Source organism: Cololabis saira, chromosome 1 (genome assembly GCF_033807715.1).
Source record: "Cololabis saira isolate AMF1-May2022 chromosome 1, fColSai1.1, whole genome shotgun sequence".
In the NCBI taxonomy this organism is placed as follows: Eukaryota; Metazoa; Chordata; class Actinopteri; order Beloniformes; family Belonidae; genus Cololabis; species Cololabis saira.
In genome coordinates, this window is record NC_084587.1 from 56668747 (window position 1) to 56740835 (window position 72089).

Sequence of the window (72089 nt, forward strand, 5' to 3'; positions counted from 1 at the left end):
GCGGGTCAGGGGGTCGGTCTGGGGGCTTGGCAGGCTGGTCAGGGGGTCGGTCTCGGGGCTTGGCAGGCTGGTCAGGGGGTCGGTCTCGGGGCTTGGCAGGCTGGTCAGGGGGTCGGTCTGGGGGCTTGGCAGGCTGGTCAGGGGGTCGGTCTGGGACTGCGGCAGGCTGGTCAGAGGGTCGGTCTGGGACTGCGGCAGGCTGGTCAGAGGGTCGGTCTGGGGGCTTGGCAGGCTGGTCATGGGGTCGGTCTGGGACTGCGGCAGGCTGGTCAGGGGGTCGGTCTGGGGGCTTGGCAGGCTGGTCAGGGGGTCGGTCTGGGACTGCGGCAGGCTGGTCAGAGGGTCGGTCTGGGACTGCGGCAGGCTGGTCAGAGGGTCGGTCTGGGGGCTTGGCAGGCTGGTCAGGGGGTCGGTCTGGGACTGCGGCAGGCTGGTCAGGGGGTCGGTCTGGGGGCTTGGCAGGCTGGTCAGGGGGTCGGTCTGGGACTGCGGCAGGCTGGTCAGAGGGTCGGTCTGGGACTGCGGCAGGCTGGTCAGAGGGTCGGTCTGGGGGCTTGGCAGGCTGGTCAGGGGGTCGGTCTGGGACTGCGGCAGGCTGGTCAGGGGGTCGGTCTGGGACTGCGGCAGGCTGGTCAGGGGGTCGGTCTGGGACTGCTGCAGGCTGGTCAGGGGGTCGGTTTGGGACTGCGGCAGACTGGTCAGGGGGTCGGTCTGGGACTGCGGCAGACTGGTCAGGGGGTCGGTCTGGGACTGCGGCAGATCCACCCAGGATCGCCTCAGGAAGGGGAACAGAGACCACCTCCAGAACAGAGACCGGCGGGGCCGCCTCAGGAACGGAGACTGGCTGCGGGACCGCCTCAGGAACCGAGGGCTGCGGGACCGCCTCAGGAACAAGAGTCGGGGCTGACAGGAGGCGGGGAGCCGGAGTCGGGGCTGACAGGAGGCGGGGAGCCGGAACCGGGGCTGACAGGATGCGGGGGGCCGGAACCGGGGCAGACAGGATGCGGGGGGCCGGAACCGGGGCAGACAGGATGCGGGGGGCCGGAACCGGGGCAGACAGGATGCGGGGGGCCGGAACCGGGGCAGACAGGATGCGGGGGGCCGGAACCGGGGCAGACAGGATGCGGGGGGCCGGAACCGGAGCAGACAGGATGCGGGGGGCCGGAACAGGAGCAGACAGGATGCGGGGGGCCGGAACAGGAGCAGACAGGATGCGGGGGGCCGGAACAGGAGCAGACAGGATGCGGGGGGCCGGAACAGGAGCAGACAGGATGCGGGGAGCCGGAACAGGAGCCGGAGCAGGAGCTGGAGCTGGAGCAGGAGCCGGAGCAGCAGCCGGAGCAGGAGCTGGGGCTGGAGCAAGCTGGGGCTGGGGCTGACGCCTTCGTCGTTGCCTCCCCTGAGCCTGCAGGCTCCTGGGCCCACCCAGAGCCAGGCGTGTTCCCCAGAAAGGGGGAAGGGACTGGGGTGGGTCTGGGACCACCTCGGGAACAGCAACAGGCCGGAACTGGGGACATGTCCCCGTCCCCTTCACCGTACGGTGGTAGAACGCCACTTGGTCCCCATAAAAAAAATCCCACAAATCCTCTTCCTTACGTGGTAGGTCCATGTTGGCTGGGTTCAGTCTTGGCCAGATTGTACTGTCACGGCTCAGACAGGACAGAGAACCCAAATGCACAACACCAGGCAGGATCAGAGTCCAAGAGGCTTTAATCTTTGTCAAAAGGCAGGCAGGGGTCAAACCGGGTAGTCAGGCAGATCAGGCAAACAAAACCAAAACGGGCAGGCAAAAATCCATAAAACCAAGAATCATGCAGGGTTACAGGCAGGCAGGCAGGAACAGGACAGAAATCAGGAAGGCTGGAAAGCGAGGCAAAAGCACACGACAATCTGGCAAACAAGAAGGTGGAAATGGGCCGGTATATGAGGGGAACTGCTGATGAGGGAAACCAGGTGTGGAGCTGGGTGGGGAAGCACAGGTGAAGGGAATGAGTGGATCTCTGGCTGATTAGGGTGGCAGGATCTGGAAAAACAGGGGGGTGAGTAAAACTAAAAAACTACACTGGGAAACCATGACATTCAAAGCCTGTTTAAAATAGGTATTAGATGCCATAATAGGTCCCCTTTAAATTGTACTATAAAAATAAACTTGCCTTGCCCGACTAAAACCACGAGACCAGAGTCCTCACTACAGGCAGTGGTTTAGTGTTAAACACCTCTATTAACAACAAATGTGCATGTTTTGTGCAGCTGCAGACTAAACTCCATCTCCCTGGGTTTGGGAACCTACAGATTAGATATCCCGTCACTATTATTAAACTATTCCCAAACAACAAGCTTTTTACAATATTATGCTGAGAGATCCTAATTCTGAACATTTCATTTGTTTCCCCGTTGGCTCCGGCAACCTCCTCGCTACGCAATAATGCTCATTTTATGTTGTGTGTGTGTGTGTGTGTGTGTGTGTGTGTGTGTGTGTGTGTGTGTGTGTGTGTGTGTGTGTGTGTGTGTGTGTGTGTGTGTGTGTGTGTGTGACTCACGGGTCTGGCAGGACTCAGGTCTGCTGACGCTGCAGTTCCTCCACCAGAGTCCAGATCTGCTGAATCATTCATGAGTGCTCCTGTGGGTGATGAAACTTTAAACACGTGTTTTCTCTCTGCTGCGTTGAAGAAAAGTCTGAGCTGCTGACATTTGAATCTGCATCCAGGGGGCAGGGGCTACTTCCGCTGCACATGTTCAGTTTGTGCACAAGAATATAGTTTAGAGAGCCGCAGATCATTTTTATTTCAGTCTCAGCCATTCTGGTCCACATTTACAGAACTATCCAGAAAACGTGCAGAGAGCGAGATGTTTTTGTAGGCCGGATTTGTTGATGAGAAAACGCCTTCTAAACTCTTTATTCTACACATAAATTACATCATATGGGGAAAACATGCCTACTCCACACAGAAAGGCCATTTTCTCAACCCCAGCCAGTGTGTGGGTGCTGAAGTCATGGGGGAAGTAAACACACATCCAATTTCCCCGGCCAGAATTGAACCTAGGACCTTCTAACTGTGAGACTGCTGCACTAGCGGCTGCGCCGCCGTGCCCCCATCCAGAAGACATCCTAACCAGATGTCCAAACTATCTCAGCTGTCTCCTGGATATGGAGGAATGAACTTCTTCTCCTATCACTGAAGGAGATTCCATCCTCCCTGCAGAGGAAACTCCTCTCAGCCTCTTATATCCTCCATCTGGTTCTTTCAGTCACTACCCACAGTTCCATGGGTAAAGGAGGAACCTAGATCCCCCAGTAAACAAACACAGCTCTCTTCACCACAACGACCAGTAGGTTTTCTAATTATCATTACTTTTTATACTGTTTTAACCCGAGTCTCTAGCCTTTTCTCTGTGGGTGGATACCCTGCGTTTAACATGCAGTATGTGTTTCAACTCTGATCTACGGGGCAGAAACATGGACTCAATACAGGCGGCATATCATGAACCTGGGGCCTCCATTCACAACTACGTACCTGTGTGAGTCAGGATTCTCCATCGTGGCCACAACTAAGACCAAAGCCCCAAACAGACTCAGAGCAACGCTGGAGGAAACAGACTCAGAGCTGGAGGAAACAGACTCAGAGCTGGAGGAAACAGACTCAGAGCAACGCTGGAGGAAACAGACTCAGAGCAACGCTGGAGGAAACAGACTCAGAGCAACGCTGGAGGAAACAGACTCAGAGCAACGCTGGAGGAAACAGACTCAGAGCTGGAGGAAACAGACTCAGATCAACGCTGGAGGAAACAGACTCAGAGCAACGCTGGAGGAAACAGACTCAGATCAACGCTGGAGGAAACAGACTCAGAGCTGGAGGAAACAGACTCAGAGCTGCAGGAAACAGACTCAGAGCAACGCTGGAGGAAACAGACTCAGATCAACGCTGGAGGAAACAGACTCAGAGCTGGAGGAAACAGACTCAGAGCAACGCTGGAGGAAACAGACTCAGAGCTGGAGGAAACAGACTCAGAGCTGGAGGAAACAGACTCAGAGGTGGAGGAAACAGACTCAGAGCTGGAGGAAACAGACTGAGAGCTGCAGGAAACAGACTCAGAGCTGCAGGAAACAGACTCAGATCTGCAGGAAACAGACTCAGAGCAACGCTGGAGGAAACAGACTCAGAGCTGGAGGAAACAGACTCAGAGCAACGCTGGAGGAAACAGACTCAGAGCTGCAGGAAACAGACTCAGAGCAACGCTGGAGGAAACAGACTCAGATCAACGCTGGAGGAAACAGACTCAGAGCTGGAGGAAACAGACTCAGAGCAACGCTGGAGGAAACAGACTCAGAGCTGGAGGAAACAGACTCAGAGGTGGAGGAAACAGACTCAGAGCTGGAGGAAACAGACTGAGAGCTGCAGGAAACAGACTCAGAGCTGCAGGAAACAGACTCAGATCTGCAGGAAACAGACTCAGAGCAACGCTGGAGGAAACAGACTCAGAGCTGCAGGAAACAGACTCAGAGCTGCAGGAAACAGACTCAGAGCTGCAGGAAACAGACTCAGAGCTGCAGGAAACAGACTCAGATCAACGCTGGAGGAAACAGACTCAGAGCTGGAGGAAACAGACTCAGAGCTGCAGGAAACAGACTCAGAGCTGCAGGAAACAGACTCAGATCAACGCTGGAGGAAACAGACTCAGAGCTGGAGGAAACAGACTCAGAGCTGCAGGAAACAGACTCAGAGCTGGAGGAAACAGACTCAGAGCTGCAGGAAACAGACTCAGAGCTGCAGGAAACAGACTCAGATCAACGCTGGAGGAAACAGACTCAGAGCTGGAGGAAACAGACTCAGAGCTGCAGGAAACAGACTCAGAGCTGCAGGAAACAGACTCAGAGCTGGAGGAAACAGACTCAGAGCTGGAGGAAACAGACTCAGAGCTGGAGGAAACAGACTCAGAGCTGCAGGAAACAGACTCAGAGCTGCAGGAAACAGACTCAGAGCTGCAGGAAACAGACTCAGATCTGCAGGAAACAGACTCAGAGCAACGCTGGAGGAAACAGACTCAGAGCTGCAGGAAACAGACTCAGAGCTGCAGGAAACAGACTCAGAGCTGCAGGAAACAGACTCAGAGCTGCAGGAAACAGACTCAGATCAACGCTGGAGGAAACAGACTCAGAGCTGGAGGAAACAGACTCAGAGCTGCAGGAAACAGACTCAGAGCTGCAGGAAACAGACTCAGATCAACGCTGGAGGAAACAGACTCAGAGCTGGAGGAAACAGACTCAGAGCTGCAGGAAACAGACTCAGAGCTGGAGGAAACAGACTCAGAGCTGCAGGAAACAGACTCAGAGCTGCAGGAAACAGACTCAGATCAACGCTGGAGGAAACAGACTCAGAGCTGGAGGAAACAGACTCAGAGCTGCAGGAAACAGACTCAGAGCTGCAGGAAACAGACTCAGAGCTGGAGGAAACAGACTCAGAGCTGGAGGAAACAGACTCAGAGCTGCAGGAAACAGACTCAGAGCTGCAGGAAACAGACTCAGAGCAACGCTGGAGGAAACAGACTCAGAGCAACGCTGGAGGAAACAGACTCAGAGCAACGCTGGAGGAAACAGACTCAGAGCTGCAGGAAACAGACTCAGAGCTGGAGGAAACAGACTCAGAGCAACGCTGGAGGAAACAGACTCAGAGCTGGAGGAAACAGACTCAGAGCTGGAGGAAACAGACTCAGAGCTGGAGGAAACAGACTCAGAGCTGGAGGAAACAGACTCAGAGCTGGAGGAAACAGACTCAGAGCAACGCTGGAGGCGACTCTGAGAGTGAGCCTTTCCCCCATTCCACCCAGACTGGACCTGATTGTGTCTCAGAGGTCCAAGTGTCTCATTAAGAGGTGAAGATAAAAAGGAAATTGTATAATTGTTCTTATTATTCATATGAAAGAAAATAAAGATTCTTCTGGTTCTGCCATGCACAAATATAGTTTCATTTGCACTTTTTTTCAATTTTATTTACAGTTTATTTATTTAATTTAAAAACATTATTTTGAATGTATTTATTTTACTTTTACTTTTTATTAATAATAATGGCTTGGTTTTATATAGCACCCTTCAAGGCACCCAGAGCTTTACAGAGACCATTATTCATTCATTGTAGCCACGGCTGCTACGTTTGTAGCCACGGCTGCTACGTTTGTAGCCACGGCTGCTACGTTTGTAGCCACGGCTGCTACGTTTGTAGCCACAGCTGCCCTGCAGACTGACAGAAGCGTCAGTCGGCCCCTCCGACCACTACCAGACATTCATACACATTCACACGGGGCAAGGTGGGTAAGGTGTCTTGCCCAAGGACACTACGACAGCAACTGGGACAGAGCGGCATTTGAACCGCCAACCTTCCGATCATTGGACCACCCGCTCTACTGCCGCCCATTGATTGATTTATATGTATATATATATTTTATTCTGAGTCCTTCCTTTTTTATTTAAGTAAAATCTAATTATTGATCTTTTTTTTATTAATAAGCCTGAACTGATTGATTTGTCCTATAAATCAAGCCTGATATGTGTGCATGTTAACATTGACATGTTTCATAAAAGTCTGTGATGATCATTTTATTTGACAAGGTTTTTGCTTGGGCCCTGGGCCACTCATGACTGAAAAAGATCGGGCCTCAAGGTCAGAAAGGTTAAGAACCCCTGCTTTAAGGGACAGGATGTATGAGCTGGGACGGGAATGGAGTTTAGTAGGGTTATTAGGGAGGAGTGAGGGGATGAGGGATTGTTATAAGGCAATCCTTGTCTTTCATAAAGATGCAGGGATAGATAATAGGATATACATGTGGTTATCCTATTTTATTTAGGTATTTCCTTTTTTCCCCCCCTTTAAGTTAAGATTGTAACCTGATGTACTAATTATCCTGATGTTACACTCCGGTACAGCAGGTGGCGGTATAACCTAGTAACGTTGGTTGTGATCCGCTAAACATGTCTCCTCCCCATGGATCTATAAGCTCCTCCCCCTCCCATGGAGCTGCTGCGATACGTCAACGACGCCGCCATATTGGATGTGGCAAGACTGCGCTGTAAACTAATTGGACTTATTTTCATAAAGCGTCTTTCTACAAAAAAAAATCCATGTTATATCAGCTATAGAGAACAAGGTTGTGCCGAAAAACAATATATATCCCCCCTCACAAAAATAAGAAAAATAGATAAACATATTTTCATCAACAGAGCATATTTTAAATAAACATATTTAAAAATGTTCAAGTAACAAAATAACATATTTGAACCATTTTTCAGATTTTTTCAGTTATTTTATTGTCTGAAAAATGGTTCAAATGTTATTTTATTGTCTGAAAAATGGTTCAAATATGTTATTTTGTTATTTGAAACTTTTTTAATTTGTTTTGTTGATGAGAAAATATGTTTCTCTATTTTTCTTATTTTTGTGAGGGGGATATTGTTTTTCGGCACTACCTTGTTCTCTATAGCTGATATAACATGAATTACTCCTATGTGGGATCAATAAAGTTCTTATTTTTGCCATCTGGGAAAATTAAATATATTATATTTGGTGCCTAACTGTTTCCCAAGTATATTAGTGCGCGTGTTAATGAATAAATGAGACGTAAAACGTACATTTCTTTGTGGAAAGGCGCTTTATCTTGCCACATCCAATATGGCGGCGACGTTGACGTATCACAGCCATAGACATATATAAAGGCTAGATGACTCACGGCGGAGTCTCCAGCGTCGTTCACCCGCGGCCATCTTGCCACAGGAGACTCTCTGATGCGCATGCGTGCGCTATAGTTGTTGCTGTTGGAGGGTGAGTGGTCTGTACAGACAAAAATACTCATAACTTGCTGAAATCTTGACGGATTTACAAACGGATTGGTTCATCATAAACGTCATTAACGTGGGTATGATTCGGGATGCTTGGACATGTTGAAATTGTATCTCTTCGTTGCGAAAAACGACCTAATCATGCAGCATATACAATAATATCAATATCAATATAATAGTATCACCACTAACTAAGGTTAACTGCCCAAGTTATCAAGGGTGACCACCAGTACTCAAGTTGTAAAAAAAAAAATAAAATCAGGGGGGATGGTGGATTTTATCATATGGGGACAGATAATTTGTGCTGATTACAAATAATATAATATATTACAAATAATAGCACTGACCAAAAACAGCTGCAGAAATACTGCAGGAATGACATAGCAGCAGTTAAATGCAGCCTTCTGTAAGCTTTAAATATCCACTGGGCTTACATCAAATACATCAAAACACAACAATAAAAAACAGTTTTCTGAACTTATCAATATGACTCTGTCCTTCACAGGATAAGTAACATGGATCACTGCAAAAACTCACAATCTTAACAAGAATATTTGTCTTATTTCTAGTTAAAATGTCTCATTTTAGTAAAAAAATCTCATTACACTTAAAACAAGACTCAGGACTGGAAAAAACAACAATTTTCACCTGTTTCAAGTAGATTTTCACTTGAAATAAGTAGAAAAATCTGCCAGTGGAACAAGATTTTCTTGCTTATAAGAAGTAATAAGAAGATAAATCTTGTCCCACTGGCAGATTTTCCTACTTATTTCAAGTGAAAATTTACTTGAAACAGGTGAAAATGGTCAAATAAGTTATTTTTCTGGTCTTATTTTTCTGGTAATGACTAAATGTTGAAATAGCAGTAAAACCACATTCATTGATGAAATGACATAAGGGATGGAAAGGGGGGATGGATAGAGGTGTATATATATATATATATATATATAGACACACATATGTAATGTCATGACGTAAATACATCATAATGTAATAATATATTAATTTATGTTATATGGTAATAATATGTATATATATATATATATATATATATATGTTATATGGTAATAATATATATATGTTATAATGTAACTATAAATATTACTAAGAATACTATAGAAATATTGATTAAATATGAAAACCATGTCATGGCTATCTGTTTCTGGTTATTTTCATATAAAAGTACGTTTTTCAATGTTTATAATTATTCACAAGTATGTAGTGTCATAACTACATCTCTGACGTTCATGACAAACCAAACTGTTTGAAAATCTGTTGAGAATTGAGCAAGTTAAGGCTGTTTAAGCAGTACATGCTCCATTGAACACAATGTTATTCTGAGCGAGTTCTCCTGTGGCAAGATGGCCGCCGTGTGACGACGTCGCTCTCCATTGGCAGCAGCGCGGACGAGTCATCTAGCCTTTATATATGTCTATGATCACAGCAGCTCCATGGAGGAGGAGACATGGATGTGCCGCCAATAAACCTGGAGAAGAAGAAGAAGAAGCTTGGAGGACCAGGGCAGTGGATTTAAGGACGCTTGGAACCAGAACCAGAACCAGGTCAGATTTCCCACCCGAACGTACTCACCGTTGTGACCCAGACTCGGTTCCGGACCGCGGACCCGCTCAGGTTGCGGTTCCGGACCGAACCACAGCTGACCTACTTTCTGTCCCGGAACCGCAGTACGAAAACATCCGGTCTGGGAGCAGAACCGGACCAGAACCAGAGCAGAACCAGAGCAGAACCAGAACCGAACAGAACCAGAACCAGCTCAGAATCCATTCCATTACATTAACTGAGTTCTGACCGGGGTTGTATTTCCAGACCCAGGTATAAACCCATAGATCCGTCTACGGAGTTTTGCTTCCAGTACTGGAGTTGTAAAAAAAAATCAGGGGGGATGGTGGATTTGATCATATGGGGACAGATAATTGTGCTGATTACAAATAATATAATATATTACAAATAATAGCAGTGACCAAAACACCTGCAGAAATACTGCAGGAATGACATAGCAGCAGTTAAATGCAGCCTTCTGTAAGCTTTAAATATCCACTGGGCTTACATCAAATACATCAAAACACAACAATAAAAAACACTTTTCTGAACTTATCAATATGACTCTGTCCTTCACAGGATAAGTAAAATGGATCACTGCAAAAACTCAAAATCTTAACAAGAATATTTGTCTTATTTCTAGTTAAAACGTCTCATTTTAGTAAAATAAATCTCATTACACTTAAAACAAGACTCATCACTGGAAAAAACAACATTTTTCACCTGTTTCAAGTAGATTTTCACTTGAAATAAGTAGAAAAATCTGTCAGTGGAACAAGATTTTTTTGCTTGTAATGAGAAGATAAATCTTGTCCCACTGGCAGATTTTCCTACTTATTTCAACTTAAATTTTACTTGAAATTTTAATGACCATTGCAGTCTCAAAATAAATAAATAACATTCCTCAAGCTCACCTGATGCAACCAGGCCTGCATGAGTGAAGCCTGCAGGAACCTGGACACCGTCCTGACCGCTGTGTGTCCACAGGTGTCCTCTAGGGGAGTCCTCTGATCATGGCTCTGATCTCTCTGGAGGACCTGGACGGCCTGGACGGCCTGGAAGACGAGCAGCTGGACGATGACATCACCGACGAGCCCGAGCCAATGACTGACGAGGAAAGAGACCGCCTGCTCACGCACTGGAGGGGCGTGGCCAGCACCCACCAGGTGTCTGTTCCTTCAGGTGAGGTGTCGTTAGCACCACCAGGTGTCTGTCCCTTCAGGTGAGGTGTCGTTAGCACCACCAGGTGTCTGTTCCTTCAGGTGAGGTGTCGTTAGCACCACCAGGTGTCTGTTCCTTCAGATGAGGTGTCGTTAGCACCACCAGGTGTCTGTCCCTTCAGATGAGGTGTCGTTAGCACCACCAGGTGTCTGTCCCTTCAGGTAAGGTGTTGTTAGCACCACCAGGTGTCTGTTCCTTCAGGTAAGGTGTTGTTAGCACCACCAGGTGTCTGTTCCTTCAGGTGAGGGGTCGTTAGCACCACCAGGTGTCTGTTCCTTCAGGTGAGGGGTCGTTAGCACCACCAGGTGTCTGTTCCTACAGGTGAGGGGTCGTTAGCACCACCAGGTGTCTGTTCCTTCAGGTGAGGTGTCGTTAGCACCACCAGGTGTCTGTTCCTACAGGTGAGGGGTCGTTAGCACCACCAGGTGTCTGTTCCTTCAGGTGAGGTGTCGTTAGCACCACCAGGTGTCTGTTCCTTCAGGTGAGGGGTCGTTAGCACCACCAGGTGTCTGTTCCTTCAGGTGAGGGGTCGTTAGCACCACCAGGTGTCTGTTCCTACAGGTGAGGGGTCGTTAGCGCCACCAGGTGTCTGTTCCTACAGGTGAGGGGTTGTTAGCACCACCAGGTGTCTGTTCCTACAGGTGAGGGGTCGTTAGCACCACCAGGTGTCTGTTCCTACAGGTGAGGGGTCGTTAACACCACCAGTTGTCTGTTCCTACAGGTGAGGGGTCGTTAGCACCACCAGGTGTCGTTATCACCTTCAGGTGAGTGGTCGTTAGCACCACCAGGTGTCTGTTCCTACAGGTGAGGGGTCGTTAGCACCACCAGGTGTCTGTTCCTACAGGTGAGGTGTCGTTAGCACCACCAGGTGTCTGTTCCTACAGGTGAGGGGTCGTTAGCACCACCAGGTGTCGTTAGCACCTTCAGGTGAGTGGTCGTTAGCACCACCAGGTGTCTGTTCCTACAGGTGAGGGGTCGTTAGCACCACCAGGTGTCGTTAGCACCTTCAGGTGAGGGGTCGTTAGCACCACCAGGTGTCTGTTCCTACAGGTGAGGGGTCGTTAGCACCACCAGGTGTCTGTTCCTACAGGTGAGGGGTCGTTAACACCACCAGTTGTCTGTCCCTTCAGGTGAGGTGTCGTTAGCACCTTCAGGTGAGGGGTCGTTAGCACCACCAGGTGTCTGTCCCTTCAGGTGAGGTGTTGTTAGCACCACCACACAGGTGAGGTGTTGTTGGCACCACCAGGGGCCTCATTTATAAAAGAGTGAGTAGGATTCATACTAAAAGTGCACGTGCACCCAAAAGCCGAAAATGGCGTGCGCAAAAAAAAATCCTGATTTACAAAAACGTGTGCACGCACACTTGCACGCAATGTTCTCTTTATAAATCACAGTCCAGCTGGAAGGTTGCACACGTGAATTCGCCTCATATCCCGCCCTCTACACGCCCACTTCATACCATAAATGGGTAATGCAAAGCACCATATAAATGAACCTGCCGATCAACGGTGTTTTACACTCAAAAATCATGGCAGGGAAGACCAGAAAGCTAAATTTCACGGAGACTGAGAATGAGATGTTGTGGATGAGGTGGAGGCAGGAAAACCACATTATTTGGTGGTCACAGTAATGGCATCACTAACAAAAATAAAGCGAGTGAGTTGCCTGCCAGAATCTGATTTGTGGCCGCGGGAGCGCGCACAGCAGCCCGTTGAGCGATAGCGCTGAAACGTCAGATTTTCAGATTTGAAGCTCAAGAATGAGATCAAATCATATTTAGGTAGAAACAACCTTTCATTAACTGTATTTGGCCTTCAATCAATTTTTGGCAGGTAAAAAGACCCATTTTCAGGGAGAAATCAGATTCTGGCAGGCAATCACTTTTTGACATCGGCACGGCTTGTCCACGCCGTGCCAGTAGGATGATTTGACAGATGAAAATACCCCGTCAGATCACGCTTCCACATAGACATCAACATTTATCTATGTGGAAGCGTTAGGGCTGAACGATTTTTGAAAATAATCTAATTGCGATTTTTTTCCTCAATATTGCGATTGCGATTTAATATGCGATTATTTTTTTCAAGGTCCTGTTCTCATGTATTTTTCAACTACACAAGCAATAAATCAGTCTGTTTTACAATAAACATTGCCAGATTTATTTAAAGCACAGATTACAATAATAAAGAAAACAAATCTGTGCCTTTACCTCTTTAACACGTCTACACATGGGTCGTTCTCTCTGAACCCAATCACACGACACCAAACCGGGTTAAATTTTAGGCAAAACGAGGCGTAGTTTGATAGAAAAACACAGAAAAACTCCCACAGGGAACAAAAAACCTTCCTCACAGGCAGTACTCGAGTTGTAAAAAAAAATATCAGGGGGGATGGTGGATTTTATCATATGGGGACAGATAATTTGTGCTGATTACAAATAATATAATATATAACAAATAATAGCACTGACCAAAACAGCTGCAGAAATACTGCAGGAATGACATAGCAGCAGTTAAATGCAGCCTTCTGTAAGCTTTAAATATCCACTGGGCTTACATCAAATACATCAAAACACAACAATAAAAAACACTTTTCTGAACTTATCAATATGACTCTGTCCTTCACAGGATAAGTAACATGGATCACTGCAAAAACTCAAAATATTAACAAGAATATTTGTCTTATTTCTAGTTAAAATGTCTCATTTTAGTAAAAAAAAAATCTCATTACACTTAAAGCCAGACTCATCACTGGAAAAAACAAAAAATGTCACCTGTTTCAAGTAGATTTTCACTTGAAATAAGTAGAAAAATCTGCCAGGGGAACAAGATTTTTTTGCTTGTAATAAGAAGATAAATCTTGTTCCACTGGCAGATTTTTCTACTTATTTCAAGTGAAAATTTACTTGAAACAGGTGAAAATTGTCAAATAAGTTATTTTTCTGGTGTTATTTTTCTGGTGATGACTCTAAATGTTGAAATAGCAGTAAAACCACATTCATTGATGAAATGACATAAGGGATGGAAAGGGGGGATGACAGTTTTACAGGGGGGAGGATTTGGACTGTTTTTATTTCAGGAGGGGATGATTTTGACCGTTTTTTATTTCATCCCCCCTCACCTCGAGTAGGCTACTGCTCACAGGGAACTCAGAACGTCTTCATAAATAACTCAAAAATCACAGAGAGAAAAAAAACCACCAGCAAACTAACAAACAAACCAATAAAGCCCACAGAGTTAACAAAACGAACCAGCAACTCGCAGCCGCTCTGTAACTTCTCCGGAGAGCTGACGGGCTGCAGGTGGTTTAAGGCTGATTTATGGTTCAGCGTTACACCAACGCAGAACCTACGCCGTATGGTACGCGGTACGCACAACGTACGGTGCGCGTCGCCGCGTAACCTACGGCGTAAGCTCTGCGTCGATTTAACGCGGAACCATAAATCCGGCTTCACAGCGCGACTGCCCGGCCGGCTCGTGCTCGGCGCTGCGCACAGCGCCTCGCCACGCCGACTCCGCGCTCATATATTTAATACATTTATAAAGCCCATATATTTATAAAGCCCTGCCTGGCCGAGCCCTAACACTGAGGCCATGGTAGATACAGTAGGTTACAGGCGGACACACGGCACTGTTGACTTTTTTTCCCTGCCGGCAACGTGACCAGATCACGTGACTGGTCAAATCGCAGCCTTTGCGGTTAGAAAATCTCGTTTTATCACATCGCGATATTATCGCAAATGCAATTAATCGTTCAGCCCTAGGAAGCGTGATCTGATGGGTTTTTTTCTTCCGCCGAAGCGTCGTACACATAGACCTCCTGCTGTTAAATCGTCTATTTGCATGAAAAAGCCTTTGAAAAAAAAGAAACTGAGATAAAAGAAACGGGGATGGTACGGTAGTATTTTCTACCGAGGTAGGACACCTCAAACCTACAAGGGGCAGTGTAACGAGAAGCATGAAGTCATGCTAGCCAATCAGAATCCTGGAAAAAAACATCAACAAACGACACGTGGCCAAACAAATTGTAAACAGGTGTCACTCATGACGCTGGTGACGTTTCTGTCTCATAATGTGACGTTCTGAAGCCTAAATGTCCGTTTCCCTCTGTTTACAAGCAAACGTGAAGACGGAGGTTTTGCTAATCTCCACTTTGGCTGGAGTTTTCAGAAATTATGGTTTTTAGTGACTTTGAGCTTCGTTTTCGTGTAAACGAACGGCCAGAACGCATGAAAACACCAGTGTTTCTGCTCCGTGTAAACCGGGCCTGAGTCCTACCAGGAAGTGAAACCTGACACCAGGAAGTGAAACCTGACACCAGGAAGTGAAACCTGACACCAGGAAGTGAAACCTGACACCTTCCTTCTGTGTTCCAGAAATGACCGGGCCCATCCAGGAAATGACCCACCGCAGCCAGCAGAGGGAGCCGCTCCCCTTCACCCCCATCTCCTGCCACGAGAAGGTACTGACCCGGAGACCACAGTACTGAACAGGTTCTTGTACTGACCCGGAGACCACAGTACTGAACAGGTTCTTGTACTGACCCGGAGACCACAGTACTGAACAGGTTCTGGTACTGACCCGGAGACCACAGTACTGAACAGGTTCTTGTACTGACCCGGAGACCACAGTACTGAACAGGTTCTTGTACTGACCCGGAGACCACAGTACTGGACAGGTTCTGGTACTGACCCGGAGAGCACAGTACTGAACAGGTTCTGGTACTGACCCGGAGACCACAGTACTGGACAGGTTCTGGTACTGACCCGGAGAGCACAGTACTGAACAGGTTCTGGTACTGACCCGGAGACCACAGTACTGGACAGGTTCTGGTACTGACCCGGAGACCACAGTACTGGACAGGTTCTGGTACTGACCCGGAGACCACAGTACTGGACAGGTTCTGGTACTGACCCGGAGACCACAGTACTGGACAGGTTCTTGTACTGACCCGGAGACCACAGTACTGAACAGGTTCTGGTACTGACCCGGAGACCACAGTACTGGACAGGTTCTGGTACTGACCCGGAGACCACAGTACTGAACAGGTTCTGGTACTGACCCGGAGAGCACAGCGGTACTGAACAGGTTCTGGTACTGACCCGGAGACCACAGTACTGAACAGGTTCTGGTACTGACCCGGAGACCACAGTACTGAACAGGTTCTGGAGGACCGGGGGCATCATGATCAAAACCTGCCACGCACTAAAAACATGCGTACAACACTTTCTATGCTCACAGTCAGATGTTCAAAGAATGACTTGAACGTAGAAAGTTTTGGTCTTTCACTCACACACCAAGTCTGGCGTTCGCACTTTTCTGAGGTTTTGTCCATTGGCGACACTCACTGGTGATGCAGTGAAGTGCAGAATATGAGGAAATGTGACGTCAACAATTAGTTCACGACCACATGAAGGACACGACAGTCCCCACATCACCAGATAAGTTACACAAGAGTGGAACTGCAACAATCTCACAATCAACCACATGATCTGAACAAACAACTAAAGGAGCTCAACGATGGAACCAGCAAATCCTGATGGAGCTTTGGCTCCGTTAGAGGAACCTGCTGATGATCAGATCATACCGACCTGCTGGTCCAGGACTAAGACTGGACCATCAGCTGGTTTAGTCTGGATCTGCTGGTCCAGGACTAAGACTGGACCATCAGCTGGTTTAGTCTGGACCTGCTGGTCCAGGACTAAGACTGGACCATCAGCTGGTTTAGACTAAACCAGCTGATTGAGCTCCTTTAGTTGTTTGTTCAGATCATGTGGTTGATTGTGAGATTATTGCAGCTCCACTCTTGTGTAACTTATCTTTTTTTCAATTCAATTCAATTTTATTTATATAGCGTCTAATACAACAGAGTTGTCTCTAGACGCTTTCCAGAGACCCATACCCAGAACATGACCCCCGAGCAGTTATTACATAAACAATGGCAGGTAAAAACTCCCCTAGTGGGAGAAAAACCTTAAGCCAAACAGTGGCAAGGAAAAACTCCCCTTTAGGAGGGAAGAAACCTTGAGCAGGACCAGGCTCATAAGGGGGGACCCTCCTGCCGAGGGCCAGACTGGTGGATCAGGGACGGCAACAGCACAGCAGGCAGGTGGAAGCAGCAACGGGATGACCAGGGGTGGGGACCGCAGGCCAGCACGCAGCTCCCGAAGCTCCGGCCCAATCAGCAAGTCCCAGGTTGGGGTGCAGGGTCAGGGAAAGACTTGTGCTCCGTAATGCAAGCTACAAGCCACCCACGACCACCTGCAGAGAGAGAAAAGGGAGGAGAAGGGGGGCCAGCAACGGGATGACCAGGGGTGGGGACCGCAGGCCAGCACGCAGCTCCCGAAGCTCCGGCCCAATCAGCAAGTCCCAGGTTGGGGTGCAGGGTCAGGGAAAGACTTGTGCTCCGTAATGCAAGCTACAAGCCACCCACGACCACCTGCAGGTTCCGGTGTCCGGCAAAGGATGCTGCAACATGGACAAAAGAGAGAAAAGGGAGGAGAAGGGGGGGCCAGCACAAGAAACTACAGGAGCGACTCTGACACACTAAAGTTTACACTACCTAGAGATTTACCAACACCAGCTAGAGGTTTACTAAGCACTAACTATAGGCTTTACTAAACAGAAATGTTTTAAGTTTAGTTTTAAAGGTGGAGGTGGTGTCAGCCTCCTTAACCCAGATTGGAAGTTGGTTCCATAGTAGTGGTGCCTGATAGCAGAACGCCCGCCCTCCAAATCTACATTTAGATACTCTAGGAACTACGAGTAAACCTGCACTCTGAGAACGGAGAGCTCTGACAGGAACATAAGGCACTATCAGGTCTTGCAAATAATGCAGAGCTAAGCCGTTTTGGGCTTTATACGCAAGTAATAAAATTTTAAATTGGATTCTGAATTTTACGGGTAACCAATGGAGCGACGCTAACACTGGAGAGACGTGGTCTCTCCTGCTAATTCCTGTCAGTACTCGTGCTGCTGCATTTTGGATCAGCTGGAGCCTATTCAGCAAATTACTTGGACATCCTGCTAACAACACATTACAGTAATCCAGTCTAGAAGATACAAACGCATGAACTAGTTTTTCTGCATCACTCTGCGAGAAGATTTTCCTAATCTTTGCAATATTACGGAGATGGAAAAAGGCTATTTTACAAACCTGATTGACATATGGTTTAAACGACAAATCCTGATCGAAAATAACACCAAGGTTTCTCACAGTTGCACTGGAAGCCATCGCAACACCATCTAATCCCTTCCTAAGATGCTCTGGACCAAGAATGATAACCTCTGTTTTATCTGAATTTAGAAGCAGGAAATTTCTGGACATCCAGTCCTTGATGTCCCTAAGACATGCCTGAAGTTTAACTAACGGTTCTGTTTCATCCGGCTTCATAGACAAATAGAGCTGTGTATCATCAACATAACAATGAAAGTGTATGCCGTGATTCTGGATTATACTTCCCAACGGCTGCATGTATAAACTGAACAAGATTGGCCCTAGCACTGAACCCTGCGGAACACCATAACAGACCCTTGACTGTTCTGAAGAAACCTCATGTACATGAACAAACTGGAACCTGTCAGATAGGTATGATTTAAACCAACATAGAGCTGTCCCTTTAATCCCAACAACATGCTCTAACCTGTGCAGTAAAATGCCATGATCTATAGTGTCATAAGCAGCACTGAGGTCCAGTAGAACCAGTATGGACACTAATCCCTTATCTGAGGCCATAAGGAGGTCATTCGTGACTCGAACCAGTGCTGTCTCTGTGCTATGATGCATTCTGAACCCTGACTGAAAGACTTCAAACAGATCATTTCTATACAAATAGTCACATAACTAGCTTGAAACTGCCTTTTCCAGAATTTTAGACACAAATGGAAGGTTGGAAATTGGTCTATAATTAGCTAAGGTGTCTGGGTCAAGAGAAGGTTTTTTAAGTAAAGGTTTAATTACTGCGACTTTGAAAACCTGTGGTACATATCCTAAACTTAGGGATAGGTTAATTTGGTCCAGTATTGTCGTACCAATAAGAGAAAAAATATGTTTGAATAGTCGAGTCGGGATGGGGTCTAACATACATGTGGTTGACTTAGCTCTATTGACGAGTGAGGTCAGCTCAGGGAGGTCTATAGGATCAAAACAGTCTAGAGATAAGTCAGAGCGTAGGGAAGTCGCTAAAGCTGAAGAAACACCTACAACCGGCTGGTTGATTTCTTCTCTAATTCTCGCGATTTTACTGTTAAAGCTCATAAAGTCTTCACTACTGAGAGCTGCAGGAATGCACGGCTCAACAGAGTTGTGACTCTTTGTCAGCCTGGCTACAGTGCTGAACAGAAAACGTGGGTTACTTTTGTTATCCTCTATCAACGTTGAATAATAAGCTGTTCTGGCTTTGCGAATGGCTTTTTTATATACTATTAGAATATCTTTCCATTCACGATAAGAGTCTACAGACCTACAAGAGTACCACTTCCTTTCCATTTTACGCACGTTTTGTTTCAACATGCGGATATCTGAATTATACCAGGGAGTTAAGCTCCTGTGGCTAGAAACCCTCCTTTTCAAAGGAGCAACTTCATCTAAAGCTGAATGCAACAAATCAGCAGTGTTACTAGCAAGGAAATCAACATCTGCAGAGGTAGAACCCAGGTCACTGGCCTCGACTACATCACTATTTCGCACTGTCGTAAGATAAGCAATGGCCTCCCTAAATTTAACAATAACTTCATCAGACAAACATCTGCTAAAATAATACCTCCTATTTTGCACTTCAACATCAACAAAATTAAATTCAAACGTTATTAAGTAATGGTCGGATAAGTTTACAGGTGACACCAACAGACCATCAGTTTCAACACCGTAGGTGAGAACGAGATCGAGAGTATGATTAAAACAGTGCGTCGGTTTATCCACTTTTTGTGAGATACCCATTGATTCTAGAAGAGAATCGAAGGCTAATTTAAGATTATCGCTTTCAACATCCATATGAATGTTAAAATCACCCACTATGATGAATTTATCTCTGCTGATCAATAATCCAGAAAGGAAATCTGAAAATTCAGACAAAAACTCTAGATAAGCACCAGCAGGGGGCCGGTACACTACCACTAACACAACTGGCTTCTCTGATTTCCAGCTCGGAAATTTCAGACCAAGCATGAGGCTTTCAAATGTATTATAGTTGCACTTAGGTTAAATTTTTGTTTGGAGACCGGAGTTATAAATTGCTGCGACTCCTCCGCCTCGGCCCGTGCTTCTAGGAATGTGATGATTAAAGTAGCCGGGCGGAGTTGATTCATTCAAACTAACATACTCTTCCTCCTGTAACCATGTTTCTGTTAAGCAGAAAATATCACTCCTGCTCTCTGTAATTATATCATTTACTAACAGAGACTTAGAGTTTAATGATCGTATATTTAGTAGTCCGCATCTAATTTTTCGGTCTGTAATTGGTACCAAATGTACATTGGTTTTAATTTTTACAAGGTTATCTTGGTTAACGCCTCTATAACGCGGCACCTGGTGAACTTTTGGAGGGCGGGGAACTGCAACCACTTCTATTTTGTTAGGCACCTGGCCAGAGTCGCCAATATCATGTAATCCTACAGTTTTAGAGTCGCTAATTACATAATGCAATCCTACAGTTTTGTTGGCAGGCGTTGGTCCTCGAGAAGCAGCAGAGAAGTGTGTTAAACTACAGCTCTGCATCCTGGCCTGGACCCTGCATTGTCAGGGGGAGTGTCTAATAACATTGGCCAGATTTCTAGACATAAGAGCTGCACCATCCCGGGTGGGATGAATGCCGTCCCTTCCAATCAGACCGGGCTTTCCCCAGAATGTCTCCCATTTGTCAATAAAGTCCACGTCGTTTTCTGAACACCACTGAGACAACCAGCGGCGGAGCGAGAGCATGCGACTAAACATGTCATCGCTGGTCAGATTGGGGAGGGGACCAGAAAAACCTACGGAGTCCGACATGGTTTTGGCGTAGTTACACACCGAGACAATATTCATTTTAGTTACTTCCGACTGGCGAAGACGGGAGTCGTTAGCTCCGACATTGATGATAACTTTACCATATTTACGATTACCCTTTGCCAGTAGCTTCAAATTTGCTTCTATGTCGCCCGCTCTGGCCCCCGGGATGCACCTAACTAAGGTCTCTGGAGTCGGCCTCACATGTCTCACAATAGAGTCTCCAATCACCAAGGTCGGTTTCTCAACAGATGTGTCGCTGAGTGGGGAAAAACGGTTAGACACATGAAGCGGGTGGTGGTGTTCTGTGAGCCCTTTAAGACTACACTTCCTCCAAACCGTCACCCAGCGGTCCTGACTGGCCTGACTGGCCGGCTGCTCGGGAGCTGCAGGGGAGCGGCTACGCTCAGCTGCTACGGGCCGGTCCGCAGAGGATTCTATCGGACTATGGTCTAGTTGGCCGAACCGGACCTCTAACTGACTGAGCCTCGCCTCCAGCCCTGCAAATAAGCTACACGTTAAGCACTTACCGTCTTCACTAAAGGAGGCAGAGGAATAACTAAACATTTCACACACTGAGCAACGAAGAGGTGAAGCGGTGGGAGCCGGAGAGGCCATGCTAGGATGCTAACGGAGGCTAACGGACAGAAAATGTATCGGTGATTGGTGACAGTGAAAGTTACGGAAGAGAAAATGAGCGAGTGTTGAAATAAAGACAGAAATGTACCAGATATAGTGCTATTTTACCAGAAAACAGTCTAAGTTTTAGATAAAAGGTCGGGAGAGATCTGAGCCTGCACGCCGTGCAGCAGCAACAGACCGCAACACCAGGAAGTGACGCGATGCGTGACGCAGTACGTTACCCAATCAGCAAGCCTTCAGAGTTCCACACCAAACCTATCTGGTGATGTGGGGACTGTCGTGTCCTTCACGTGCTTGTGAACTTATTGTTGACGTCACGTTTCCTCATATTCTGCACTTCCCTGCATCACCAGTGAGAGTCGCCAACGGACAAAACCTCAGAAAAGTGCGAACGCCAGCCTTGGTGTGTGAGTGAAAGATCAAAACTTTCTACGTTCAAGTCATTCTTTGAATATCCGACCTGGGGGAGGTTCTGTTCTGTTCTAACGGTCTCTGCTCTAGTCCAGATGGGGGAGGTTCTGGTCCAGATGTTCTGTGTGTAATAGTTCTGCTCTAGTCCAGATGGGGGAGGTTCTGGTCCAGTTCTGTTCTAACGGTCTCTGTTCTAGTCCAGATGGGGGAGGTTCTGGTCCAGTTCTGTTCTAACGGTCTCTGTTCTAGTCCAGATGGGGGAGGTTCTGGTTCTGTCTGTAACAGTCTCTGTTCTAGTCCAGATGGGGGAGGTTCTGTTCTAACAGTTCTGTTCTAGTCCAGATGGGGGAGATTCTGTTCTAACAGTTCTGTTCTAGTCCAGATGGGGGAGGTTCTGTTCGAGGAGCGGCTCTACCCGGCCGGCCACTGGGCCTGCGTGACCCGGAGGGAGGATCTGTACGAGCAGAGCATCTCCATGAGCTTCATGAAGCTGATGAGGTTCATCTGCAAGGAGAACTCTGCTGGTGAGGAGACGCACCGTCGTTCTGTAGCACCATCAGCACCACCTTCCTGTAGCACCATCAGCAACAACAGCACCATCTCTCTGTAGCACCATCTCTCTGTAGCACCGTCTTCCTGTAGCACCATCAGCAACAACAGCACCATCTCTCTGTAGCACCGTCTTCCTGTAGCACCATCTCTCTGTAGCACCGTCTCTCTGTAGCACCGTCTTCCTGTAGCACCATCAGCAACAACAGCACCATCTCTCTGTAGCACCGTCTTCCTGTAGCACCATCTCTCTGTAGCACCATTTCTCTGTAGCACCATCTCTCTGTAGCACCGTCTTCCTGTAGCACCATCAGCAACAACAGCACCATCTCTCTGTAGCACCGTCTTCCTGTAGCACCATCTCTCTGTAGCACCGTCTCTCTGTAGCACCGTCTTCCTGTAGCACCATCAGCAACAACAGCACCATCTCTCTGTAGCACCGTCTTCCTGTAGCACCATCTCTCTGTAGCACCGTCTCTCTGTAGCACCGTCTTCCTGTAGCACCATCAGCAACAACAGCACCATCTCTCTGTAGCACCGTCTTCCTGTAGCACCATCTCTCTGTAGCACCATTTCTCTGTAGCACCATCTCTCTGTAGCACCGTCTTCCTGTAGCACCATCAGCAACAACAGCACCATCTCTCTGTAGCACCGTCTTCCTGTAGCACCATCTCTCTGTAGCACCGTCTCTCTGTAGCACCGTCTTCCTGTAGCACCATCAGCAACAACAGCACCATCTCTCTGTAGCACCGTCTTCCTGTAGCACCGTCTTTCTGTAGCACCGTCTTCCTGTAGCACCGTCTTCCTGTAGCACCGTCTTCCTGTAGCACCGTCTTCCTGTAGCACCACCTTCCTGTAGCACCATCAGCAACAACAGCACCATCTCTCTGTAGCACCGTCTTCCTGTAGCACCATCAGCAACAACAGCACCATCTCTCTGTAGCACCGTCTTCCTGTAGCACCGTCTTTCTGTAGCACCGTCTTCCTGTAGCACCGTCTTTCTGTAGCACCGTCTTCCTGTAGCACCGTCTTCCTGTAGCACCGTCTTCCTGTAGCACCACCTTCCTGTAGCACCATCAGCAACAACAGCACCATCTCTCTGTAGCACCATCTCTCTGTAGCACCGTCTTCCTGTAGCACCATCTCTCTGTAGCACCGTCTTCCTGTAGCACCATCAGCAACAACAGCACCATCTCTCTGTAGCACCGTCTTCCTGTAGCACCGTCTTCCTGTAGCACCGTCTTCCTGTAGGACCGTCTTCCTGGAGCTGATTTGTGGTTCCGCGTAACATCGACGCAGAGCCTACGGCGTAGGGTACGGCGTGCGTCGCCGCGTAACCTACGCCGTATGCTCTGCGTTGGTGTAACGCGGAACTATAAATCAGCCTTTATTCCCGGCGACGTTTGAAAAAGACTTCGACACAACGGGCAAGCGAGTGATTATGTACATTCACTGAGTGAAATGTAATCAAAACGCATTTTTATGCAGAAACTAACTCAAAATATTGATTTTATTCATAAAAAAATAAGAAATGTTCGACGAAAAGCACTCTGGGAATTTTTTCTGGTGTGATCAATGTTGATGTTTCCAGGTCGATACCTGGGCATGACGGTCCCGGTGATCAGCAGCATCCAGGTGATGGAGGACGGGAACAGGTTTGAGAAAGCCGTGGAGACGGCGTTCTTCCTCCCCAGCGAGTTCCAGAGCCGCCCCCCCCAGCCCTCGGATCCGGACGTCTCCGTCGTCCACCGGCAGCCCGTCAGGGTGGTGGCCAGGTGAGAGCAGGTCAGGGTAGTGTCCAGGTGAGACGCTGCTTGCTGAGTGTGGACTAGGGCTGAACCATTTTTCAAAATAATCTGATTGCGATTTTTTTCCTCAATATTGCGATTGCGATTTAATATGCGATTATTTTTTCAAGGTCCTGTTCTCATTTATTTTTCAACTACACAAGCAATAAATCAGTTTGTTTTATAATAAACAATGTCAGATTTATTTAAAGCACAGATTACAACAATATAGAAAACAAAACTGTCTTTACCTCTTTAACAGTCTACACACGTCTGTACAGGACTGTCTCAGAAAATTAGAATATTGTGATAAAGTTCTTTATTTTCTGTAATGCAATTAAAAAAACAAATGTCACACATTCTGGATTCATTACAAATCAACTGAAATATTGCAAGCCTTTTATTATTTTAATATTGCTAATCATGGTTTACAGTTTAACATTCCCAGAATATTCTAATTTTTTTAGATAGGATATTTGAATTTTCTTAAGCTGTAAGCCATGATCAGCAATATTAAAATAATAAAAGGCTTGCAATATTTCCGTTGATTTGTAATGAATCCAGAATGTATGACATTTTTGTTTTGCACACGTGTGTTATGGGTCGTTCTCTCTGAACCCAATCACACGACACCAAACCGGGTTAAACTTTAGCCAAAACGAGGCGTAGTTTAATAAAAAGAAAAACTCCCACAGGGAACAAAAAAACCTTCCTCACAGGGAACTCAGAACTTCTTCACAAATAACTCAAAAATCACAGGGAGAAAAAACCCACCTGCAAACTAACAAACCAACCAACAAAGCTCAGAGTTAACAAAACCAACCAGCAATGAACAACTGGCAGCCCCGCTCTTTAACTTCTCCTGATTAGCTGTCGGGCTGCAGGTGGTTTAAGGCTGATTTATGGTTCCGCGTTACACCAACGCAGAGCCTACGCCGTAGGGTACACAGCGATGCGCATGCTACGCTGTACCCTACGGCGTAAGCTCTGCGTCGATTTAACGCAGAACCATAATTCAGGCTTCACTGTCCGCCGGCACGTGCCCGGCTCGTGCTCATGGCCGCGCGCAGCTCCTCCCACGCCGACTCCGCGCTCATATATTTAATACATTTATAAATCCCAGCCTGGCTGAGCACCAACACTGAGGCCATGGTAGATTTAGGTTACGCGGCACCGCTCTGCTCACTCACACATCACGTGACCAGATCACGTGACTGGTCAAATCGCAGTCTTTGCGGTTAGAAAATCTCGTTTTATCACATTGCGATATTATCACAAATGCAATTAATGGTTCAGCTCTAGTGTGGAGGGAGTGACGCTGACCCGTCTCCTCTCTCTCCTCTACCAGGGGCTTCTCCGGGACGACCACGGAGGAGACGGTGGGCCGGCAGGTCCGCCTGCTGTGGGAGGTTCTGGGTCCCAGCGAGCAGCTGCACACGGACCGCTACATGGTGGCCGTGTACGACAACCCTGGAGCCCCGACCCGCCGCAACGAGATCTGGTTCCTCCGACGAGACCCGTAGGCCCTGCTGTCCGGACCAGAGCTGGGGCCGGGGACAGTTCTCCCGCTGCTCAGGAAGTCTCTTCTGATTGGAGGAGGGTGGAGGAGCTGGTGATGTCCCTTCCTGTACCATGTATTTGTCGTAGTACTATGCAGTCTGTGGTTTCCATGTGGGGGTGACAGGAGGCGGGGCCTCGTGATTGATGTCTCAGCAAAACCGCTTCAGCTTTCCACTTTGTTCTGCGTTCTTGTGTGAAAGTCCTGAAATAAAGATTTTACCTGGAAAAAACTAAAAGCCCTCCCTTTTTTTTTTTTTAACACAGCATTGCCATGGAAACGAGTCCAACAGCCAGTAATGTCAAACAACAGGACAAAGTTGAACCAAAACAGCTTTATTTACAAAAACACTTCTGACAGTCAAATTCACTTCAACGGCTTAAAAAAAAAATCTAAAGAATTAAAACTAACAGGAAGCAGGGGGGGCGGGGCTTCAGAGTGATGTCATCAGGTCAGATCAGGTCGGCCACTGGAGAGAGAGAGAGAAACATGTTCAAAGGTCAGACACAGATCAGCGTTTACTCTGATTACATCAGTTTCTGCTGATGGTCGAGGTCTGATCAGCCTCCACATCAACCCAGACCTGATCTGAACCGGCTCCGTCCAGCAGCTGGACGAGCTTGGATGGTTAATTAACAACCGTCTAATTCGGGCCCGGATGGGCCAGCAGTCGACGTCTGGAGACACCAGGTTCCCGTTTGGCAAAGCGCTATCATCGAACCCTGAAGGAGAACTAAGTTGAGACTAACTATCGGACAGCTGGGTCACTCTTACTGTAGTCTGTCACCATGGTAACGGACTGAAGTGAACCTGATCCCGGTTCAGTTTCAGACGCCGAGCTCTGCAGCAGAGCGGCCCGCAGAAAAGATTACAGTTTATTGTGCTTGATGAGCAGCCCTGTCAGTAGTGAGTAATGTGGGATTTCAACACTTAATTCAACACCCGGAGCCTCGCTAACGCTACGTTCTCACCACAGCTAGAGATGCACCGATCGATCGGCCCCTGATCGGGATCTGGCCGATAATGGCCCTATCGGTTTTGATCGGAAAATAATAGTTCAGAGCGGCCGATCTGATGACGTTTACAACAACAAACCCCCGCCCGCGCAGGCGTTCCCGCATCTCAGACCGAGCGGTCCTGAGGGAGCGTGACCGGCCTCGCCGGTGCGGGAGTTTTACAACGTCTGAAAAGGACAACAAATTTGCAGTTTGCAAAGTGTGTCCAAAGGAGATGCCATGAGGAGGAATGTTACAAAGAATTTCAACACAACGAAGCTGATAAGACATTTGAAAGTTCTTCACACGGAGTATATTGAGTTTTCAAAGTTGGCTGTAGCAGAAAAAAGGGAGAGAAAAAAAAGGAGCGCGCAATAACGGCACTAACTCAGCTGTAACACCTGTAACAGAAACTTATAAATGACAGGAAGAAAAATAAAGAACTACAGGTGCTGGTCAACGAATTAGAATAATCTGAAATAGTGCAATCATTAAATTCTTTGAATTCATTTTTTGGGCAGAAAGCAAATCAGGTGTTCATCGCACCTGTCCTACTCGTTAGAGTAATCACAGAACTCGTTACCTGTAAAAAAAATGTGCTCAGCTGAGCTTTCCAAAAGGCCCATTTAGGCCGTTTAACTGTGACACTGTTGTTTTATTGAATTAGAAAAATGGAGAAACCGTTTCATTGAATTAGAATAGTTTTTATTATAATTAGAATCATCACTTTCTCAGTATTTTGTGGCTGCCCCCTTGGCTTGTACGACTGCCTGAAGTCTCCGCGGCATCGATTTGACCAGCTTTTCGCAAGTTTCCGCACTCACAGCTTCCCAGGCAGTGGCGATGTTCTGCTTCAGTTGGTCCAGCGTAGTCGGCTTTCTGTCGCCAATTTTCCGCTTGACGATGGCCCAAAGGTTTTCAATGACATTGAGGTCAGGCGAGTTGGCCGGCCATGCCAAAACTTCAAGCTGTTTTTTAGTGAACCAATGCCGCATGAGCCGGTGCAAGATCCTGTTGAAATATGAAGTCTTCTTCGCCGAACTGTTCCTCAACAGTCGGAATCAGGAACGTTTCCAGAACATCTTGATATACGGCAGCATTGACAGTCTTCTTGAGGAAGCAGAGTTTCCCTACACCCCGAGCGGACATGCATCCCCAGACCATAACGCTCTGGGGAAACTTGACGGATCTTTTCACGCACTCGTGGTTGTAGGTTTCGCCACCACGACGCCAGACACGAGGACCTTGGTCACCAAAGGAGATGCAGTAGCGTGATTCGTCACTGAAGATCACTTTCTGCCAGTCTTCAGCAGTCCACTCGCCGTGTTTTGGCCCACTTCAGCCGTTTCTCCATTTGTTTCTTGTTCAGCATCGGTTTTACTGCTGGAACGTGAGATTTGAAGCCGAGTTCGTGCAGACGACGGTAAGTGGTTGATCTGGAGACGTCAGCGCCGGTCTGCTAGTTCCACAAGTCGGTGAGCTCGGAAGTGGACTTGAACCGGTTGTTGACTGCGATCTTTCTCAGCTGCTTGTTGTCGCGAGCAGAAGTTTTTCGGAGGCCGGAACAGTTGGTGCGCTTGCTGCAGTTTTTCTTGAGAGCTTTGCAGACGGAAGACTGGCTGATGCCGAGCTGCTCAGCAATTTTAGTTTGGGTCAAGCCTTGTTGGCGAAGGGCTTGAATTTGAGCCACTATTCCGGTGGAGAGGTCGCGCTGCTTACCCATGATTGATTTTACAACTTAGAAATTCTACTCAACCCTGACTTTATACTGCACAGTGAACACTCTTCACAGAAAACAAAAATTCGAGCATTTATTCTAATTCAATGAAACGGTTTCTCCATTATTCTTATTCAATAAAACAACAGTGTCACAGTTAAATGGCCTAAATGGACCTTTTGGAAAGCTCAGCTGAGCTTTGACAGGCAGGTGTGAGCTGAGCTGTGATTACTCTAACGAGTAGGACAGGTGCGGTGAACACCTGATTTGCTTTCTGCACAAAAAATGCATTCAAAGAATTTAATGATTGCACTATTTCAGATTATTCTAATTCGTTGACCAGCACCTGTACATCGTAAGTTAATGAATTCATATGCTTTGCTCATCAGCCGCTTTCTGTTGTAGAAGACATCGGGTTTAAACACGTTTGCAGCTTGGAGGGTTTATAGTTTACAACTTTTATCAACTCTAAGAGAGTGACATGTCTGCTGTTTCTGTGTTGGTTCATGTTGTACATAATTATTACCACAGGAAAGCTGAAGCTACTAAACTACACTTAGGGCCAATCCCAATTCTCCTTCACTCGCCCTTCTTTTCTCCACTCGCACTTCTTTTCTTCCCTAAGCCCTAAAAAAGAAGGGGGAGATTTTAGGGCACTTGAGATCTAGGGCACTTGGCCCAGGTGTCTGTCCCATTTCTCCCCCTACCCCTCGTTTCCATCCCTACCCTGATCAGGAAGCAGAGAGCCAAAAGCTGTTTTAATTTCAGCTGTAGCGCTGTTAATATGGCACTTTATTAAGTTTTAATATTTTTTCAGGCATAAAGGTAACCTTAAGATCCCCTACCTGGGCTCAGTTTATCCAAATAACGCCTGTTAAGAAATTTGACCCGATGTTTTGGGAGATGAGAAGAGCCGCCGCCCCCGGGGAGCAGCCTCAGCTGTTACCATGGTAACAGCAGCCTCAGCTCACAGCCCGAGAAGAGACGTCTCCGCCGGGTCAAGCTGCTGCGTCGTTCCGGGAGAGAAACTCTCTCTGGGACGCAGCTCTGTTGAGAATTACGCTGGCTGAAATAAATCATTTAGGAAGATGTTGGTTTAATAGATGAAATCTAACAGTTGTAGCTACGCCTGTTAAGAAATTTGCTCCGAAATTTAGAGATTTCTGTCTGCCGGCTCCGGAGTTTGGGTCCGCGTTAAATCGACGCAGAGCCTACGGCGTAGGGTACGGCGCGCGTCGCCGCGTACATCGACGCAGACCTTACGGCGTAGGTTGCGTAACCTACGCCGTAGGCTCTGTGTTGGTGTAACGTGGAACCATAAATCCCTTTATTCTGGTGTGATCTTCTACAACTTTATCTGAAAGTGTGTAAATTACCCAGATAACAGCTGGATTACTTTGTGGTTTCTGAAGACTATTATATCAGAAACATCCAAAACAAATCTGACGAGTCACAGGATTATTTCTCTCTATTTCTCTGAGACCAGTCTGCCTGTTTGCCTTCGGTCGGCGAGTCAAATCGACGCAGAGCCTACGGCAAAAGCATTCTGGGAAATTTTCATAGCCCCTCGCTCACCAAGTGAGCATCTGAAATCCCTCGATTTGAAGGGGCTATTCCACAGCAGCACAGGTTGACACTTGCAGTAGAATTGATCTGAATTAGGAAGTCATGACTTTTATTTATGGTAACAGATGTCAAACAAAGCCTACTTTTAGTAAATTTGTTCTTAAATTAGCTTGATTTTTTTATATTGGCTTTTTCATGTTAAGATGTTATTTTATTTAATGCTACTGCTTATTTTATGTTAAAAAAATTGAATATCTAATAAATGGCTCAAGTTTTGACATAATAACCTACTGTTGTGGACTATTCATCTCAGGAAGATTGTTATTCTCATTCTGAGTAATGTCACTTTATCAAGCTTTTTCTATTATTCCACACTATAAAATAAGTACTAAAAAAAGTGAACCTATTGGTCAGAACAGAGATAGAAATATGTGCTGGTATCAGATCAGTACCTGGGCCGTGGTATCAGATCAGTACCTGGGCCGTGGTATCAGATCAGTACTAGGGCCGTGGTATCAGATCAGTACCTGGGCCGTGGTATCAGATCGGTACTAGGGCCGTGGTATCAGATCGGTACTAGGGCCGTGGTATCAGATCAGTACCTGGGCCGTGGTATCAGATCGGTACTAGGGCCGTGGTATCAGATCAGTACCTGGGCCGTGGTATCAGATCGGTACTAGGGCCGTGGTATCAGATCAGTACCTGGGCCGTGGTATCAGATCGGTACCTGGGCCGTGGTATCAGATCGGTACTAGGGCCGTGGTATCAGATCGGTACTAGGGCCGTGGTATCAGATCGGTACCAGGGCCGTGGTATCAGATCGGTACTAGGGCCGTGGTATCAGATCGGTACTAGGGCCGTGGTATCAGATCAGTACCTGGGCCGTGGTATCAGATCGGTACCTGGGCCGTGGTATCAGATCGGTACCTGGGCCGTGGTATCAGATCGGTACCAGGGCCGTGGTATCAGATCGGTACCAGGGCCGTGGTATCAGATCGGTACTAGGGCCGTGGTATCAGATCAGTACTAGGGCCGTGGTATCAGATCGGTACCTGGGCCGTGGTATCAGATCGGTACTAGGGCCGTGGTATCAGATCGGTACCTGGGCCGTGGTATCAGATCGGTACCTGGGCCGTGGTATCAGATCAGTACTAGGGCCGTGGTATCAGATCGGTACTAGGGCCGTGGTATCAGATCAGTACCTGGGCCGTGGTATCAGATCGGTACTAGGGCCGTGGTATCAGATCAGTACCTGGGCCGTGGTATCAGATCGGTACTAGGGCCGTGGTATCAGATCAGTACTAGGGCCGTGGTATCAGATCGGTACTAGGGCCGTGGTATCAGATCGGTACCTGGGCCGTGGTATCAGATCGGTACTAGGGCCGTGGTATCAGATCGGTACCTGGGCCGTGGTATCAGATCGGTACTAGGGCCGTGGTATCAGATCGGTACTAGGGCCGTGGTATCAGATCAGTACCTGGGCCGTGGTATCAGATCGGTACCTGGGCCGTGGTATCAGATCGGTACTAGGGCCGTGGTATCAGATCGGTACTAGGGCCGTGGTATCAGATCGGTAACTGGGCCGTGGTATCAGATCGGTACCAGGGCCGTGGTATCAGATCGGTACCTGGGCCGTGGTATCAGATCGGTACTAGGGCCGTGGTATCAGATCGGTACTAGGGCCGTGGTATCAGATCGGTACTAGGGCCGTGGTATCAGATCGGTACTAGGGCCGTGGTATCAGATCGGTACTAGGGCCGTGGTATCAGATCGGTACCTGGGCCGTGGTATCAGATCGGTACCAGGGCCGTGGTATCAGATCGGTACCTGGGCCGTGGTATCAGATCGGTACTAGGGCCGTGGTATCAGATCGGTACTAGGGCCGTGGTATCAGATCGGTACTAGGGCCGTGGTATCAGATCGGTACTAGGGCCGTGGTATCAGATCGGTACTAGGGCCGTGGTATCAGATCGCAAGTGAAAAAGTTGGATGGCAGCATCCCTATCTGAGTCCCTTGTGTTTACTTGTTAGTGTGGGGTTTCTGGACACAAGCTCTTCTACCAGGACGTGAAGCGGACGAGGACGAGGAACCGCTCAACTTACGGTCCAGACCTCCCACAGGAACGACGGGGGAGGGGGAAGACAACAGGAAGAAGAGGAGGAGACAGCGGAGGAGGTAGAGGAGACGACAGGAAGAAGAGGAGACAGAGGACCCGTGGTCTCCTCTAGACCCGGATTTAGAGGTCACATGACCTCAGCCCCGCTCACACCCGTCTGGACGGTTGCCCCGGTGCATTGTGGGAGCTCTCCTACCGTTCATGGGCATCTCGTCGATCTGGGTGGAGTAGTACTGCTCGATGTCCCGCAGGATCCTGATGTCGTCGTTCTTCACAAAGTTGATGGCCACGCCCTTCCTGCCGTAGCGACCGGACCGACCAATCCTAGAGGAGACGGCTCGTTAGTCCCTCACACGTGACCCCCCCACAGGTGACCCCGGGGGAGAACAGGTGACCCCGGGGGAGAACAGGTGACCCCGGGGGAGAACAGGTGACCCCGGGGGAGAACAGGTGACCCCGGGGGAGAACAGGTAGGGGGAGAGCGGGCGTACCTGTGGATGTACAGCTCTCTGTTGTTGGGCAGGTCGTAGTTGATGATCAGAGACACCTGGGGGACGTCCAGACCTCGGGCCCAGACGTCGGTGGAGATCAGAACCCGACTGGAACAGACAGGAAACGGGTCAGACACGGCTGGGACCATACGGGTCACTCACGAGTCAATACTGGGGCCATATGTGGCCCACGATAACGTCACCATATTACATATACAGGACTGTCTCCGAAAATTAGAATATTGTGATGAAGTTCTTTATTTTCTGTAATGCAATTACAAAAACGTCATACATTGTGGATTCATTACAAATCAACTGAAATATAGCAAGCCTTTTATTATTTTAATATTGCCGATTATGGCTTACAGTTTAAGATTAAGATTCCCAGAATATTCTAATTTTTTTAGATAGGATACTTGACTTTTCTTAAACTGTAAGCCATGATCAGCAATATTAAAATAATAAAAGGCTTGCAATATTTCAGTTGATTTGTAATGAATCCAGAATGTATGACATTTTTGTTTTTGTAATTGCATTACAGAAAATCACAATATTCTAATTTTCTGAGACAGTCCTGTATTGTAAGACATTTCATCAACGATATATGACTGAAAAAGAAAAAATACCCTTAAAAAAAGAAAACGTGTGTAGTTCTGCATTTATTCATGCCAAAACATACAAAGAAAGTGCATTGTGTATATAAACCTCACTGCTGCTAGTCTTGTAAATGTAAACACGGAACAGCTGGACTAATTAAAGTGCATGAACAAAAGTGCGGTGACAACCGTGTAAATCCATTATGTGTTGTAATAAAACATGGATATTTGCCGTCAGTTTATGTATTATTTATTGCGACAGAGAGAGAATATGTGCACTAGTGCTCGTACCTGGCTCCGGAGCGGAACTCCTTCATGATGGACTCCCTCTCCTTCTGGGGCATGTCTCCGTGCATGGACGACACCGTGAAGTTGGCCTCCCTCATCTTCTCCGTCAGCCAGTCCACCTGAGAGACACACACGCTCAGACTACACTTCCCACAAGCCCCTGCTGCTGCCGCCCTCCCCCCTATCACACCCCAGCCCCCGAATCTCGCGCTCAGAAGGCACGCCGATTTTTCCCAGTGTCCAGCCGCGGTACTGCAACAAAAAATCCCATGGGGCCCAGAAAGCTTTTTTCCCATAGAGCGCAATAGTAAAAGAGAAGCCTCTAAAACTGTTCACAGGAACCTCCAGCTGTAATCACCGGCCATTACTAATCTTTGTATTCTATATTTTTAAGTCATGGACTTTATATCCGTCAAAGATGTTTTATAACGGCCAGAAAAGTCAAAGAAAAGTCTCTTTCTGGGCGTGACGTCACGGCTGACGTCACAGCCGTGTCCGTGCATTCCACGGATGGATTATATTAATATATATTATATAATTATATTATATTAATACATTAATAATATATGTAATACTATACATGTAATAATATACATTAATTAATATATTATATTAATACATATTATATTAATACTCGCGTCATTGCCCCGGGGCATGATGGGAGGCCCCAGAGCATCATGGGAGGTGACTCAACTGCGCATGCTCTATGGGCCGCTGTACGCGGAAGTAAACCCGGAAGTCAGGAACTTTTTCAGCGTATGCGCTGAGTGAGCAAATTGCATTGAAATGAATGGTCGGCCATTTTCAGTGTCCCATCCAGTTCTATAATACATCCATGTCACACCCACATCACAGCGCCTGCTGCAGCTCTGACAGTGCTGACAGTGCTGACAGTTTCAGATGAAGCAAACAGGCCAGACTGATGAAGCTGCCGGGCCTCTGCCGGGCCGGTGGGAGAACCAGTACCTTCCTCTTGGTGTTGCAGAAGATCACGGCCTGGGTGATGGTCAGGGTGTCGTACAGGTCACACAGCGTGTCGAACTTCCACTCCTCTCTCTCCACCGCCACGAAGAACTGCTTGATCCCCTCCAGAGTCAGCTCGTCACTGAGAACCAAACAACGGCTCGGGTTAGTCCAGTCCTGCTGGTGGAACCGTGTCCGGTTCACCGGCCCACCCCGGGGGCCCCGGCTCTCGCCGGTCCACCCCGGGGCTTTGTAAGAGGGAACTTTTCAGAACAGGGCCTTTGAACGACAAGTTTATGTATAAAAAGAAAGAAGACAGGACTATCAACAAGAACGCAGTGATTTGTACATTTTGTAAAAAAGAATGTTCCTATCAGCGGAGCTGCTCCAGCCTGAATTATCATTTAAACACTAAACATGTCCGGACAAGTTCCACTGTAAACGTTACAGCTACTAGTACTTGAATTGCTGTATTGAGTCAGCTTTAGTTTTAATTTTGAATTGAGAGTCTGCTTAAAGGAGCTGTATGTAAGAGCAATAATAAAACGAATCATAAAATGACCCCGATATGTCAACAGACATTTAAAAATCATGTTCATTTCAAATACTTATGTCACTGACAACAGCACTCAAGCCAGGATATTCCAGTTTAAAAAGAGGAGTTGCAGCCCTCAACTGATGTTTATGTTGAAGCTCCACCCTCCACCTATCTCCCAATCACCAAGTCAGTATTGTTTCTGAAGCTCCACCTATCTCCCAATCACCAAGTCAGTATTGTTTCTGAAGCTCCACCCTCCACCTATCTCCCAATCACCAAGTCAGTATTGTTTCTGAAACTCCACCCTCCACCTATCTCCCAATCACCAAGTCAGTATTGTTTCTGAAGCTCCACCCTCCACCTATCTCCCAATCACCAAGTCAGTATTGTTTCTGAAGCTCCACCCTCCACCTATCTCCCAATCACCAAGTCAGTATTGTTTCTGCATCCGGGTTGCCAGCTCGGCTGGAGCATGTAGAGCATGTTGTTGGGATTAAAGGGACAGCTCTATGTTGGTTTAAATCATACCTATCTGACAGGTTCCAGTTTGTTCATGTACATGAGGTTTCTTCAGAACAGTCAAGGGTCTGTTATGGTGTTCCGCAGGGTTCAGTGCTAGGGCCAATCTTGTTCAGTTTATACATGCAGCCGTTGGGAAGTATAATCCAGAATCACGGCATACAATTTCATTGTTATGCTGATGATACGCAGCTCTATTTGTCTATGAAGCCGGATGAAACAGAACCGTTAGTTAAACTTCAGGCATGTCTTAGGGACATCAAGGACTGGATGTCCAGAAATTTCCTGCTTCTAAATTCAGATAAAACAGAGGTTATCATTCTTGGTCCAGAGCAGACCTGGGCAATTATTTTTTCCATGGGGCCACATGAGAAACAGAAAATATTGTGGAGGGCCGGGCCAAAAGGCTTAACTCAATTCTGCATAATATTAATTGTATTTCTTTATATAAAACAGTAAATAGTAGCAATTCATACAACACAAATGAGAGTTTGTACAGTGTACACACTGTTTGTACACAGATTAAAATTTTGACCTTTAGTGAAATATTCAGTTGTTTTTAAAGCTTTTAATTCTGATTTTCTTTCAACTCTTTCTCAAACAAGAAGCCCTAAAGCCATTATGTCAAAAGTTAAACTCCAAATACGTTTTGTCAACAAAAGGATTTGATTTAACAATTTAAAAATAGCCTACATATGCAACACATGATGGCACCACTAACGCGATCAACACCCGCAACAAAAGGCAACAAAACGCAAGATCAATTTTCTCAATTTTTCGAACTGTTGAGAAAAAAGTTGGACTCACTGACTGGATGGATGTTATTTTGACTGCAGTTACTTCATTGCGCCGCTATGGGGCGCTGTATCAACGACACAGCACCAGCAGAAGAAGACGAAATCTCCAGAATTATTTTCCGTGTTTTTCCGCTATTTGTTGTATTAAAAATCGGCGTCCTGGTTTTCCCTGGCTGTTCAAACAGGTAAATATTGTTTCTTTTGCATCCAAGCATGTCTTCCTTATTCGTCTTATATTCGGTATATATACAGTACTTTAAAAAGCGACCTGGCGACGAGGAGAAGCAAGAGTGCAGGTGAAACAGTGCAGACAATTAACGTTACAGGCAGTTAAAAAGTAATAAATCATGTTACTGACAAGATGCAGCAATTTTGTCAGGGCTGAAAGTAGTGCACAAATATGCATGAAAGGTGATAGCGAGGGTCAGAGTGCAGGACGGGACGATTTGTGAGGCGAGGGTAACGTTAAGGCTGATTTATGGTTCCGCGTTGAATCCACGCAGAGCCTACGGCGTAGGGTACGCGGCGACGCGCACCTTACGCCGTAGGCTCTGCGTTGGTGTAACGCAGAGGCATAAATCAGTTTTCAGTCATTAGGCGCATATCAACGCGAAGCCAACGTGTACGTGATTTAAACATGACTTTTTATTCATCTTTACAGATCTTCTCAAAAACACAGAGCCAGTGGGTTTGACAAACGGTGGCTGAACCAATTTACCTGCTCAGGCTTACTGAGGAAGGTTTGGTCTGTTATTTATGCCAAAAACACTGTGACCCCCACGCAGCAGGACTATCACTATTTATGTCTGTATCAAAATAAATACAAAAATACTTAATGCATGAATTGTTTTGTTTAAGGTGAAGACACTTCTGCACAGCAGACTGAAGGAGAGGCACTGGGATGATGTTGTAAGGAGGCCATGATGGACCAGGACCAGGACCATCGATGGATCGGATCAGACCAGACCAGGACCAGGACCAGGACCAGGACCAGGACCAGGACCAGACCAGGAGGCATTGGACTACCAGGAGCATGAGGAGGAAATGGAAAAATAGGAGGCTGAAATGTTCTCTGTCTGGTTGCGAGATTTGTCAGTAAAGAAACCTTACAAAAAGTCAAAATCTTACCAAGACTACTTGTCTTATATCCAGTCTAAATGTTTTATTTCTAGTCCAAAAAAAATCATTACATTTAAAATAAGACAGTCACTTAAAAAGTAACTCGTTCTAGAAAACCATTTTCATCAGTGAAGATCTTCTCTTGTTCCATTGGCAGTTTTTTTTTTACTTTTTATTTTTGGTAAGATTGAGTTCTTATATTTGTATTTATATTTTTATGTTAATAAAATAATGCTTTAACATGATAATTGTCATATTTTTTCACATCTAATTTTCATATAATTTACATTCTTTGTAAAATGGTTTCTTGGGAAAAAGGGGCAGATTAAATAAGATTCTTCTTTCTGCTCCCTTTCATTCAGAATTTAGGAAGGTTTGTGTTTATATTAAATTGTTTTATTTTATCAATTAATGAAATAAAGAATAAATAAATAAATAAATGTTTAATTATATTAGAACTCCCAAAATGAAAAATATCTTGTAAAAAGTGTTTGCTTGAGCCAGTTGAAGTCATGGTATACCCGCACGCGTGTGATCAGGATGGTGCCACCTCTGCCTCAATTAAAGCCGGGAAAAACCCTGTTAATATAAATTTGATGTTATAATTATTCATTTTTACTTGTCATGATGACAGGTGAAGCAGCCTCCCCTGACCGCACGTCCTTGGTTATGATTAAGCAATAAAAAAGAGAAGTTGCCCTGCAAAATATGTAATTTATTCAACAACAACAATGGTAAACAAAATGTGATGGTAGCTTTCTAAAGACATCACAATATTATCTTTGCCTCCCAAATATTAAGCAAGATACATCATAACAATTGTCACTGAACTGTGATTTTGAGAAAAAGTAATTTGTAAATTTTGTACATTTGTAATCTAACCACCTCGCAAAAAATGTAATTTATTTAACAACAACAATGGTAAACAAAATGTGATGGTAGCTTTCTAAAGACATCACAATATTATCTTTGCCTTCCAAATATTAAGCAAAATAAATCATAACAATTGTCACTGAACTGTGATTTTGAGAAAAATTAATTTGTAAATTTTGTACATTTGTAATCTAACCACCTCGTTTAGTGATTTTCAGTTCTTCTTGTTCAGTGAGAGAAATCTAGTCTCTGTTGGGCTTTAACGAGTGCATCAAAGTCAGGTTGAATGTCTGAGGTGGAGATGCGAAGCAAAGCTGAGAGATGATCATCAGTGAGAGAGGATCTATACCTGGATTTGTTGAACTTCATTACTGAGAATGTTTGTTCACATATGTAGGTAGAGCCAAAGAGAACCAACATCTTTTGAGCATGTCTCCTAATGTTTGGAAAGTTCTCCTCTTTGAGAGAAGAGTAAAAATCCACCAGTGATCCTGACTTAAAGTGCTCCGCCAGCACAGCATCAGACTGCAGGTCAATGAGTTCCATTTGAACATCACTGGGTGCATTATCCACACTGCAGGTCAAGGGAGAGGAAATCATGTGCATTTCATCCTCGATTTTTCTGAGATCTTCAAATCTCCTTGAAAACTCCTCATGCAGTGCTTCCAACATGGATGAATACCTGCAGAGGTGATCAGCTGATGGTGTGACTTCTTTCAGGGTTTGCATGTGAGTGAGACTGTTGCTATCCAGTTGGCTTGAAAGAAACTGCAACTTTCTCATGAACGCCTTCACCAAGCTGTTCATTTCATGAACAAAAAGGCCCTTGCCTTGCAGTTTGGTGTTCAGTTCATTCATCAGTGCAGTCACATCAACAGCAAATGCAAAATCTGCCATCCAGACGTCATCTGAGAGCTCTGGGATGTCTTTGTTTTTCTTTTCACAAAACTCTCGAATCTCTGCTTTCAGGTTCCAAACTCTTTTTAGGACTTTGCCAAGGCTAAGCCATCTGACTGTTGTGTGGTAGCCAATGTCACTATGTTCAGTCTCATGCTCCTCCAAAAGTGCAACAAACTGTCTGTGATTCAATGCTCGTGCCCTGATGAAGTTAACTATTTTAGTTACAACATCAATAACATGGTTAATTTTTAGCACTGACTTGCACAACACATGCTGATGTATAATACAATGCAAAAATACCAATTTGTGATCTGCGTCGATTTCAGTCACTTTATCTTGCATACGTTTCAAAAGTCCGACATTTTTCCCGGTCAGATTTGGACAACCGTCCGTTGTGACACCTGCCAGTCTGTCCCATTTAAGTCCCAGTTTGTCCAAGCACGCATTTACCTCCGTGAACAGATCGCCCCCCGTCGTAGTCCCTTTCATTGGCCGCACTGCTGCCAGCTCCTCCGTAATCTTGAAGTCCGTTATCCCACGGACGAATACAAGTAACTGAGCTGTGTCACGGACATCACAGCTCTCATCCAAAGCCAAGGAGAAGAAGTCAAAACCTGCCACTTCACGTTGCAGCTGAAGCTCCAGATTCCCCGCAATGTCCTCGATCCTTCTGGTCACGGTTCGCCTGGACAGCGGGACTTGCTCAAATGCGTCTTTTTTTTCCGGGCATATAAGTGCTGCAGAGTCCACCAAGCATTCTTTCACAAACTCCCCCTCCGAGAATGGCTTACTGTTTTTAGCGATTTTGTGGGATATCACAAAGCTGGTCTTGGATGCTGCATCCCTGGATGCGTGAAGCTTGGTAAAAAAGCCCTGCTGCTTTTGTAGCTTAGCAAGCAAAGCTTCCGATGTCCGCGCCTTTTCAGCATCACTGAAGTTTTTATATTTCTCCGCGTGTTTCGTCTCGTAATGCCGACTCAAATTGTAATCTTTAAACACGGCGATCTGCTCTCCACAAACTAAACACACGGCTTTACCTCCGACTTCAGTAAATAAATACTTAGCAGTCCATGTTTTGTTGAAAATCCTGCATTCGGCATCCACCTTTCTTTTTTTAGCGCGATCGGACATTTCTGCGGGCTGACACCTGCCAGTCTGTCCCTGTGAAGATGTGACCAGATGTCGCACGTAGGCTATCAATTTACATATATTGCGTCATTGTGTTCTGTACGGGAATGAAAAATGACCTTCAAAATAAAAGCAATGCAGCTTTAGCTCACTATGAGGTAAAATTAGAAAATATGTTTATTTTGTAATTTCCAAATAACCTTACGCGGGCCGGTCAGAGCCAATCAAAGGGCCGTATGTGGCCCGGGGGCCGTACAATGCCCAGGTCTGGTCCAGAGCATCTTAGGAAGGGATTAGATGGTGTTGCGATGGCTTCCAGTGCAACTGTGAGAAATCTTGGTGTTATTTTCGATCAGGATTTGTCGTTTAAACCATATGTCAATCAGGTTTGTAAAATAGCCTTTTTCCATCTCCGTAATATTGCAAAGATTAGGAAAATCCTCTCACAGAGTGATGCAGAAAAACTAGTTCATGCGTTTGTATCTTCTAGACTAGATTACTGTAATGTGTTGTTAGCAGGATGTCCAAGTAATTTGCTGAATAGGCTCCAGCTGATCCAAAATGCAGCAGCACGAGTACTGACAGGAATTAGCAGGAGAGACCACGTCTCTCCAGTGTTAGCGTCGCTCCATTGGTTACCCGTAAAATTCAGAATCCAATTTAAAATTTTATTACTTGCGTATAAAGCCCAAAACGGCTTAGCTCCGCATTATTTGCAAGACCTGATAGTGCCTTATGTTCCTGTCAGAGCTCTCCGTTCTCAGAGTGCAGGTTTACTCGTAGTTCCTAGAGTATCTAAATGTAGATTTGGAGGGCGGGCGTTCTGCTATCAGGCGCCACTACTATGGAACCAACTTCCAATCTGGGTTAAGGGGGCTGACACCACCTCCACCTTTAAAACTAAACTTAAAACATTTCTGTTTAGTAAAGCCTATAGTTAGTGTTTAGTAAACCTCTAGCTGGTGTTGGTAAATCTCTAGGTAGTGTAAACTTTAGTGTGTCAGAGTCGCTCCTGTGGTTTCTTGTGCTGGCCCCCCCTTCTCCTCCCTTTTCTCTCTTTTGTCCATGTTGCAGCATCCTTTGCCGGACACCGGAACCTGCAGTGTGGGAGTGAGGGGGGCAGGGTAACGGCCCCTTTTGGGCGGGGGAGAATGTTCGTCCCTCAAGACTCCTCTCCCTGGCCCTGCCCCTTCTCAACCTTTCCCCGACCCTGCACCCCAACCTGGGACTTGATGATTGGGCCGGAGCTTCGGGAGCTGCGTGCTGGCCTGCGGTCCCCACCCCTGGTCATCCCGTTGCTGGCCCCCCCTTCTCCTCCCTTTTCTCTCTTTTGTCCTGCAGGTGGCCGTGGGTGGCTTGTAGCTTGCATTACGGAGCACAAGTCTTTTCCTGACCCTGCACCCCAACCTGGGACTTGCTGATTGGGCCGGAGCTTCGGGAGCTGTGTGCTGGCCTGCGGTCCCCACCCCCGGTCATCCCGTTGCTGCTTCCACCTGCCTGCTGTGCTGTTGCCGTCCCTGACCCACCAGTCTGGCCCTCGGCAGGAGGGTCCCCCCTGATGAGCCTGGTCCTGCTCAAGGTTTCTTCCCTCCTAAAGGGGAGTTTTTCCTTGCCACTGTTTGGCTTAAGGTTTTTCTCCCACTAGGGGAGTTTTTACCTGCCATTGTTTATGTAATAACTGCTCGGGGGTCATGTTCTGGGTATGGGTCTCTGTAAAGCGTCTAGAGACAACTCTGTTGTATTAGACGCTATATAAATAAAATTGAATTGAATTGAATTGAATCGGCTCTAATTATGGCAGCCATGGCATCCTACGTTCCTGCTGCATTCTGCAGCCTACCTGGCAACCTCTGGTCGGGGGGAGGAGGGGGAGGGTACACGCTGCTCAACAATATTTGGAAAGTGACTGCAGTACCAGTTTTGGACATTTCTTACAGATGGCTCCTTTAAGTGCCCATTTGAGACTCAGCCTTATTTTATTGCTGAATTTTATTTATTTAACTGTATTTGCATTGTATTTTTCAATAATGCACCTGGCCTAATTGGTTTGCTGATGTGCTTGAGCACCAATAAAAATGTGGATTTCAAATCTTCTCTTCTTAGTGTATTAAATTGATTAGTCATGCTCTGCAATTATAAATCCTGTTATTAATAAGATTTTTTTTTTTTTTTTTTTTTTTTTTTTAAATCGCCTGACAGCACTATTTTAAATAATTAAAACAATATTTATGCCAGAAAATAACCAGCACACTCCATCAGTGGGATACTGGTTGCTGATGCTGATGCCACCAGTTTCTGAATCAAACGAGACTAAAAGTCCCACAACATTTTACATTAAGACCTTAGACCAGGTCCAGTTCAAAACCACAACACTTAAACTGCTCAACTAGGATTAAATCAACTCTGGGTTCAGTTTACGTTCATTTGATAAAATGTTAAATCATTCAGTTTTAATGCGATTTCATTTTTATCAATAATACATATTTTGCCATATCGAATTTCTGTTAAAAATCACCAATTAACTCTGTTAATTTACGGTTGTAAAACCTTCATTGTTTTTTTGGTAATTTCATATTTAGACTTTGTCTTTGAGGTAGCAGACCTGTTTGTTGGTGGTGTCCAAGTAATCTGGCTAAAACTTTATTTAAAAAAAACAGTTATGAGTCAGTATATTGTATTTACTGACTAAATTAAAACAGAGACTTTATCGCAGATAGCGAGACTTGAAGCAAAGATGAAGGCGAAAGGAATCGCAGAAACATGTCAGGTATTTAAAAAACCTAAATATTCTTCTCCGACAAAAAGAATCGGCATATTCTATTGTAAAGCCATGGACATAAGGAACTTAAATCTTGAAGCAGAGATGCCTCGTCTTTGTGAGAGCATCTTAAGGTGCGGGTATACTTCTGCGTCACACACACGCAGAGCACACGGCGCACCCGTGGTGCCGTCACGAATCGTTCAGAGTTCTCCGTCTCTCCATTTGGTCGCGGTGCAGTACCCCCCGCGGCCACTAGTTAGCGATCTTTTTCTGAATGGTTTATCCGACTTTTTCCGGTCACAGTAAATCAAAGAAATAAGGACAACTATTGTGCAAAAAACAAAAACAAAAAAAATCACATATAAACGAAGAAAAAAGCCCTGGAAGTTCACTACTGATTCAAACCGGAAACCGGAAATGCTTCGCTTTCAAACGAACCAATCACAGCCCTCTCGGTCTGCGTGTGGTCGGCGTCTCCTCGACGCGTAGTTACAATTTTCGGGAGGTGCACGTCACTGACGGCGCATGTGACGGCGTGTCCTCTGCGTGTACAAAAACCACACGCCGTAGGCACGGCGTCGTTTTGACGCAGAACCATAATTCAGGCTTTATACTAAATGTTTGTAATATTGGCCGTACTGTGGACTCACCGTTTGACCAGGATGCGGATGGGGTCGGTCATGAACTTGTTGGTCATCTCCAGGATCTCGTGGGGCAGCGTGGCGCTGATCAGAACCACCTGGGTGGCCGGGGGCAGGTAGCGGTACACGTCGTAGATCTGCTCCTTGAAACCTGAGGACGTCATTCAGTTCCCAGAGAAGGCCATTTCAACTCTATTTTAACTAGACATCGTCTGACAGTACTAGTTGTCTCCAGGATGTTTCCAGAGACCAGAACATAAACCCTCGAGCAATTATTACACAAACAATGGCAGGTAGAAACTACCCGTTAACCCTGGAATCACACTGAAAGCGTCAAAAATGGCCGGCCGCCTGCACGACGCTGCTTGGTGGATTCACACTGAGAGCTGCATGTGCAGTGGGCGGGGCCTGTGGGGCGGGGCTAAAGCTGCGCTGCGGAACTGGAGGGAACAAAGTGCATGTAGTCTACATATATCTATATATAGCTGCACATCTTCAGTTTCCTCTTTCACCATGGATCACACTTTGGGAAGCCTTTATATTTTAGCGTTATTTCCACATAGATAAGAGTGAGTTTGATCCTTAACAAGTTTGGTCCTGGATCAACATCAACCATCATCGTTGGTCGCGGTGAAGCTGCAGTCTGTCTGCGGTGAACACTGACACACCGGGTCGGAGCAGAGTTTGGTCATGTTGTTTAAATTGTGTTTTGTGATTAATAAGCACGGTTTTTAATTATTTTGCGTTGGATCAATGTAGCAAATAAAATCGTTGGGACCATACAGCTCCTCAACCATCAGATACGTGTTTTACATGATCATTTCAGGTAGAAACGGCAGTCAAACCAGCAGAAAAGTCAATTTGCTGGATGAAATATATTAATTCCTGATAGAATAAGTTTGTTAGTGCACAGCTCTGCTCCTGTACGCATGTGAATGAGTGTACGTTTGTGAACATGAAAGTACAATCTGCATTGAGGGTTCTCGCTTCGGGAATCCTGGTCTGTGATTGGATGCTGCCTCGGCGCCGCCACCGCTCATTTGCATAAAGTTCAGATTTTTCAACTTCAAATTGACGCTTTGGTAGTGCTGGGCGGTATATCGGTTCATACCGAATACCGGTGTTTATTTTTCTTATGATATGATTTTTTTCATATACCGTAATACCGGTGAGTAGCGTACACAACGTTGGGAACGCCGCGCGGCGGAACGTAGCGCCGCTGGACACTGTTTGTGAGGGGACTGTTTAGCGAGTGAGCAGAGCCGGCAGGGAAAAGTCAACAGTGCCGCGTGTCCGCGTGTAACCTAAATCTACCATGGCCTCAGCGTTAGGGCTCGGCCAAGTGAGGCTTTATAAATATATGGGCTTTATAAATGTATTAAATATATGAGCGCAGAGTTGGCGAGGAGCTGCACGCGGCGAGGAGTACGAGCCGGGCGCACAGTGAGTCGCGCTGTGAAGCCTGATTTATGGTTCCGTGTTAAATCGACGCAGCGCTTTCGCCGTAGGGTACGCCGTAGGTCGTGTTTTCTCTCTGGGATTTTTGAGTTATTTATGAAGAAGTTCTGAGTTCCCTGTGAGCAGTACTCAAGTTGAGGGGGGGTGAGGGGTGGTGTGATGGCACCCCCCCCTGAAATAAAAATGGTCCAAATCATCCCCCCCTGAAATAAAAACGGTCCAAATCATCCCCCCCTGAAATAAAAACGGTCCAAATCATCCCCCCTGAAATAAAAACGGTCCAAATCATCCCCCCCTGAAATAAAAACGGTCCAAATCATCCCCCCCTGAAATAAAAACGGTCCAAATCATCCCCCCCCGAAAATAAAAACGGTCCAAGTCATCCCCCCTGAAATAAAAACGGTGAAAATCATCCCCCCTATAAAAACTGCCATCCCTCCTTTCCATCCCTCATGTCATTTCATCAATGAATGTGGTTTTACGGCTATTTCAACATTTAGAGTCATTACCAGAAAAATAACTTATTTGACCATTTTCACCTGTTTCAAGTAGATTTTTACTTGAAAAAGTGAAAATCTATCATGACAGAGAAATAGGCCATTCTAAGTCAATTTACTGCAGCAATTCCTTTCCAAATTATTAGAAAATGTGGTTAACACCCAGTTGTGCATGAAAAAAAAATACCGTGATATACCGTGAAATCGATATAATTTTGAAAAATACCGTGATATAAATTTTTGGTCATACCGCCCAGCACTACGCTCTGGATCCTCTAACGCCTCCAACGCGCTGCTCCCGACGCCTCTGATGCCTCTGGCAGCGCTTTCATAGAAAATGAATGGCAGCCCGTGACACTTTGAGTGTGAATCCAGGGTAAGAGGGAAGAAACCTACACTCTAAGAACTCTATCAGGAACATAAGGAACTATCAGGTCTTGGGGAAACAAGAGTTTTGTTGTTTAGGACTTTATACACCAGAACTGGATTCTGAATTTTACAGGTAGCCAATGGAGCGACGCTAACACTGGAGAGACGTGGTCTCTCCTGCTGATTCCTGTCAGCACTCTGCTGCTGCATTCTGGATCAGCTGGAGGATATTCAGAGAATTACTTGGACATCCTGCTAATAACACATTACAGTAATCTAGTCTAGAAGATACAAACGCAGGAACTAGTTTTTCCACTATTTCCATCAGCTGACAGGCTTGCTCAGTCTCACCTTTGTTGAGCATCTCGTCAGCTTCGTCCAGCACCAGCATCTTGATGGCTCTGGTCCTGAGGCTGCGGCGGCGGATCATGTCTGTGTAAAGATACATGGGGGTCACATGATCAGCTCCATCACCACACACTGCTTCTATTCTATGGTCAAAGTCCACCAAAAAACAGAACCAACCCACGCTAACTTCCTTCTCAAGTTCTGATAGCTTTGCTAAACTAAACTCACATGTGCCAGAAACTACACTGGTAGCGGTTGCCATTTAAACTAAAATTATACCATTCACTGCTTTAACACCAGCACCAAACTTATTGGAGGACTGGTAGGAAACATGATTTAAAAGAAGTCATCCTGTCAGGCCATAACAGTCCAACATGGTGTCTGACACCACGCCCTAAAGCCCCAGATATACCAGCTGGTATCAGACCGGGACCAGCTGGTATGCTGCTCTACATGGGAACAACCATAGACATATATAAAGGCTAGATGACTCGTCCGCGCTGCTGCCAATGGAGAGCGACGTCGTCACACGGCGGCCATCTTGCCACAGGAGAACTCGCTCACTTTAACATTGTCTTTAATGGAGCATGTACTGCTTAAACAACCTTAACTTGCTCAATTCTCAACAGATTTTCTAACAGTTTGGTTTGTTATGAACGTCAGAGATGTAGTTATGACACTGCATACTTGTGAATAATTATAAACATTGAAAAACGTACTTTTATATGAAAATAACCAGAAACAGATAGCTATGACATGGTATTTATATTATATCAATATTTCTATAGTATTCTTAGTAATATTTATATTTACATTATAACATATATATTATTACCATATAACATGTAAATACATATATATATATATTATTACATTATGATGTATTTATATCATGACATTATAACATCTGTGTATATATATATATACATGTTATATGGTAATAATATATATATGTATATATGTTATAATGTAAATATAAATGTTACTAAGAATACTATGGAAATATTGATTTAATATAAATACCATGTCATAGCTATCTGTTTTGGTTATTTTCATATAAAAGTACGTTTTTCAATGTTTATAGTTATTCACAAGTATGCATACATCTCTGACGTTCACAACAAACCAAACTGTTTGAAAATCTGTTGAGAATTGAGCAAGTTAAGGTTGTTTTGCAGTACAGGCACCATTAAACACAATGTTAAAGTGAGCGAGCTCTCCTGTGGCAAGATGGCCGCCGTGTGACGACGTCGCAGCAGCGCGGATGAGTCATCTAGCCTTTATATATGTCTATGGGAACAACCACCTCCACCTCTGGTTGGTAGCAGCTCCAGAGGGCTCTACAGCTCCACCAGACAGATGGTGGACAGGTGCGGGTGGACAGGACTCACCGAACACGCGGCCGGGCGTCCCCGCCACCACGTGCTGACCGTAGTCCAGTTTGCGGATGTCCTCCCCCACGTTGGTGCCTCCGATACAGGAGTGACACTGGACATTCATGTAGTCACCAAGAGCCAGCAGCACCTGAGGATGGAGGAGACACCCGGCCAGTCAGAAAACAGAAGGGTGTGTGTGTGTTTACAGGACTGGCAGGTCAGGGGGCGGGGTTACCTTCTGGATCTGTCCGGCCAGTTCTCTGGTCGGGGCGAGGATCAGGGCCTGAGTCTCTCTCACCTGCAGGAGGGAAAACATGTCATGGTTTTAATTCAGAATTCATTATTCAGAATTAAACTATTTTCCTTCGAGTTTACTGTATTTTGACCGAGTGGCAGCCGACGCGTTCCAGCCCGCGTCCCGGCGTCGGCTGCTGCTCGGAGGTTTACATGGAAAACACATTTGATCGGCTTTATCCAATTCTGCTTAAGGTTTGGGAAGGTTCTGATCGGATAGGGGGGCGGGGCGGAAGAGTCATGTACCGGAAATTATGTCTACCGGAAGAAAAACAAACTTAGCCGCTACAACTTTAAATGGTTTCCTGCCATCTGTTCTTTTAATGATTTCTATTTATTAAATAAATGGTCTCTGCTCTTGACCAGCGTTTACTGCTGCTGCATCTTGAAACTTTGTTTGGAAAACCAGCCCAGCGTGGAATATAAGCGTCGTGGAGACAGACGGGCGAGGGAACGAGCAGTAAGAAAGACCGGAATTAATTTAAATAGGAATGAGTGTTTACATGATCACTGAATTATTCTATTCAGATTTAAAATCGGAATAAACCAGCCACTTACTTCGGAATTAAAGGGGACATCTAATACCTATTTTAAACAGGCCTTGAATGTCTTAAAAACAAGCTTTTGATTGTTTTTGCTAAATAAATTAGAAATTCAGCCTCTGATCCATGTCTTTATCTTCCCATTCTCTAACCTCATTATCTATGCAGGATTCTGAGTGGGCGGGGCTATGATAATGAGGCTCTGTGCTGATTGGCTGCTGAATGACGCGATACACCGCTACGGAAAAATGGAGGAAGCTCCGACCGGGGGAGTTAGTTGTGGGTGTGGTTTCACGCATCGGAGGCCAACCGATGTAAATCACATTAGTCTTTTTGTACTTTTTATATTGCTCTTTTTTATTATTTAACTATTTATGGTTATTTCTATTTCAAATCTTTTGTATAAAGCGTGTGTGTGTTTTGGCTGCTGCACGACTGAATTTCTCCTCTGGGAGATCAATAAAGTCTACTATTCTATTCTCGTAGATCCACATCACACTGGACGATCATCCGGGCGGCTGTACAGACACTGCAGAATCTGGTTGCTTTCCTCCTTCTCCGAGTTGGCAGGCTGAGGGGAGACCACTTTATATATGTTAAAGCAAGAGAAAACCTGGTTTTCAGAATAGGTCCCCTTTAAGTTTAATTGGGAATGGCCATATCCATTTGGAATTAGGTGTTTACATTGTCATTTTTGGTCATTTTTACTAAATTTTAAATCGGATATAATTTTAATTCTGAATTAAAGAGGAATTTAACTTCCCATGTAAATGCACTCAGTGTAAAACTGAACAGCAGAGCAGACAGGGGCCGGGCCAGAACCAGAACTGCTCCAAAACACTGACCTGGATGTCGAGACACTGCAGGACTGAGATACAGAAGGTAGCGGTCTTTCCGGTTCCAGACTGAGACCTGCACAGAGAGGAGACGTTAGAAAGCGCCAGAGCTACAGGGCCATCATGAGGACGTGGGAGGATCTTACTGGGCAATGACATCCCGGCCCTTGATGATCTGCTTGATGGCTCGCTGCTGGATGGCCGACGGCTTCTCGAAACCTGACACACAAAACACTCGCTGTCATTCAACTCATTAAGCCCTGCCCACTCTTTCTACAACCTTTGATTGGAGGACGCAGCTCTGAGGAAGTTCAGGATACCTGTCTGAGGTGCCCCCCCCCCAAAAAAATAACACTGGGTTTGTATGCGTATATATATTAAATATAGTAACAATGCACATATATATGCCTTAGGTTTTTACCAGCATGATCGTGGAATTATTGGCTGCGTCCGAAATCCCAAACTTCCACCCTAATGAGTAGCAAAATGAGTATGCAAGATTTTTGAGTGCGTCCGAAACATTAGAACGTACTCAATAGTATGTACTATCCATACTCATTCCGGAGAAATGTATTAGTGTGGATTGATGGATACTAGCTAAGCAGAAACTTCCCACAATGCAATGCAACAGTGTTTGTTTGCTAAGTGATACGTATATGTCACAAGTATAATATTAAGTATAATAATATGATTTTATAATATTAATATTATAATATTTGTATATATTAATATTACACAATGTCATCTTGTTTCGTCCAAGATAAACGGGAAATAGCGGAGCTGCTACTGCTGTTACCATGGTAACAGCTGCTACTGCGACACGTCACTTCCTCCCAACGGCAGGAAGTGAACTGTGTGTAACCGACGTATAAATACGTTAGTTAATTTTCACCAAAAGTTTATTTTATTTTAGTAAGAAGCTTTTATTTTGTTAATTTCCTTTGTTTCGTTGTGCCGCGAGGTCACTTCCTGCTTTTTCGCGCACTTTTCTTCAGACCGCTTTTTGCCTTTGTGAAGAGAGGTAAGATGTTAAAGATACATAAACCTGTGCTATGTTTTTGTTATGCTGTATTATATTATTGTAGCATGTTTTTCATTTAGGTGTGTGTATTTTACTTTGTATAGCACTGCTGAGTATTGCTGGTGAAATCGGTGGTTTGAGCGAGGCTAGCCGCCATTTCAGATCGATTCTCATCCAGCTTTTTGTGGCTCTCTCTTAAAGGTGTTCGTCAGAGAGACTGATGAAAACGGGTGCTATACTGTGTGTTTTTTCTGTTGCACAGGTATGTGTTTTCATTTTGATGTTTGTACTATGTTTGAGTTAACAAAGAAAACTAAAAATTGCTGCTGGTGGGCTCTGTGACTATTTTAATGGGATGTATTTTGTGTAATTTAAACTTATAAAGGTTGAGACGGCGTTTTGCCGTTCTGAAGAGAGGTGTTCGTCAGAGAGACTGATGAAAACGGGTGCTATACTGTGTGTTTTTTTTCTGTTGCACAGAGAAATAAAAATCCCCCCCAGCAGATCAGTTTGGCGCCTCATTCTTCACCCAGACACAACGCAGAGCGACACCGACCGGTTACATGTGCACTCTTAATAGTGCGTCCGAATTAATGCACACTACTGATATTTGCTCAAAAGTGTGCCGAACTTAAGCATACTTTTTAGTATATACTGTTTAGTCTGGCATTTCGCCTTCCTGGCTCCCCCTCTTATCAGTAGGGGTGGGCGATATGACCTAAAATTAATATCACGGTATTTTTCATCTTTTGAACGGTGACGGTATAATATCACGGTATTTTTTGGTACGTTTTGGGAGGAGTAACCTGTCCTGTCCCTTTATGTGAATAAGGTTAATATTTTTATAATATAATAAGTAAATGGTAGTATCCTTATCAAAAAGAGACATGGGAGAGTATTATGCATTCTCAACATATTTATTTGGCAAAAAACCTAAAGATCTTACATATATATATATATATATATATATATATATATATATATATATATATATATATATATAGCCTATATATATATATTATATTATATTTATTTTTATTATATTATAAATATTTTGTAAACCTGTCTTAAAATGTAATACTGGACCTCGGTTGGGCTGGTTGGACAGCGGGTGGTGGAAAAATTCCCTTAATTATATTCTCTTATTCTCTAATTTTCTTCTAAAGTCCGCGGTACAGGTGCTTTTTTTCGAGAGAAGAACATGGTTATGGGTATTTTTTTGTCACTCTCTCTTTCTTTTGGGCAAAAAGATTCTTTTAAACGGACATTCATTAATTTCTTCTCCATCTTGAAGTCGGTGACTGGTATTCCAGCAGGTTGAAACAGCGCTCTGCGCTCCGCTGCCGTCAAAGACCCGCCCCGCTCTACTTCTGATTGGCTAGTGTTAGTTTGGTTGAGCGCCAGAGCTGCTTTCCTCTCATTCCATTGGTAGACGAACTCGGTTGACTCAACCTTTTTTTTTCTCTCAACCTTTTTTTTTTTTTTTTTTTTTTAAAGCACTCAAACTCGCACGCCGAGAAAAAAAAACTCTGTACGCCGGAGATCCGGCACGGTGCCGGAATACTTTAAGCCCTGCATTTCTTACTACTCTTGTCGTAAGGTGTAGCAGCATAAACGATGCCTGCAGTGAAAGCTGTTTAGTCTTGGGACGTGCTCCGCTGGTGTTGCTCAGCAGCACCAGCGGAGCAGCGGTCCCAGCGGGACCAGCGGGACCAGCTGCTGGTCCCACTTGCGCTCGTTTGGCCCGGGTTGCCTCTTCATATTCACGGTGGTGCGTGTTTTTTAAGTGATGAAACAGGTTGCTTGTGTTTCCACCTCTTGCTGTCACAACACGGCAGCAAACCTTGCATATCACCGACGTTTTTAATTCCTTATTTAGGCTTATTATTTTATAATTGATTTATTACGGTATTGACGGTATTGCAAAATCCATGTCGTGGCGCAGTTTCACACCGGTGATGACTATGACACCGGTGTACCGCCCACCCCTACTTATCAGCCCCCCTGACAAGGACGTTCGGGTTTGAGCGCCAGCTACGCGGCCCTCACTTGGATGAACTGTGCCGGGACCACCCCCCCCGACTTGCCCACCCCCAATCACCCACATGCAAGTCCTGTGACGTCTGTGCTTCGTGTCTGCGAGGTGTTTTTTTTTGCAACTTGATATTGTGTATTGTATGATATTCAATGTGAAGATGTATCCCCCCCCCCCCCCTATCCCAGTGTTACCCTTTGGAAAACAGGCGCACAATTCCATCGTGCGCCGCCGGTGTATCCGAAGTCAATAACAGTTTTCTAAACTGACTCAATAAAACTGATTCTGATTTCGGACACACCGCTACTATTAGGATTTAAAATCGGAATAAACCAGCCACTTACTTCGGAATTAAGTTTAAAGGAGACCTATTATGGCATTTAATGTATATTTTAAACAGGCCTTGAATGTCTTAAAAACAATCTAAAGCTTGTTTTTTCTACATAAATCATAAATCCAGCCTGTGGGCCCTGTCACTAGTTTTACCGCTTCTAACCCCTTTTTCTGCGCCTCATTTTTAGGGAAGGGGGGGGTATGATAATGAGGCTCTGTGCTGATTGGCTCCCTGAATGACGTATAGCAGGGGAGGAGCATAAACCTCGCTCCGCCAGAGCAGCCCGAGCCTGTAAATTATCACAACACTGAATTTTCACAAATGGAAACTTTATTGTTAAAAAAATAAAATATGAGTTGTATATAAATAACATTTATGCACTATATAAGCCGGATCTGCCCGGCGGATGCTGAACGCTGGCCCCGGAGCCACACCGGGCGCCCGGGCGCAGCGCTGCTGGATCAGCGCGCATCGCCGCGACTTTAACCAGGGAATCTGACCGGTTCCGACCGGCGGATGCTGCGCGACGGGCGCCGCAACCACACGGCGGGCGCACAGATCTGCTCCGGAGCGCATCCGCGGCGCATCGCCCGTTACCGGGGACCAAACCGACAGATTTGCCTGAAAATGTCGGAGGGTGAAGCTGGTCCACCCTGGGGCAGACCCCCAAGGACCCAGCTCCTAAACCACCCGGGAACCTGGATGATTTAACCCGGATCCGCTCCGCCGCGGCGCCGCGTCCGACTGGCTGAAGGAAGCAGCGCTCCAGCAGCGGAGAGAGCTGGTTGTGGGCGTGGTTTCAGCAGCGGAGGCTGAACCTATGGAAATGAGCGCCTATGGTGACGTCACCATAGGCGCAGATTCAGAATGGCTCAAAAAAAGGTCACGTGACACGGGGGGACTCTGAAAGGCGGGGGTCAGAGAGCTTGCAGAATTTCGTGGTATTTTGTCTCCCCTGTGCTGGCAGGGTGAGGGGAGACCACTTTATATATGTTAAAACAAGAAAAAACGTGTTTTTCATAATAGGTCACCTTTAATTGGGAACGGCCATTTTCGGAATTAGGTGTTTACATGGTAATTTTTACTCATTTAAAATCGGATTTAATTTTAATTCTAAATTAAAGAGGAATTAAACTTCCCGTGTAAACGCACTGAGTGGAACAGGATACTATAATTATGGAATATATAAGGAAGTGGTAGGGGGTAGATCGCCTGTAGTGATGAGGGGAGGGTTGTGAGGTGGGGGTTTCAGCTGGACCAGTACCTAAACCAGCACCTAAACCAGTACCTAAAGAACAGGCCAGCTCCAAATAGTGATGGTTCAAATCAGGACTGATTTCAGAGTTTCCTGAGATGATACTGACTAATAAGAGCAGCATTATTATATGATCAGCTCTGCTGAATGTTCTAGTCTTTTCTCTGATGTTATTCCACCGAACTAATCTAGACTTTAGTGGTGGTTCTTACTCTGTTCATGTAAACACTGTCCGAAATGTGTCTTTTAAATAAAGTTGTCTTGAATCGGTACGTTTACTAATCAACATTACTTTTTTTTTGTTGTTGTAGTTTGTTTGTCCTTGTTGTAGTAGTATTACTATTAAGTAAACAAAGTTTATATATAAAAAAAAAAAAAGGTAGGCACAATAAGCTCAGGCTACACCTTTTGGTCGGTTTATTCCTTACTTCTTTTTTTATTATTTCTTTCCTACAAAAGGAAATTAAATGCAATGTATTTATCAATGGAAACTGATCCACCAAATAAACTACTTAATCACTTTAAAAGTACACATTGAGTTTGTTTGATGATCATTTCAAGTTTCAGCTGGCTCCAGGGCACCGATGCTGAAACTTTAAACGAACTTAAACCCTCTCAAACTTGGGTATTGGAACATAAGTTGCAGCGTTACCGTGTCCGCTAATGCTAACCGGGGAACCGAGACAAAACGACCCGAGAAGAGCCGGCCTGGAGAGGACACTTTCCCCCGGTGCTCACGCGGCCCCCCGGAGGCCGCTCCGCATCCCCGACCTACCGTAGGCGTAGACGCCGCGCAGCAGGTCCTCCCGCAGGCCCATGGTGTCGAAGGTAGGGGTGACGTCCACCTCCTCGCTGGTCTCGAACTCCACCTTGGTCATGTCCTCGTCCTTCAGCAGCCTCTTCCTGCCCTGCGGCCCGGCGGCAGACATGCTCCCGCTGGTTGATCTGGAGAGTTACGGTACCGGAACAGAGCTAACAGCTAACAGATAACCGCTTACGGAGCACGTGTCGCCTTGGTGACGTCACTGTAGTCTACGGGATGTGACGACATCACGGGCTTCCGAAATTAACTTTTGGCGGTTAATGTTTTTTTTTTTTATTGCAAGACGAGATGCAACAGCACACTCCACCGCCAGGGGGCGACACACACTCAGCGGCGGAAAATCAGGACACAATGGCCCAATCCCAATCTCCACCCTCGCAGACTCGTAGATTTACGTACGCGCTCCCGCACCTTGCGTAAGGGCTTAAGGCTGTCCCATTCCTCAAGTAGTTAAGTGCGCGAGGGCTCCCGGCAGCCATTTTCAGCCCTTACTGCCCCCTTCCCGCAAGTCAGCATCCCAGCACACTCTGGGAAAGGGAATTACCCACAGTTCATTGCGTTGTGACATGAAAGGAGGTTACCAGGGAGAATGTAAACAAAACAGGGGGTGGAAGAAAAGGAACCATGTGCGACTGCGAGAAGAAAGTTCACCCAGAGCCGGATTAACGGAGAGGCAGAGTAGGCACGTGCCTAGGGCCCGACAGGGGGGGGGCCCAGACAGAGGGGAAAATTTTTTTTTTTTTTTTTTTTTTTTTTTTTTTTTTTTTTTTTTTTGTCTGCACACATATTAATGGTTGATAACATGCCGGTAAAAACCTAAGGCATATATATATGTGCATTATTACTATATTTAGTATACATACATATATATATACGCATACATACGCACAGGGCCGCCGCAAGGGATGTGCGAACCGTGCGACCGCACGGGGCCTGGCGCCCCAAGGGGCCTGGCGCCCCAAGGGGCCTGGCGCCCCAAGGGGCCTGGCGCTATGGGCCGTTTTTTTTTCCCCTATTTTTTTTTTTTTTCTTTATAAATATCAACAGTCACGTTCCATTACAGACCTAAATGTGTACTAGTCTGTGCATATCAATAAATATATGTGCAATGATGACGCGTGTCTGTTGTTCAATCCAATGATCAGACCAAGCGCAGACACAAGCTGCTCTGATCCAGACGGGTGGAGGTGGAACAAACTGTCACACAATGTCGAGAAAACGAGACAGATTCAGGAAATTTCCATCAGGGGATTTGCTAATCCATCAGTATTTTGCTAATTGGAGAGTTAAAATTGCGCATAGAGACACCAGATCCGACCCGAAAAACCCAAAAATGTTGCGCGCGCTCGCTACGCTCACGCGCGAGGGCCACCCTGGCTGTTTCACACAGGGCCTCGCAAATCTCTCTAACAGCTCTGCATACGCATACACATACATACATATACACATACAGACATACATACTACAGCACACTTTGTCTTACTGCAAATTCTATTGGTCTTTGTAGATTTGACTTCTTATTTAACTATTCAATTTAATCAACACATTTAATTAAGATTTTCTGCAAAATGCTCACAATCGATAAGATAAGGATAATTTAATAGCATTTAACAGAGCATTGTAATAACGTATAAATAATAAAAATCTAAAAATAGTCTGATAGACTGTTTAATATACAACACATGACTTATTTTGGAATACAAAGAACCAACTTGACTATGACTTTGCTATGTAAAATGTGAATTAAGTTTTATTAGTAACTTTGGTAAGTTTAAGATTTCATAAATAACATCGATGGAGGGGGGCCCGAAAATCACAGTCTGCCTAGTGTAGTCCATTTATTTAATCCGGCTCTGAGTTCACCTGTAAATATAAATACATATCACTGGTGATTTAAATTCAGAAACTGTTGTCCCGTGATGATTTTTCAACGGCCCTATTATTTCCTTTACAAACAGGGAGCGACCAACAAACATATTATTTAACTATTGTTCTTTGGTTTATATATATATATATATATATATATATATATATATATATATATATATATATATATATATATATATATATATATATATATATACATATATATATATATATATATATATATATATATATACATATATATATAAAACGTTTTGGACTTTCTTCAACACTAAAGACAAAAAGAGAGGCTGAGGGAGCTGGATGAAAAGGAGGAGGAGAGGGAAAGGAAGAGGGATGACCAGTTATCTAAGTTAATTGACATTTGTGGGAAGATGGAGGACAAAATGTTGTTTTCTTCATCATTTTTTCATTCATAATTTGAGGTTCAATTTCATTTGTTTTCATTTTATATTAGACCAGTGTTTTTCAATCCTGTTCCTCGTGGGCCCCTGTCCTGCATGTTTTAGATGCTACCCTGCTTCAGCACACCGTGATAAAAGTACCTGTGTCATCAACAGAGCTGTGCAGACCTTGGTGACAAGCTAATGAGGACCTTTAATTAGAATCAGGTGTGTTGGTGCAGGGAAACATCTAAAACATGCAGGACAGGGGCCCACGAGGACCAGGATTGAGAAGCACTGGATTAGACAAATCCTCAGTTGACCTGCTGGTGTTGAATAAACAAGACTTGCTTTTCTTTAATCTGAGTACAGTGTTTGAATTAAGATTCCCTATGTTAACAGAAATGCATACATGTAAATACTAGCAAGATAGTTTTAGATCCAACACAAACAAGTCAGGCAGTTATTTGGTTATTCATTTATTTATGACCACAAAATTTAAACAATTTCAGCAAGTTGAACAAAAACGTTGCAGTAAATAGTAATAAGATAACTGTAATATTTAGCTCAGGTTACCATCAATTTATACGCTCTCTTACATAAATGAAATGACATCATGCTGAAAAATGGAAAGTAATATTAGATGGTCATAACACAGCTGGAATATTTAACTCAGTTTACACGCGCTTACAAAAAAGAAATTACTGGGCGATTGATCCTGGCATACTGGATTTGCTGGTATGGGTAGATTGAAAGAAAGACAATGTTAACAAGGAAATACATATTGTACTGTGCGCATGTTTAAATTGTGTTCTTTGTTGAATTTTATGCTCCTTTATATAGGCTACCACTTTGTGTTCAAACATCCGGATGATCATTCCCAAACTTATAATACCGGTAGGTAACATTTTGATCTGACTAGGAATTTTGTAAATTGAAATTTTAAATAAAGTTTATTGAAAAAAAACCCCCCAAAAACAGACGTTTTTATCTGACTTGTTTCCGGTTTCTGCTAAGTGTGTCCCATTCCTATTTATACCATTTGGAGCCCTCACACCCTCTCACACTTGATCACGTGACGCTGACGTCACTGAAAGTCGACCATTTACGATACTTTATCCAGTTATATAATAGATCCATGCCTCCATTGTTTCCCTGCACCAGCACAGCTGATTCTAATTAAAGGTCCTCATTAGCTTGTCACCAAGGTCTGCACAACTCTGTTGATGACACAGGTACTTTTATCACGGTGTGCTGAAGCAGGGTAACATCTAAAACATGCAGGACTGGGGCCCACGAGGAACAGGATTGAAAAACACTGGTCTAATATAAAATGAAAACAAATGAAATTGAACCTCAAATTATGAATGAAAAAATGATGAAGAAAACAACATTTTGTCCTCCATCTTCCCACAAATGTCAATTAACTTAGATAACTGGTCATCCCTCTTCCTTTCCCTCTCCTCCTCCTTTTCATCCAGCTCCCTCAGCCTCTCTTTTTGTCTTTAGTGTTGAAGAAAGTCCAAAACGTTTTATATATATATGTATATATATATATATATATATGTATATATATATGTATATATATATATATATATATATATATATATATATATATATATATATATATATATATAAACCAAAGAACAATAGTTAAATAATATGTTTGTTGGTCGCTCCCTGTTTGTAAAGGAAATAATAGGGCCGTTGAAAAATCATCACGGGACAACAGTTTCTGAATTTAAATCACCAGTGATATGTATTTATATTTACAGGTGAACTTTCTTCTCGCAGTCGCACATGGTTCCTTTTCCTCCGCCCCCTGTTTTGTTTACATTCTCCCTGGTAACCTCCTTTCATGTCACAACGCAATGAACTGTGGGTAATTCCCTTTCCCAGAGTGTGCTGGGATGCTGACTTGCGGGAAGGGGGCAGTAAGGGCTCAAAATGGCTGCCGGGAGCCCTCGCGCACTTGACCACTTGAGGAATGGGACAGCCCTAAGCCCTTACGCAAGGTGCGGGAGCGCGTACGTAAATCTACGAGTCTGCGAGGGTGGAGATTGGGATTGGGCCGAAGTAAACCAGGAAGTCAGAAATTTTTTCGGCGGATGCGCTGGGTGAGCAAACTCCATTGAAATGAATGGGCGGCCATTTTCGATACTTTATCCAGTTATATAATAGATCCATGTCGCGCACTTAACCACTTGAGGAATGGGACAGCCCTAAACCCTTACGCAAGATGCGGGAGCGCGCACGTAAGTCTGCGAGTCTGTGAGGGTGCGGATTGGGATTCAGCCAATGAACTACAGAAATACAGGACTGTCTCAGAAAATTAGAATATTGTGATTTTCTGTAATGCAATTACAAAAACAAAAATGTCATACATTCTGGATTCATTACAAATCAACTGAAATATTGCAAGCCTTTTATTATTTTAATATAGCTGATCATGGTTTACAGCTTAAGAAAACTCAAATATCCTATCTCAAAAAATTAGAATATTCTGGGAATCTTCATCTTAAACTGTAAACCATAATCGGCAATATTAAAATAATAAAAGGCTTGCAATATTTCAGTTGATTTGTAATGAATCCAGAATGTATGACATTTTTGTTTTTTTAATTGCATTACCAAAAATAAAGAACTTTATCACAATATTCAAATTTTCTGAGACAGTCCTGTACATTGAAAAGAGCACATACCGTAAACAAAGTTATTCCAATAAGAACCCACATATGGAATTGATACAACATCCTTCTGAAACAATGCACGTAAATGACGATTATTATTGCGTCTTGAGAAGAAACAAATCTCACCAATTTCAAGTTTGGTCGGATCAAAAGACAAATTTAAATTTAAGTTCTGTCCCGCCGTACTTTTAAACAACATGACGACTCCAGTAGGAATTGCATTTATAATGACATTAAATTCCTTAACGGGGAAAATAATATTGAATTTCAACAAAAATTCTTGATATGTCAAGAGTAAAGCCATTTGAATTAAACAGTTGACCAACCAGAAAAATGTTATTAGAAAATCAGTGAGGGTAAAATATGGATTTGTTTCTGTATATAATGTCTTTATTGTTCCATAAATAGTATCTATGTGGAGAAAAATTATGTTTATAAATTAATGACCATGAGAAAAGCATCTGTCTATGCAAGTCGGATAATTTTGTAGGGAGTTTTTCGATATTATAGTTACAAAATAAAAGGAAATTTAGGCCAACATTTGGCGGCTAATTATTAGTCTTTTTTTTTTATTAAACTTTACAAACATTTTACAAATAAAACAAGGCAGTTTTACATTCAATTTATTTATAGTCTGAAGACTTTAATACTTTAAAACTCCAACATATTCATAAGCCAAGAAAAACTGAAAAACTTCTGAAGTTGAAAACCCATCCATCGTTTTATTAGTTTTCTTTTAATGCCATTACTGTTGTTCAATATCATTTTTTTAAATCAATTTTAATGATCGTTTTTAAATGTTTTTTTCAACTTTAATGATGTGTTTGTATATGAGATAATGAAAACAAATGACATCAGCACAAATACCTTCTGCAAAAAGTATTTATTGATTATTTGAGAGGAAACAGCTGCTGACGTCACTGATGATGTCACTGATGACGTCACTGATGATGTCACTGATGACGTCACTGATGACGTCACTGATGACGTCACTGATGATGTCACTGATGACGTCACTGATGATGTCACTGATGACATCACTGCTGCACGGACACGATTAATACACGAAGAAACAGAGAGAAGTGACTGCAAACTCAGCTGGAAAACTGAAACATCAATGTGCCGTCAGAGGACCTGAAGCTGGACCTGAAGCTGGACCAGACCTGATCCTGGACCTGGACCTGAAGCTGGACCAGACCTGATCCTGGACCTGAAGCTGGACCAGACCTGATCTTGGACCTGAAGCTGGACCAGACCTGATCCTGGACCAGGTCTGATCCTGGACCTGAAGCTGGACCAGACCTGATCCTGGACCTGAAGCTGGACCAGACCTGATCCTGGACCAGGTCTGATCCTGGACCTGAAGCTGGACCAGACCTGATCCTGGACCTGAAGCCTGACCAGATCTGATCCTGGACCAGACCTGATCCTGGACCAGACCTGATCCTGGACCAGACCTGATCCTAGACCTGAAGCTGGACCAGATCTGATCCTGGACCTGATCCTGGACCTGAAGCTGGACCAGATCCTGGACCAGACCTGATCCTGGACCAGACCTGATCCTAGACCTGAAGCTGGACCAGATCTGATCCTGGACCTGATCCTGGACCTGAAGCTGGACCAGATCCTGGACCAGACCTGATCCTGGACCAGACCTGATCCTAGACCTGAAGCTGGACCAGATCTGATCCTGGACCTGATCCTGGACCAGACCTGATCCTGGACCAGACCTGATCCTAGACCAGACCTGATCCTAGACCTGAAGCTGGACCAGATCTGATCCTGGACCTGATCCTGGACCAGATCCTGGACCTGAAGCTGGCCCCTGATCGATCAGCACATGGACCCGGATCAGGTCCTGTTTCAGGTCCTGGTCAGAACCAGTTCAGGTTTCTGTCATCTGTAAAGTATAACGTTTTTAGTTCAGCTGACACTCTTTAAAAGATGATTACAATGTGAGTAAAACAGGATCAAACCAGATCCTGCAGGCCCTTCACTTCTCAACTGATCAGTAATAATCCTGATATATTGATCATCAATGATCTGATCACATGATCTCAGCCTTCATGATCCATTCTGTAAATGTTTAGTGCATCAGTTCCAGTCTGACAGCTTCCTGTCTGCTGAGCATCATGTGATGCTCCTTCATCTGACATCACACCACCTGTTGTTGGCACGTTTTCTTCTTCAGGGAACGTCTGATCCACCCGAGTGTCCGAGTCTGGGCCGTTCCCTCTTCAGTGATCAGAGTCCAGGACATTTATGTTCACTATCATCACAAAAACAGGTAAACAGGAAGCTGGTGACATCACTGCAGGAATGATGAGAAAGTAAAAGTGCTGCGAGCGTCAGTCGTCTTTAGCTTGGTGGACGTCCAGGCTGACGACCTGCAGCTCCGTCAGGTTTGTGCTGCTGCTCTGCTGGCTGATCACCATCTGCAACACAGGGACACCACTGAGTGGAGGTGGAGTACTCTGGAGGAATGTGGCGTACAAAAGTACTCTGTGGTAATGTAGTACCAGTACTGGAGTTGAGGGGGGATGAGAGGGGATGGCATCCCCCCTGAAATAAAAACGGTCCAAATCATCCCCCCCTGAAATAAAAACGGTCCAAATCATCCCCCCCTGAAATAAAAACGGTCCAAATCATCCCCCCCTGAAATAAAAACGGTCCAAATCATCCCCCCCTGAAATAAAAACGGTCCAAATCATCCCCCCTTGAAATAAAAACGGTCCAAATCATCCCCCCTGAAATAAAAACGGTCCAAATCATCCCCCCTGAAATAAAAACGGTCCAAATCATCCCCCCTGAAATAAAAACGGTCCAAATCATCCCCCCTGAAATAAAAACGGTCCAAATCATCCCCCCTTGAAATAAAAACGGTCCAAATCATCCCCCCTTGAAATAAAAACGGTCCAAATCATCCCCCCTGAAATAAAAACGGTCCAAATCATCCCCCCTGAAATAAAAACGGTCCAAATCATCCCCCCTGAAATAAAAACGGTCCAAATCATCCCCCCCTGAAATAAAAACGGTCCAAATCATCCCCCCTGAAATAAAAACGGTCCAAATCATCCCCCCTTGAAATAAAAACGGTCCAAATCATCCCCCCTGAAATAAAAACGGTCCAAATCATCCCCCCTTGAAATAAAAACGGTCCAAATCATCCCCCCTGAAATAAAAACGGTCCAAATCATCCCCCCCTGAAATAAAAACGGTCCAAATCATCCCCCCTGAAATAAAAACGGTCCAAATCATCCCCCCTGAAATAAAAACGGTCCAAATCATCCCCCCTGAAATAAAAACGGTCCAAATCATCCCTCCTGAAATAAAAACGGTCCAAATCATCCCCCCTGAAATAAAAACGGTCCAAATCATCCCCCCTGAAATAAAAATGGTCCAAATCATCCCTCCTGAAATAAAAACGGTCCAAATCATCCCCCCTGAAATAAAAACGGTCCAAATCATCCCCCCTGAAATAAAAATGGTCCAAATCATCCCCCCTGAAATAAAAATGGTCCAAATCATCCCCCCCTGAAATAAAAACGGTCCAAATCATCCCCCCTGAAATAAAAACGGTCCAAATCATCCCCCCTTGAAATAAAAACGGTCCAAATCATCCCCCCTGAAATAAAAACGGTCCAAATCATCCCCCCTTGAAATAAAAACGGTCCAAATCATCCCCCCTGAAATAAAAACGGTCCAAATCATCCCCCCTGAAATAAAAACGGTCCAAATCATCCCCCCTGAAATAAAAACGGTCCAAATCATCCCCCCTGAAATAAAAACGGTCCAAATCATCCCCCCTGAAATAAAAATGGTCCAAATCATCCCTCCTGAAATAAAAACGGTCCAAATCATCCCCCCTGAAATAAAAACGGTCCAAATCATCCCCCCTGAAATAAAAATGGTCCAAATCATCCCCCCTGAAATAAAAATGGTCCAAATCATCCCCCCTGAAATAAAAACGGTCCAAATCATCCCCCCTGAAATAAAAACGGTCCAAATCACCCCCCCCTGAAATAAAAACGGTCCAAATCATCCCCCCTGAAATAAAAACGGTCCAAATCATCCCCCCCTGAAATAAAAATGGTCCAAATCATCCCCCCCTGAAATAAAAACGGTCCAAATCATCCCCCCCTGAAATAAAAACGGTCCAAATCATCCCCCCTGAAATAAAAACGGTCCAAATCACCCCCCCCTGAAATAAAAACGGTCCAAATCATCCCCCCTGAAATAAAAACGGTCCAAATCATCCCCCCCCTGAAATAAAAATGGTCCAAATCATCCCCCCCTGAAATAAAAACGGTCCAAATCATCCCCCCCTGAAATAAAAATGGTCCAAATCATCCCCCCCTGAAATAAAAACGGTCCAAATCATCCCCCCCCTGAAATAAAAACGGTCCAAATCATCCCCCCCTGTAAAACTGCCATCCCCCCTTTCCATCCCTTATGTCATTTCATCAATGAATGTTATACCATTGCTGTCTATTGTTCTCTATTATATTGTAGTATTATAGTAAAGTAATGATAATGTAATACTATGCATTATAATTACTTCTATTTGTACATACATACATACATACATACATACTAACAACTTAATGCTGGGCGTTTGTTTTGTTTTCTCATGTTTGCCTTGATTTGTTTTGGACAATATTTATATATTCATATAATTGAGTATTATATCACTATATACCACAGTCTGTGTGAATACTGGATTCTGATTGGCTGGCAGGTGTAGGTTATAAGTCATAATAACCTACACATAGAAAACAAGTTAGGTCAAATTGCCTGATAACTTTAAAGGGACCTATTATGGATCTAATAGCTATTTTAAACAGGCCTTGAATGTCTTAAAAACAAGCTTTTGATTGTTTTTGCTAAATAACTTTCATTCAGCCTCTGGGCCATGTCTTTATCTTCCCATTCTCTAACCTCATTATCTATGCAGGATTCTGAGTGGGCGGGGCTATGATAATGAGGCTCTGTGCTGATTGGCTGCCTGAATGACGCGATACACCGCTACGAAAAAATGGAGGAAGCTCCGGCCAGGGGAGTTAGTTGTGGGCGTGGTTTCACGCATCGGAGGCCAACCGATGTAAATCACACTCTCGTAGATCCACATGACACTGGACAATCATCCGGGCGGCTGTACAGACACTGCAGAATTTGGTTGCTTTCCTCCTTCTCTGAGTTGTCAGACTGAAGGGAGACCACTTTATAAATGTTAAAGCAAGAGAAAACCTGGTTTTCATAATAGGTCCCCTTTAATATCACTGCGCTGGATCAACTGCCAGGTGGTAACCACGGCAATGGAGAAGAAGAGCCGGTGTTCTGCCAATCCTTGCTACCCGCCGAGAAATGCTACTTTGTGGTTCTGCGCATGCGCACAGTGGATTTTCAAAGTTTGCATCATTTCTTGCACGATGTAAAATTGATAATATGGGATGTTGAGTATTTGATCCTTCAAAATACACGACCCATGACATTAATTGCATTACACTTTGTGAACATTATACGATAAAGAGAAAAAAAAAAAATTCTATCGCTTTATTTGATATTCATTCAGTCATTGGCCTTTATTTAACCAGGCAGGTCATTAAGAACATTCTTATTTACAATGACGGCCTGGCAAGAGACAAGGACCACTTGGGGGGGAAGGAAGTGGTTTAGGGAGTAAAACACAGTAAAATTGTAGCTCTGCAAAGGTAGAAAACCATTAGAGAGCACCGGCAGAACACCGGCTACTGCAGGACGGCGACATGAGTGATTTTGTAATTTCTTTTAATTTATTTGGTGAATTTAACAATTTTGATGACTGGGATGCAGAAGAGGAGAGAAAACAAAAGTAGCCGAGCAGAGCTGAGCGGACTAGAATATCCCCCGTTACCAAGGAAACTGAGTTATGGCTTGTTAAAAAACTTTGTAACTTACCAGGTTACAACTGCTGCAGACGAGAGATTAAATAGTCCGCTCAGCTATGAACTAATGACTAAACTAATGATTTCAACTGAAAACACATTAAAGCATGAATAACTGATTTAATATTTATGTTTTTTGGTAAGTGGCCGTGGTATAAGCAGGATAATGACCTTCGAGCTGTACATTAACATAAATATATATATATATATATACATATATACACTTTGCAGAGGCAAACCGGTTCACGCCCCCACGTCATCCATATATTTCTGATAATGTACAGCTCGTCGGGCATTATCCCTTATGTATTGAACAGTTATTAAAGTAGGTATGGCTGTTTCATAAGTAAGCTTATTGAAACTCGTCTTGTTATACAGTGGGGAGAACAAGTATTTGATACACTGCCGATTTTGCAGGTTTTCCCACTTGAAAAGCATGTAGAAGTCTGTCATTTTTATCATAGGTACTCTTCAACTGTGAGTGATGGAATCTAAAAAAAAAATCCAGAAAATCACATTGTATGATTTTTAAGTAATTAATTTACATTTTATTGCATGACATAAGTATTTGATACATCAGAAAAACAGAACTTAATATTTGGTACAGAAACCTTTGTTTGCAATTACAGAGATCAGACGTTTCCTGTAGTTCTTGACCAGGTTTGCACACACTGCAGCAGGGATTTTGGCCCACTCCTCCATACAGATCTTCTCCAGATCCTTCAGGTTTCGGGGCTGTCGCTGGGCAATACGGACTTTCAGCTCCCTCCAAAGATTTTCTATTGGGTTCAGGTCTGGAGACTGGCTAGGCCACTCCAGGACCTTGAAATGCTTCTTACGGAGCCACTCCTTAGTTGCCCTGGTTGTGTGTTTCGGGTCGTTGTCATGCTGGAAGACCCAGCCACGACCCATCTTCAATGCTCTTACTGAGGGAAGGAGGTTGTTGGCCAAGATCTCGCGATACATGGCCCCATCCATCCTCCCCTCAATACGGTGCAGTCGTCCTGTCCCCTTTGCAGAAAAGCATCCCCAAAGAATGATGTTTCCACCTCCATGCTTCACGGTTGGGATGGTGTTCTTGGTGTCGTACTCATCCTTCTTCTTCCTCCAAACACGGCGAATGGAGTTTAGACCAAAAAGCTCTATTTTAGTCTCATCAGACCACATGACCTTCTCCCATTCCTCCTCTGGATCATCCAGATGGTCATTGGCAAACTTCAGACGGGCCTTGACATGCACTGGCTTGAGCAGGGGGACCTTGCGTGCGCTGCAGGATTTTAATCCATGACGGCGTAGTGTGTTACTAATGGTTTTCTTTGAGACTGTGGTCCCAGCTCTCTTCAGGTCATTGACCAGGTCCTGCCGTGTAGTTCTGGGCTGATCCCTCACCTTCCTCATGATCATTGATGCCCCACGAGGTGAAATTTTGCATGGAGCCCCAGACCGAGGGAGATTGACCGTCATCTTGAACTTCTTCCATTTTCTAATAATTGCGCCAACAGTTCTTCTCATCAAGCTGCTTGCCTATTGTCCTGTAGCCCCGTGATTCCCAACCCCCGGTCCCCGGACCGGTACCGGTCCGTAGAGCCGTTACTACCGGGCCGTGGAATGGCTTGTGTTCCGATCATAATTAGGGCTGCAACGATTCGTTGACGTTGTCGACAAAAAGCGATAATCAAAATTGTCGGCAATTGTCACCAGACGTTTTTTTCCCAATGGAGTGAGGCATCTCACTTCACTTCACCTCATACAATCTCTGCCGACAGCCGCGCTGCAGGACGTCTCAGCGCAGCCTTTTCTCTTTTTTGCGTCTCAGCGCAGCTGCGGGTAACAAAACTTGGCACTGGCGGTTCTAGGATTTTTCTGAAACAGGGGCCATTATGGGGCCAAATGTAACCTTCAGGGGCCAACGGTATTAAGCCCCTTTCAGGAGGGCGCAAAGCGGCGACCGCCGCCGGCTTTCCCATTCATCGTGTATGTGCTACCGCAGCGCAAGAGTGGACCGCTCTGCTGGCGAGCTTGGCAGCGCGCGAGAGGCCACCTGCCACGGGCGTTTCACCTGCCTGCGTCTGAATTGAACATTTTTTAATTTCATCGCGCTGTGAGGGCATCTCGGTGCGACCAATAGGAGAGAAGATGGTTGTCATCCTGCTGAGGACCCACTCCAAAACAGGCTGTCAAACTGCTCCCTGTTCAATCTGAAGTAGACCTGGTCATCATGGAGCTGTAGCTCCAACGAGCCTGGATTCCCCCAAATCCTGTCTTCTCATGAGGTTTTCATGGAGGGTCCATGAAATCCTCATGAGAAGACAGGATTTGGGGGAATCCTTGCTGCTGCTGCTCGTCTCCTCCTCAGAAGAACTAAAGCCAGGGCTTTTCTTTGAAGCAGGGACAGATACATTTTGCAAATTGAGCTATAGCTATACTGTATGTCCAAACCAGTGGGAAAAGGGCGCCAGATCGGAAACACTTTTTTCGGTCGCCTAGCAACAAACAGTACTGGAGTTGAGGGGGGATGAGGGGGGGTGGCATCCCCCCTGAAATAAAAACGGTCCAAATCATCCCCCCCTGAAATAAAAACGGTCCAAATCATCCCCCCTGAAATAAAAACGGTCCAAATCATCCCCCCCTGAAATAAAAACGGTCCAAATCATCCCCCCCTGAAATAAAAACGGTCCAAATCATCCCCCCTGTAAAACTGCCATCCCTCCTTTCCATCTCTTATGTCATTTCATCAATGAATGTGGTTTTACTGCTATTTCAACATTTAGAGTCATCACCAGAAAAATAACTTATTTGACAATTTTCACCTGTTTCAAGTAAATTTTCACTTGAAATAAGTAGAAAAATCTGCTAGTGGGACAAGATTTATCTTCTCATTACAAGCAAAACAATCTTGTCCCACTCGCAGATTTTCCTACTTATTTCAAGTGAAAATTTACTTGAAACAGGTGAAAATTGTTGTTTTTTATTTACTTTTTGTATGAACAGCAGCAAAGTTGAATAAAATATCTATTTTTCATTGAAGTAGCCATCTTTCTCGTGTTTATTATCATTTGCCACATAATTAAAGCAACCTCATACTAAATTTAAGAAAACAATTTTTGCATTTTTTTGTCATATAATTAGGTTAGGTTCAGTCTGCTGCAGAGATGAGCGGACCTCAGCAAACCTCCATGAGCCGTTTCTTTACTGGTTGTTCGAGTAAAAGAAATAGTGATGAACAAGTGGAAAATCCTACCAAAAAGAAAAGCAAAAGCTTTAATCGCAAGTACGACATTATGTATATAAAATACGGATTTGTTGCAACGGGCGATTTGGAGGCGCCAAACCCACTATGTATTTTATGTGGAGAAACGCTCGGCAACGAAGCAATGAAGCCATCCAAGCTTCAAAGACACTTAAATACAAAACATCCTTCTCTCAAAGACAAACCAGTGGATTTTTTCGAAAGGAAAAAACGTGAGTTAGATTTGCAGAAACAAGTTTTAAAGGCCACAACATCAGCTAACGTCGCTGATGATAGCCTGCATTTTAAAATGCATTGTTTTTTTCTGAAATGTTTATTAAAATTGACATAAATTGTCAACCGGTCCCTGAGCTTTTTGTTTATACTTCTGCTGGTCCTCGGCACAAAAAAGGTTGGGGACCCCTGCTGTAGCCCATCCCAGCCTTGTGCAGGTCTACAATTTGATCCCTGATGTCCTTACACAGCTCTCTGGTCTTGGCCATTGTGGAGAGGTTGGAGTTTGTTTGATTGAGTGTGTGGACAGGTGTCTTTTATACAGGTAACGAGTTCAAACAGGTGCAGTTAATACAGGTAATGAGTGGAGAACAGGAGGGCTTCTTAAAGAAGAACTAACAGGTTTGTGAGAGCCGGAAGTCTTACTGGTTGACAGGTGATCAAATACTTATGTCATGCAATAAAAGATTCTGTCACTTACAGTTGAAGAGTACCTATGATAAAAATTACAGACTTCTACATGCTTTGCAAGTGGGAAAACTTGCAAAATCGGCAGTGTATCAAATACTTGTTCTCCCCACTGTATGCATGAATGTTATATATATATATATATATATATATATATATATATATATATATATATATATACGGGACAAATCGCGTCCCGTATTAGTTTAATACGGTGTAGCAATATATATATAATATAGCAATATCCTAATATAACATAATTTGTATAAAATACTATAACATATAACCAAATTATATCACCATACTATTATATATTACAATATAATACTATAGTTTAACATGCCAAGAGATAAATCAGGCTTAACGCGAGCGCATTGTCAGTTTTCTTTTCGTCTTTTCAACTGAGCACGCAAACACAAACTGAGGGTGCAATGCTTGCTTATGCACCCTCGTAGAACCGGGCCTGGCATAATATATGTCCGTATTGGTTCAATACGGAACTTTTAATTCCCAATTCCCAGCCACTACCTGGAGGTGAAGCCCGAGTCCTCCCCGCTGTCTGGCACATAGAAAGATCTGGGCACAGACGCAGCAGGTCCTGTTGTCCCGCCACAAAGATTTTGCCGGCCTTAATGTTTCCTGTGTTTTATTTTGTTATTATTGATCAATTTAGCGTTGATGTGTGTGTGTGACAGACGTGTGTTTGGGGCGTTAATGAAAATACGGGACGCAACATTTTTTTCTCAAATAAAGGACAATTCCGTATTTTACGGGACGGGTGGCAACCCTACTTGCAAGTCTTCTTTTATTTGCCGTATCCAGGCTAAAATGCTCCCGAACATTTGAAGTTTTGTTACCCGCAGCTGCGCTGGGACGCAAAAAATTAAAAAAAAAAAAAAAAAAAGGCTGCGCTGAGACGTCCTGCAGCGCGGCTGTCGGCAGAGATTGTATGAGGTGAAGTAAAGTGAGATGCCTCACTCCATTGGGAAAAAAAACGTCTGGTGAGAATTACCGACAATTTTGATTATTTTTTGTCGACAACGTCGACGAATCGTTGCAGCCCTGCATCCTCAGTTTGTGTTTGCGTGCTCAGTTGAAAAGACGAAAAGAAAACTGACAATGCGCCTGCGTTAAGCCTGATTTATGGTTCCGCGTTAAATCGACGGCATGGCTACGGCGATGGGTACGCGGCGACGCGCACCGTACGTTTGCGTCCCCACGTATCCTACCCCGTAAACTCTGCGTTGGTGCAACGCGGAACCATAAATCAGGCTTAACGCAGGCGCAGTGGACGTCACTCATCTCCGTGCAGCAGTTTCCTGCAGCAGCAAGACGCTGCTCTCTGATTATGGCTCACAGTTTATGAAAACCCCAAATAAAAAATAAATTAGAGAATATTTTATGAAATCAATAAACAATTCCATCATCAACATTATAACAAATAAAGGTTCAAAATATCATGCTTTGCATGTAATAAGACTAGGTAATATATTAGTTTCACCTTTTAAGTTGAATTATTGAAATAGATTAACTTTTACACCAAATTCTAGTTGAATTATTGAAATAGATTAACTTTTACACCATATTCTAGTTGAATTATTGAAATAAGTTAACTTTTACACCATATTCTTCACCTGAAGCATTTTTTTGTCATATAATTTCATCCAAAACTTGTATAAATCGAAATGTGTTTCGTTGAGTGGCAGCCCTGTCATGGCTTGGCGGACAATAAGTTCTGGTACCCGACCGGACTGAACAGCGCAATGCACAGGTGCTGCAGGTTAGGTACAGTCTGCTGCAGAGATGAGCGGACCTCAGCAAACCTCCATGAGCCGTTTCTTTACTGGTTGTTCGAGTAAAAGAAATAGTGATGAACAAGTGGAAATCCTACCAAAAAGAAAAGCAAAATCTTTAATCGCAAGTACGACATTATGTATATAAAATACGGATTTGTTGCAATTGGCGATTTGGAGGCGCCAAACCCACTATGTATTTTATGTGGAGAAACGCTCGGCAACGAAGCAATGAAGCCATCCAAGCTTCAAAGACACTTAAATACAAAACATCCTTCTCTCAAAGACAAACCAGTGGATTTTTTCGAAAGGAAAAAACGTGAGTTAGATTTGCAGAAGCAAGTTTTAAAGGCCACAACATCAGCTAATGTCGCTGCAACGAGGGCTTCATATCTCGTTTCTCACCGGATTGCAAAAGCTAAAAAGACCTTTTCAATTGGAGAGGAGCTAATACTGCCCGCTGCAAAATACATCTGCCTCGAACTTTTGGGGGAAAAAGCAGCTGGCAAAGTGTCGCAGAGGTCTGGCAATTGAAATTGAAAGGCTGTTATTTTCGTAAAATGAGTCGCCACCTGTTGGTGGATAAATATATGCACCTGAAACCATTGTAAAGTTAGTAAAACAATGATAGCCTGCATTTTAAAATGCATTGTTTTTTTCTAAAATGTTTATTAAAATTGACATAAATTGTCAACCGGTCCCTGAGCTTTTTGTTTATACTTCTGCTGGTCCTCGGCACAAAAAAGGTTG

At 44.8% G+C, this 72089-nt stretch overlaps 3 protein-coding genes across 4 annotated transcripts in view; 1 reads left to right on the top strand and 2 right to left on the bottom strand.

Annotated features, from left to right (window-relative positions):
- Window positions 1–9263: 9263 nt before the first annotated feature.
- soul4 (heme-binding protein soul4) lies at window positions 9264–25782 on the top strand. 2 transcript variants are annotated; one of them, XM_061728193.1, is made up of 6 exons: window positions 9264–9390; window positions 10376–10570; window positions 14985–15070; window positions 22026–22167; window positions 23784–23967; window positions 25328–25782. In XM_061728193.1, exons 2-6 carry the CDS (start codon window positions 10402–10404, stop codon window positions 25500–25502), a joined length of 756 nt encoding a protein of 251 aa, XP_061584177.1. In that variant the 5' UTR covers window positions 9264–9390; window positions 10376–10401; the 3' UTR covers window positions 25503–25782. The 2 variants fall into 2 exon arrangements, with proteins under 2 accessions (XP_061584177.1, XP_061584185.1); XM_061728201.1 differs by lacking the exon at window positions 9264–9390 and adding an exon at window positions 9639–9661.
- A 74-nt stretch (window positions 25783–25856) lies between these two features.
- eif4a3 (eukaryotic translation initiation factor 4A3) lies at window positions 25857–54948 on the bottom strand. Its single transcript, XM_061728182.1, has 12 exons — window positions 54687–54948; window positions 49413–49485; window positions 49276–49342; window positions 47830–47892; window positions 47610–47742; window positions 46222–46302; window positions 43556–43697; window positions 34274–34412; window positions 33311–33426; window positions 32424–32531; window positions 32129–32256; window positions 25857–26006 (listed from the first exon to the last, which is right to left on the bottom strand). The coding sequence occupies exons 1-12, from the start codon at window positions 54838–54840 to the stop codon at window positions 25990–25992; spliced, it is 1221 nt and encodes a 406-aa protein (XP_061584166.1). The 5' UTR covers window positions 54841–54948; the 3' UTR covers window positions 25857–25989.
- A 5615-nt stretch (window positions 54949–60563) lies between these two features.
- LOC133449077 (serum response factor-like) overlaps window positions 60564–72089 on the bottom strand; it is a 27130-nt gene continuing 15604 nt past the window's right edge. Inside the window, exons 8-10 of the mRNA XM_061728212.1 lie at window positions 61388–62126; window positions 60977–61022; window positions 60564–60825 (exon numbers count right to left, since the gene is read on the bottom strand). Of these exons, the coding sequence (XP_061584196.1) occupies window positions 62040–62126 (87 nt within the window). The 3' untranslated portion in view covers window positions 60564–60825; window positions 60977–61022; window positions 61388–62039. The remainder of the gene's footprint in view (window positions 60826–60976; window positions 61023–61387; window positions 62127–72089) is intronic.

Excerpts from the sequence above, each read along its gene's own strand:
- soul4 (XM_061728193.1), top strand. The coding sequence starts at position 10,402 with ATGGCTCTGATCTCTCTGGAGGACCTGGACGGCCTGGACGGCCTGGAA. Across the intron at positions 10,571-14,984 it reads CCAGGTGTCTGTTCCTTCAG|AAATGACCGGGCCCATCCAG; the intron begins GTGAGGTGTCGT and ends TCTGTGTTCCAG. Across the intron at positions 23,968-25,327 it reads CCCGTCAGGGTGGTGGCCAG|GGGCTTCTCCGGGACGACCA; the intron begins GTGAGAGCAGGT and ends CTCCTCTACCAG.
- eif4a3 (XM_061728182.1), bottom strand. The coding sequence starts at position 54,840 with ATGTCTGCCGCCGGGCCGCAGGGCAGGAAGAGGCTGCTGAAGGACGAG. Across the intron at positions 33,427-34,273 it reads TCTGCAACACCAAGAGGAAG|GTGGACTGGCTGACGGAGAA; the intron begins GTACTGGTTCTC and ends TGTGTCTCTCAG. Across the intron at positions 32,532-33,310 it reads GAGTTCCGCTCCGGAGCCAG|TCGGGTTCTGATCTCCACCG; the intron begins GTACGAGCACTA and ends TGTCTGTTCCAG.